The following is a 72,089-nucleotide window of genomic DNA, read 5'->3' on the forward strand; positions in this document are numbered from 1 at the left end:
ATCATAGAAGTTGAATTAATTATGAACTAAACATGCTCAAATATCGAAATAAAGAGTCCAATCTAGCCGCCTTCCGGGGTCAATTGGCTTCTCCTAACATAGCCTCTATGTTTCCACATTAGAACCATATACTAGGAGGTACTATTAAATAACAATCGATACTAATGAACCTTAACTAAGTCAACTTCCGTTCCTTGTTAGCAAAGATTCACCTTTAATCAACTAACAACATGCATTTTGCAAGTACATTAAAGAATATCAAGCATATAAAGACTTTAATCACAAATAAATCAACTCTAAACCTAGAACATGCTTAAGATCCAACTACACCACAACCATCCCCTCAATGGGGAAATTACTCACTAATCATGATAATAACAAGATTAATCAACAAATAATCAAGAATCAACATGATCAACAAGCAATGAAGGAAAAATCAAAATAAGCAAATAAAATTAAATACAAAAAACAAAGAAAGAGAGTAAGAGGTTGCTCATTAATTGAAGATGAAGATTTGCAAAGATTCAATCAAGCTCCTTCTTCAATATCCAAATTCATCAATGGAAAAACCCTTACTTTCTCTCTCTAAACTACTCTAATTCTAATCTAAACCTAGAGAGAGAAGCTCTCCTAAAACTAAATTAGAGAGTAGAATCAAATTATGGGTGATTGAAAAGTTTTCTCTAATTACCCTAGAAAATGGGTAAATATACTAAGCTAATAAAATAAAAAAGAAAAAGAAAAAATAAAGAAATAAAGAAAATAAAATAAAAGAAAGAAATAAGAAAAGGAAAGTAAACAAAATAAAACTAAAAGAAAAAGAAAAATAATAAAAAACCCAAAATCCCCCAAAACCCATCAGACCCACGACCTTCGAAGTGACATAAATATCACTTATCACCTTAACATTCGGTAGGGCCGCTTGATATATTCGTAGAGCAATGTGCCACCCAAATGGGAGATGCTTCTCCTCGACGAATTCGCCCGAATGGACGTCGCCGGTTATCTAACTCATGTTGGAGCAGACGGTCATACTCATGTTGGAGCAGACTGTGACCATTCGGTTTCTTTTTGTTTTTTAACATCCGGCCACGGGCCTCATCATGTTTTTATCTGGCCTTAGGCCTCTTAAATGATTAAGTAAATATTCATCAAATGTTAGTGTAAACTTAATAAATTTCGTAGGGACGACTGTTTTAAAACAATCGGCTCCTTCAAAGGGATTAGGGCGTTTGCTGTTGGGACATACGCTTTCCAAACATATTGGCCGTCTGTATTTGGTACAGGCGACGCTAAAAACTTTAAATAAAAAGACAAGTTGGAAAATGAAGGCATATTCTCATTAACAAAACTTGAGATAACAAAATTGAAGCATTTACATTCGTACTTAGAAGTAGTACTTTTTCAAGTTGTCTACATTCCAAGTTCTAGCCAGCTTCCTGCCGTCTGGTTCTTCCAGGCGGTAGGTGCCGTCTCTTACTTCCTCATAGATTTGGTAGGGGCCTTCCCAATTTGGGGTTAGCTTTCCCTGCTCATTCGCCCTACCGACTGCTTCCATTTTCCGTAGCACAAAGTCCCCCACTTTGAGAGGACGCTTGTGTACTCTTTTGTTGTAAGCCCGAGTCATTCTCAGACGGTATATCTCATGGCGCAAGGCAGCATTGCCCCTGCGCTCTGGTAGTGAGTCCAATGCTAGGCGCATGGCCTCCCAGTTCGCCTCTTCATCATACAACATGATTCGAAGAGTCGGCTAATAGTGTTCAATAGGCAGGACAGCTTCTGCACCATACACCATAAGGAATGGGGTTTCTCCAGTCGCCCCTTTAGCAGTCGTTCTGATGGACTAGAGGACGTGTGGTAATTCATCCGCCCAAAGGCCACCAGCCCGTTTAATTTTCTTTTTAATCCCGTCTGAGATTAACTTGTTAAAGGCTTCGACCTGGCCATTTGCTTGAGGCCGTCCGACTGATGCAAAGAAGCTAGAGACCCCTTGGTCTCCCAGCTAAGTCTTAAGTTGAGGTGTTTCAAATTGAGGACCGTTGTCAAAAACCATAGACATGGGCACCCCAAAACGAGTGATTATGTTCCTCCAGATGAAGGAAATGACATCTTTTGTCTTAATGTTTTTGACCGCCTCCGCCTTTACCCACTTGGTAAAGTAATCCACAGCCACCAATATGTAGCGTTTGCCGCCTGGTGCAGCTGTATATGGCCCCAGAATGTCCATGCCCCATTTGGTAAAGGGTATTGGGCTGTGGATGGCCGTCAGGTCTGTAGCCCGACGATGGATGAGCTTGCCAAATTTTTGACACTTGTCAAATTTTTTCACCATTTCCATTGCATCCGACTCCAGAGTTGGCCAGAAGTAAAGCCGCCTGGCCTTGGCAGTGAGGGATTCGCCCCCTATATGGGACTCGGCCTGAGCCTTAGCAGCTTTTACCTCTTTGGACTTCTCCTTGAGGGGTTTCCCGAGCCCTTGGACGCGCAGCATGGCCTGCAAAAAGAAGTCGGATGGTTAAGAACCAGGCGAACAAAGACAAAAAAAAAGACAAGACGAATGTAAAAGTGATTCAAGGCTAAGTCTATACCTCACAAACGTTCCCTAGAATGCCATCAAGGTCTAGGGTGCCGACTCCTCTGACGGATGCTTTATCATCTAGTTCAATCGTCCTCAGCATAGACTTGGCCATTTGAACTACAGTCGGCCTCTGTACAGGAACTGCAAGAGGAAAAAGTTAGAAAAATACTCAAGTATGGATAACTTGAAGAAAAGAAAGGGGGGACGAATGGTCCTTACCGTCGTCCTAATCCACCTCCTCTTCCCCCAGAACCCTCTTCTGACCGGTAGAAGAGGCGGGCCTTTTCCCCAAAAGCCTCTCCTTACCGGAAGAAGAGGGGGGCTTTTCACCCAGAAACCTCTTCTCACCGGTAGAAAAGGGGGGCTCTTTCCCCAAAAACCTCGCCTCACCGGCAGGGGCGTCTGAGGGCCTCTTGGGCTTATGAGCAATGTGCTTCCGGCCGCCCTTGCCGGATGCGCTCACATCACCCGCCCTAGTCTTTTGGAGGTTAGGGTCGGATGGTTTGGACGGGGATTTGGAGGAGGTACCCTGCATCATTGAAGACAAAACAAAAGTTAGAGAACATTCGGCAAAAGCTCAGCATTAATCAGAAAAATGCTAAGTATAAAAATCTCACCCCTGGGGTACCGGCTGGTTGCTGCTCATCCACCCTTGCAGTGGTAGCTTCCGTCCTGTTAAGGACGTTTGATCTGTATCTGGCAGCTGATACAGCCGGCTTCCTGGAGGCCGAGAGTTTTTCCATTGCTTTGTCTGCAAAAAAGAATCAAGTGTTAGACACATTTAACGAGTGAAGACAAGCAAAATAAAAATGGCATATTAAACAGACGGCCGACTACCTCTCGGCATCTCAGTACTTAGCCCACAAGCGGCCAAGAACGTCCCTTCCTCAAACCATTTGTACAAAGGGAGATAGCATTGAGGGGTGACTTCCTTGTCCCCCTCATCATTCGTCTTCACAGACACGGTGAACAAACCCGCGTCCATGATCTCCTCCTTTGCTCGTCTAGGAAGGCTTGGCAATGCACTCCTGCCTGCTAGGAGAGGTGGATCCTTGTTCCACCTGTTATACTTTTGGTTCAGGCGGCGGTCGGCAGTTTTGACTATGAAGAACTTAGTTCTCCAGTCTTTACACTTGTTCTCTTTCCCGACAGCCATCATGTACCCCTTGCAAGTAGTCAAGGTGTACCAGCCCTCGCCACCCCTAGCAGGCGCCCTGCTAAGATAATGCATGTGGGCGAATGCTTCAAAGCTCGCCTCCACTTCCAGCATCTCGCAGGCGGCAACGTACCCCAGAATATTGATCCAGGAATTGGGTACGAGTTACCAGATACTAAGTTGGTATCCGTCCAAAATCCTCTCCACGGCCGGATGGAGAGGGAAGCGCAAGCCAGCCTAAAAGGCCGCCTCATAACAACCGAATGCCCGGTCTTCATAGCTGGCCATACTCGGCTAATCGCCCCCAGATAACAATCTTAACCAATCGTCTGGGGGCGATTGGTCTTTTTTAATTTGAATCATTCGGCCATTTGGCTGAAGTTATCCATATTCTGTCCTTTAAATTGTTTTTGAAATTTTTGCATGTTTTTGGTTAAGTGTTATAACCTGTATACTATGCGAATGTTCTTGCCCCTGGACGGATGTCGAGTGGTTTCGGTTTATTGGATTGATTGACTTAGAAATTGTTGATACTTAGAAGAGTATTCATGGTTTCTAAGTCAATCAATCACTATGGTGATTGACCCAAACCACGCGGCAGACGTCCATCCAAAATTGGCAAATATAAGTGTTCATTCGGCCATTGGCTCGAACTAAACTCAAATTTCCAACTTAGCTAATTTGCTAAGGAAAAATCCCCGCCTGTTCTGCCCCATAAGCAAAAATAGGCGCATCCGACCATAGGCCTCTTTGAGATAAAAATGCTAAGTTTGTAACTTAGCCAATTTTCTTTAAATTAATTGTCCGCCTGCTTGCCCCATAGGTAAGGATCAGGCGTCATCCGGCCAATAGCCTCAATTAAGTGCTAAGTAGTTAACTTAACTCGTATATTAAAAAAAAATATTCCGCCTGTTTTGCCCCTGAGCTAAAACAAGCGCATCCGGCCTTATGCCTCGGTTAGCCTCTACTTATGAAACAGTTACCATTTCTGAACTGTGCTAGAACAGATAGAAAATTTAGGCCTTTTAGATTTCACTTTTGATTAGAACAAACGACTGCGAATGCTGCCTTAACATTCGGTAGGGCCGCTTGATATATTCGTAGAGCAATGTGCCACCCAAATGGGAGATGCTTCTCCTCGACGAATTCGCCCGAATGGACGTCGCCGGTTATCTAACTCATGTTGGAGCAGACGGTCATACTCATGTTGGAGCAGACTGTGACCATTCGGTTTCTTTTTGTTTTTTAACATCCGGCCACGGGCCTCATCATGTTTTTATCTGGCCTTAGGCCTCTTAAATGATTAAGTAAATATTCATCAAATGTTAGTATAAACTTAATAAATTTCGTAGAGACGACTGTTTTAAAACAATCGGCTCCTTCAAAGGGATTAGGGCGTTTGCTGTTGGGACATACGCTTTCCAAACATATTGGCCGTCTGTATTTGGTACAGGCGACGCTAAAAACTTTAAATAAAAAGACAAGTTGGAAAATGAAGGCATATTCTCATTAACAAAACTTGAGATAACAAAATTGAAGCATTTACATTCTTACTTAGAAGTAGTACTTTTTCAAGTTGTCTACATTCCAAGTTCTAGCCAGCTGCCTGCCGTCTGGTTCTTCCAGGCGGTAGGTGCCGTCTCTTACTTCCTCATAGATTCGGTAGGGGCCTTCCCAATTTGGGGTTAGCTTTCCCTGCTCATTCGCCCTACCGACTGCTTCCATTTTCCGTAGCACAAAGTCCCCCACTTTGAGAGGACGCTTGTGTACTCTTTTGTTGTAAGCCCGAGTCATTCTCAGACGGTATATCTCATGGCGCAAGGCAGCATTGCCCCTGCGCTCTGGTAGTGAGTCCAATGCTAGGCGCATGGCCTCCCAGTTCGCCTCTTCATCATACAACATGATTCGAAGAGTTGGCTCATAGTGTTCAATAGGCAGGACAGCTTCTGCACCATACACCATAAGGAATGGGGTTTCTCCAGTCGCCCCTTTAGCAGTCGTTCTGATGGACTAGAGGACGTGTGGTAATTCATCCGCCCAAAGGCCACCAGCCCGTTTAATTTTCTTTTTAATCCCGTCTGAGATTAACTGGTTAAAGGCTTCGACCTGGCCATTTGCTTGAGGCCGTCCGACTGATGCAAAGAAGCTAAAGACCCCTTGGTCTCCTAGCTAAGTCTTAAGTTGAGGTGTTTCAAATTGAGGACCGTTGTCAAAAACCATAGACATGGGCACCCCAAAACGAGTGATTATGTTCCTCCAGATGAAGGAAATGACATCTTTTGTCTTAATGTTTTTGACCGCCTCCGCCTTTACCCACTTGGTAAAGTAATCCACAGCCACCAATATGTAGCGTTTGCCGCCTGGTGCAGCTGTATATGGCCCCAGAATGTCCATGCCCCATTTGGTAAAGGGTATTGGGCTGTGGATGGCCGTCAGGTCTGTAGCCCGACAATGGATGAGCTTGCCAAATTTTTGACACTTGTCACATTTTTTCACCATTTCCATTGCATCCGACTCCAGAGTTGGCCAGAAGTAAAGCCTCCTGGCCTTGGCAGTGAGGGATTCGCCCCCTATATGGGACTCGGCCTGAGCCTTAGCAGCTTTTACCTCTTTGGACTTCTCCTTGAGGGGTTTCCCGAGCCCTTGGACGCGCAGCATGGCCTGCAAAAAGAAGCCGGATGGTTAAGAACCAGGCGAACAAAGACAAAAAAAAAAAGACAAGACGAATGTAAAAGTGATTCAAGGCTAAGTCTATACCTCACAAAGGTTCCCTAGAATGCCATCAAGGTCTAGGGTGCCGACTCCTCTGACGGATGCTTTATCATCTAGATCAATCGTCCTCAGCATGGACTTGGCCATTTGAACTACAGTCGGCCTCTGTACAGGAACTGCAAGAGGAAAAAGTTAGAAAAATACTCAAGTATGGATAACTTGAAGAAAAGAAAGGGGGGACGAATGGTCCTTACCGTCGTCCTCATCCACCTCCTCTTCCCCCAGAACCCTCTTCTGACCGGTAGAAGAGGCGGGCCTTTTCCCCAAAAGCCTCTCCTTACCGGAAGAAGAGGGGGGCTTTTCCCCCAGAAACCTCTTCTCACCGGTAGAAAAGGGGGGCTCTTTCCCCAAAAACCTCGCCTCACCGGCAGGGGCGTCTGAGGGCCTCTTGGGCTTATGAGCAATGTGCTTCCGGCCGCCCTTGCCGGATGCGCTCACATCACCCGCCCTAGTCTTTTGGAGGTTAGGGTCGGATGGTTTGGACGGGGATTTGGAGGAGGTACCCTGCATCATTGAAGACAAAACAAAAGTTAGAGAACATTCGGCAAAAGCTCAGCATTAATCAGAAAAATGCTAAGTATAAAAATCTCACCCCTGGGGTACCGGCTGGTTGCTGCTCATCCACCCTTGCAGTGGTAGCTTCCGTCCTGTTAAGGACGTTTGATCTGTATCTGGCAGCTGATACAGCCGGCTTCCTGGAGGCCGAGAGTTTTTCCATTGCTTTGTCTGCAAAAAAGAATCAAGTGTTAGACACATTTAACGAGTGAAGACAAGCAAAATAAAAATGGCATATTAAACAGACGGCCGACTACCTCTCGGCATCTCAGTACTTAGCCCACAAGCGGCCAAGAACGTCCCTTCCTCAAACCATTTGTACAAAGGGAGATAGCATTGAGGGGTGACTTCCTTGTCCCCCTCATCATTCGTCTTCACAGACACGGTGAACAAACCCGCGTCCATGATCTCCTCCTTTGCTCGTCTAGGAAGGCTTGGCAATGCACTCCTGCCTGCTAGGAGAGGTGGATCCTTGTTCCACCTGTTATACTTTTGGTTCAGGCGGCGGTCGGCAGTTTTGACTATGAAGAACTTAGTTCTCCAGTCTTTCCACTTGTTCTCTTTCCCGACAGCCATCATGTACCCCTTGCAAGTAGTCAAGGTGTACCAGCCCTCGCCACCCCTAGCAGGCGCCCTGCTAAGATAATGCATGTGGGCGAATGCTTCAAAGCTCGCCTCCACTTCCAGCATCTCGCAGGCGGCAACGTACCCCATAATATTGATCCAGGAATTGGGTACGAGTTGCCAGATACTAAGTTGGTATCCGTCCAAAATCCTCTCCACGGCCGGATGGAGAGGGAAGCGCAAGCCAGCCTGAAAGGCCGCCTCATAACAACCGAATGCCCGGTCTTCATAGCTGGCCATACTCGGCCAATCGCCCCCAGATAACAATCTTAACCAATCGTCTGGGGGCGATTGGTCTTTTTTAATTTGAATCATTCGGCCATTTGGCTGAAGTTATCCATATTCTGTCCTTTAAATTGTTTTTGAAATTTTTGCATGTTTTTGGTTAAGTGTTATAACCTGTATACTATGTGAATGTTCTTGCCAATAGACGGATGTCGAGTGGTTTCGGTTTATTGGATTGATTGACTTAGAAATTGTTGATACTTAGAAGAGTATTCATGGTTTCTAAGTCAATCAATCACTATGGTGATTGACCCAAACCACGCGGCAGACGTCCATCCAAAATTGGCAAATATAAGTGTTCATTCGGCCATTGGCTCGAACTAAACTCAAATTTCCAACTTAGCTAATTTGCTAAGGAAAAATCCCCGCCTGTTCTGCCCCATAAGCAAAAATAGGCGCATCCGACCATAGGCCTCTTTGAGATAAAAATGCTAAGTTTGTAACTTAGCCAATTTTCTTTAAATTAATTGTCCGCCTGCTTGCCCCATAGGTAAGGATCAGGCGTCATCCGGCCAATAGCCTCAATTAAGTGCTAAGTAGTTAACTTAACTCGTATATTAAAAAAAATATTCCGCCTGTTTTGCCCCTGAGCTAAAACAAGCGCATCCGGCTTTATGCCTCGGTTAGCCTCTACTTATGAAACAGTGACCATTTCTGAACTATGCTAGAACAGATAGAAAATTTAGCCCTTTTAGATTTCACTTTTGATTAGAACAAACGACTGCGAATGCTGCCTTAACATTCGGTAGGGCCGCTTGATATATTCGTAGAGCAATGTGCCACCCAAATGGGAGATGCTTCTCCTCGACGAATTCGCCCGAATGGACGTCGCCGGTTATCTAACTCATGTTGGAGCAGACGGTCATACTCATGTTGGAGCAGACTGTGACCATTCGGTTTCTTTTTGTTTTTTAACATCCGGCCACGGGCCTCATCATGTTTTTATCTGGCCTTAGGCCTCTTAAATGATTAAGTAAATATTCATCAAATGTTAGTATAAACTTAATAAATTTCGTAGGGACGACTGTTTTAAAACAATCGGCTCCTTCAAAGGGATTAGGGCGTTTGCTGTTGGGACATACGCTTTCCAAACATATTGGCCGTCTGTATTTGGTACAGGCGACGCTAAAAACTTTAAATAAAAAGACAAGTTGGAAAATGAAGGCACATTCTCATTAACAAAACTTGAGATAACAAAATTGAAGCATTTACATTCGTACTTAGAAGTAGTACTTTTTCAAGTTGTCTACATTCCAAGTTCTAGCCAGCTGCCTGCCGTCTGGTTCTTCCAGGCGGTAGGTGCCGTCTCTTACTTCCTCATAGATTCGGTAGGGGCCTTCCCAAATTGGGGTTAGCTTTCCCTGCTCATTCGCCCTACCGTCTGCTTCCATTTTCCGTAGCACAAAGTCCCCCACTTTGAGAGGACGCTTGTGTACTCTTTTGTTGTAAGCCCGAGTCATTCTCAGACGGTATATCTCATGGCGCAAGGCAGCATTGCCCCTGCGCTCTAGTAGTGAGTCCAATGCTAGGCGCATGGCCTCCCAGTTCGCCTCTTCATCATACAACATGATTCGAAGAGTCGGCTCATAGTGTTCAATAGGCAGGACAGCTTCTGCACCATACACCATAAGGAATGGGGTTTCTCCAGTCGCCCCTTTAGCAGTCGTTCTGATGGACCAGAGGACGTGTGGTAATTCATCCGCCCAAAGGCCACCAGCCCGTTTAATTTTCTTTTTAATCCCGTCTGAGATTAACTTGTTAGAGGCTTCGACCTGGCCATTTGCATGAGGCCGTCCGACTGATGCAAAGAAGCTAGAGACCCCTTGGTCTCCCAGCTAAGTCTTAAGTTGAGGTGTTTCAAATTGAGGACCGTTGTCAAAAACCATAGACATGGGCACCCCAAAACGAGTGATTATGTTCCTCCAGATGAAGGAAATGACATCTTTTGTCTTAATGTTTTTGACCGCCTCCGCCTTTACCCACTTGGTAAAGTAATCCACAGCCACCAATATGTAGCGTTTGCCGCCTGGTGCAGCTGTATATGGCCCCAGAATGTCCATGCCCCATTTGGTAAAGGGTATTGGGCTGTGGATGGCCGTCAGGTCTGTAGCCCGACGATGGATGAGCTTGCCAAATTTTTGACACTTGTCAAATTTTTTCACCATTTCCATTGCATCCGACTCCAGAGTTGGCCAGAAGTAAAGCCGCCTGGCCTTGGCAGTGAGGGATTCGCCCCCTATATGGGACTCGGCCTGAGCCTTAGCAGCTTTTACCTCTTTGGACTTCTCCTTGAGGGGTTTCCCGAGCCCTTGGACGCGCAGCATGGCCTGCAAAAAGAAGCCGGATGGTTAAGAACCAGGCGAACAAAGACAAAAAAAAAAGACAAGACGAATGTAAAAGTGATTCAAGGCTAAGTCTATACCTCACAAAGGTTCCCTAGAATGCCATCAAGGTCTAGGGTGCCGACTCCTCTGACGGATGCTTTATCATCTAGATCAATCGTCCTCAGCATAGACTTGGCCATTTGAACTACAGTCGGCCTCTGTACAGGAACTGCAAGAGGAAAAAGTTAGAAAAATACTCAAGTATGGATAACTTGAAGAAAAGAAAGGGGGGACGAATGGTCCTTACCGTCGTCCTAATCCACCTCCTCTTCCCCCAGAACCCTCTTCTGACCGGTAGAAGAGGCGGGCCTTTTCCACAAAAGCCTCTCCTTACCGGAAGAAGAGGGGGGCTTTTCACCCAGAAACCTCTTCTCACCGGTAGAAAAGGGGGGCTCTTTCCCCAAAAACCTCGCCTCACCGGCAGGGGCGTCTGAGGGCCTCTTGGGCTTATGAGCAATGTGCTTCCGGCCGCCCTTGCCGGATGCGCTCACATCACCCGCCCTAGTCTTTTGGAGGTTAGGGTCGGATGGTTTGGACGGGGATTTGGAGGAGGTACCCTGCATCATTGAAGACAAAACAAAAGTTAGAGAACATTCGGCAAAAGCTCAGCATTAATCAGAAAAATGCTAAGTATAAAAATCTCACCCCTGGGGTACCGGCTGGTTGCTGCTCATCCACCCTTGCAGTGGTAGCTTCCGTCCTGTTAAGGACGTTTGATCTGTATCTGGCAGCTGATACAGCCGGCTTCCTGGAGGCCGAGAGTTTTTCCATTGCTTTGTCTGCAAAAAAGAATCAAGTGTTAGACACATTTAACGAGTGAAGACAAGCAAAATAAAAATGGCATATTAAACAGACGGCCGACTACCTCTCGGCATCTCAGTACTTAGCCCACAAGCGGCCAAGAACGTCCCTTCCTCAAACCATTTGTACAAAGGGAGATAGCATTGAGGGGTGACTTCCTTGTCCCCCTCATCATTCGTCTTCACAGACACGGTGAACAAACCCGCGTCCATGATCTCCTCCTTTGCTCGTCTAGGAAGGCTTGGCAATGCACTCCTGCCTGCTAGGAGAGGTGGATCCTTGTTCCACCTGTTATACTTTTGGTTCAGGCGGCGGTCGGCAGTTTTGACTATGAAGAACTTAGTTCTCCAGTCTTTCCACTTGTTCTCTTTCCCGACAGCCATCATGTACCCCTTGTAAGTAGTCAAGGTGTACCAGCCCTCGCCACCCCTAGCAGACGCCCTGCTAAGATAATGCATGTGGGCGAATGCTTCAAAGCTCGCCTCCACTTCCAGCATCTCGCAGGCGGCAACGTACCCCAGAATATTGATCCAGGAATTGGGTACGAGTTGCCAGATACTAAGTTGGTATCCGTCCAAAATCCTCTCCACGGCCGGATGGAGAGGGAAGCGCAAGCCAGCCTGAAAGGCCGCCTCATAACAACCGAATGCCCGGTCTTCATAGCTGGCCATACTCGGCCAATCGCCCCCAGATAACAATCTTAACCAATCGTCTGGGGGCGATTGGTCTTTTTTAATTTGAATCATTCGGCCATTTGGCTGAAGTTATCCATATTCTGTCCTTTAAATTGTTTTTGAAATTTTTGCATGTTTTTGGTTAAGTGTTATAACCTGTATACTATGCGAATGTTCTTGCCCCTGGACGGATGTCGAGTGGTTTCGGTTTATTGGATTGATTGACTTAGAAATTGTTGATACTTAGAAGAGTATTCATGGTTTCTAAGTCAATCAATCACTATGGTGATTGACCCAAACCACGCGGCAGACGTCCATCCAAAATTGGCAAATATAAGTGTTCATTCGGCCATTGGCTCGAACTAAACTCAAATTTCCAACTTAGCTAATTTGCTAAGGAAAAATCCCCGCCTGTTCTGCCCCATAAGCAAAAATAGGCGCATCCGACCATAGGCCTCTTTGAGATAAAAATGCTAAGTTTGTAACTTAGCCAATTTTCTTTAAATTAATTGTCCGCCTGCTTGCCCCATAGATAAGGATCAGGCATCATCCGGCCAATAGCCTCAATTAAGTGCTAAGTAGTTAACTTAACTCGTATATTAAAAAAAATATTCCGCCTGTTTTGCCCCTGAGCTAAAACAAGCGCATCCGGCCTTATGCCTCGGTTAGCCTCTACTTATGAAACAGTGACCATTTCTGAACTGTGCTAGAACAGATAGAAAATTTAGGCCTTTTAGATTTCACTTTTGATTAGAACAAACGACTGCGAATGCTGCCTTAACATTCGGTAGGGCCGCTTGATATATTCGTAGAGCAATGTGCCACCCAAATGGGAGATGCTTCTCCTCGACGAATTCGCCTGAATGGACGTCGCCGGTTATCTAACTCATTTTGGAGCAGACGGTCATACTCATGTTGGAGCAGACTGTGACCATTCGGTTTCTTTTTGTTTTTTAACATCCGGCCACGGGCCTCATCATGTTTTTATCTGGCCTTAGGCCTCTTAAATGATTAAGTAAATATTCATCAAATGTTAGTATAAACTTAATAAATTTCGTAGGGACGACTGTTTTAAAACAATCGGCTCCTTCAAAGGGATTAGGGCGTTTGCTGTTGGGACATACGCTTTCCAAACATATTGGCCGTCTGTATTTGGTACAGGCGACGCTAAAAACTTTAAATAAAAAGACAAGTTGGAAAATGAAGGCATATTCTCATTAACAAAACTTGAGATAACAAAATTGAAGCATTTACATTCGTACTTAGAAGTAGTACTTTTTCAAGTTGTCTACATTCCAAGTTCTAGCCAGCTGCCTGCCGTCTGGTTCTTCCAGGCGGTAGGTGCCGTCTCTTACTTCCTCATAGATTCGGTAGGGGCCTTCCCAATTTGGGGTTAGCTTTCCCTGCTCATTCGCCCTACCGTCTGCTTCCATTTTCCGTAGCACAAAGTCCCCCACTTTGAGAGGACGCTTGTGTACTCTTTTGTTGTAAGCCCGAGTCATTCTCAGACGGTATATCTCATGGCGCAAGGCAGCATTGCCCCTGCGCTCTGGTAGTGAGTCCAATGCTAGGCGCATGGCCTCCCAGTTCGCCTCTTCATCATACAACATGATTCGAAGAGTCGACTCATAGTGTTCAATAGGCAGGACAGCTTCTGCACCATACACCATAAGGAATGGGGTTTCTCCAGTCGCCCCTTTAGCAGTCGTTCTGATGGACCAGAGGACGTGTGGTAATTCATCCGCCCAAAGGCCACCAGCCCGTTTAATTTTCTTTTTAATCCCGTCTGAGATTAACTTGTTAAAGGCTTCGACCTGGCCATTTGCTTGAGGCCGTCCGACTGATGCAAAGAAGCTAGAGACCCCTTGGTCTCCCAGCTAAGTCTTAAGTTGAGGTGTTTCAAATTGAGGACCGTTGTCAAAAACCATAGACATGGGCACCCCAAAACGAGTGATTATGTTCCTCCAGATGAAGGAAATGACATCTTTTGTCTTAATGTTTTTGACCGCCTCCGCCTTTACCCACTTGGTAAAGTAATCCACAGCCACCAATATGTAGCGTTTGCCGCCTGGTGCAGCTGTATATGGCCCCAGAATGTCCATGCCCCATTTGGTAAAGGGTATTGGGCTGTGGATGGCCGTCAGGTCTGTAGCCCGACGATGGATGAGCTTGCCAAATTTTTGACACTTGTCACATTTTTTCACCATTTCCATTGCATCCGACTCCAGAGTTGGCCAGAAGTAAAGCCGCCTGGCCTTGGCAGTGAGGGATTCGCCCCCTATATGGGAGGCGCAGAATCCTGAATGCAACTCTTCGAGGACTTCCTTACCCTTCTCAGGGGTAACACACTTCAACAGAGGTTTCAGAAAACCAGCCCTGAATAGTTCTCCTTGTCGCAACTCAAAGTTAGCCGCTCGCTTTTTCAGAACAGCCGCCTCTTGTGGAGATTCAGGAAATGTGCCGTCTGTAAGGTAGGCCCGGATGTTGTCCATCCAGGTTGAGCTTCGGTCAAGAACTCCGATGGGGTCTTCCTCAGATATACTTCTTTTTTCCATGACCTCCCAGAAGAATGACCGAGGCGTTTCACAGGAGGCGGATGATGCCAGCTTGGACAAGGGATCCGCCTGATTGTTTGAAGACCTGGGCACTTGACTTAGAGTGAATTCTTCAAGTGTCCCAACTTCAGCTTTGACCGCCTGCAAATATTTTATCATGGTTGGATGAGTGGTCTCGTACGTCCCATTGACTTGGAGTACGACTAGTTGTGAGTCCGAGCAGGCGTCCATTTTCTTTGCCCCTGCTGCCTTACAGTACCGAATGCCAGCAAGCAGGGCTTCATACTCGACCTCAATATTAGAGACCTGGAACTTGAACCGTAGTGCATATTCATATTTGTCCCCTTTAGGAGACTGACAGATAATTCCTGCACCACAGCCGTTCGCAGTGGAGCTCCCGTCCACATACACTTTCCAAACCTGACTAGTATCATCCGGAACAAACGGCCTTGTCATTTCCACAATAAAGTCGGCGAATGCTTGCCCCTTTATTGCTTTTCTGGGTTCGTAAGTGATTTCCAATCCTTGCATTTCAATCGCCCATTTGAGCATTCGTCTAGAAGACTCCAAGGTTGTTAGTGGCTGCTTGATCGGCTGGTCAGTATAGACCACTACCGCATGTGCCAAGAAGTAGGGTTTCAATTTCTTGATGGCCATGTAAAGAGCGAGACCAAATTTTTCAACCATGGGGTACCGAAGCTCAGCGTTCCTGAGAACATGGCTGATGAAATAGACCGGGAGCTGAGTGCCGTCTCTTTCAGCTAAGAGAAAAGCGCTGAGGGCATGATCGGAGACGGCCAAGTACATGAAGAGCATCTCTTTGGGCAAAGAACTAACAAGCCTCGGCAAAGAGTGCAAATGAGTCTTTAACTTTTGAAAGGCCGCCTCTGCATCTTCTCCCCATTCAAAATTAGTCTTCTTCCTGATTGCCTGGAAGAAGTAGAGACACTGATCGCCTGACCGACTGAGGAATCTCCCCAAGGCCGCCAGACAACCTGTAAGCTTTTGAACCTCTTTCACAGTGCGGGGCGACTACATGTCGATGACCGCCTTATTTTCTCAGGGTTGGCCTCTATCCCCCTTTGATCAATCAGGAATCCGAGAAACTTCCCAGACTCAAAACCAAAGACATACTTTTTTGGATTTAGCATGACCTTGTGCCACCTGAGTGTGGCGAATGTTTCTCAGAGATCAGCAAGGTGACCCGCTTGTTGTTTGGATTTGACTATCATGTCATCAATGTAAGCTTCTACATTCCTCCCAATTTGATTAATGAAGACCGTATTAATCATTAGTTGGAAAGTAGCAGGCGCATTCCTCAAACCAAACGGCATCACAGTATAACAGAACAACCCCTGATCGGTGATGAATGCAGTCTTTTCTTGATCTTTTTTCCACAGGGGGATATGATGAAAGCCTGAATAGGCGTCCATAAAACTCATCAGAGCATGTCTGGCTGTTGAATCGACCAGACTGTCGATCTTTGGCAATGGATAACTATCCTTTGGACATGCTCTGTTCAGGTCGGTGTAGTCAACACACATTCGCCAAGTTCCATTCGGCTTTTTTACTAACACAACGTTAGCTACCCATTCGGGGAAATTGCATGGCCGAATGAACTTGGCATCCAGCAGCTTTTTAACTTCGGCTGCTGCCGCATGACTTCTTTCTTCGTCGTGATTTCTCTTCTTTTGCCGAATGGGCTTCTTTTTGGGATCCACGGCGAGTTTGTGGACAGCGAGATCCGGGCTAATGCCAGGCATCTCTTCCACTTCAAAGGCAAAGATGTCTTTGAATTCTTTCAGAAGCTGGTGCAGGCTGTCACCTAGCTTAGCAAATGCAACCGTCCCCACCTTAATAGTCTGCTCTGGCCGAGTGTCGTAAAGAGGGATATCAATGTGTTCACCAGTCGGCTGGGGACGGAGGTCGTCTGACCGTTCCCTGGTCAGTGATTGCTATTGTTTCTCTTTTTTGACCACCACCAGTTGATCAACTTTTCTCGGCTGGTGGGGCCGCCTGGTCTTCCCTGATATCATCAAGGTCGAGTGTTTGTTTGCCTCGAAAGGTTGCTGCGACCGCGGGCTTGACATCCGAGAGATAGCACTCCCGAGCTGTCTTTTGGTCCCCGTTAAGGGAACCGACTGTGCCATCATCCCTCTCATACTTAACAAGCATGAGGGCAGGAATGATGACGGCCTTGCACTCGTTAAGAGTGGGTCGACCAAAGATGAGGTTGTAGGCAGTAAGCTCTTCAACCACGAGGAAACGGATGGTCATATGCCGACCGTTTCCCTTTTGCCCCAGCCGGATGGGCAAGTCTATCCGTCTGACTGGGTGCACGAGTCCTCCCCCAAACCCTACAAGGGTGTGAGAAACCTCCATCATGCTGTCTGGCTTGTACTTGAGATTGGACAAGCATTTGAGGCTGATGAGGTCAGAGGAGCTGCCTGTGTCGATCAAGATTCGACCAACCAGTTGGTTGGCCACTTTACATTCAATGACCACAGGGTCATCATGCGGCCGACGGACTTTGCCTCTGTCCTTTTCGGTGATGATGACCTCGGGGAAGGCGGATGTGCTTGCCGCCTCTCCCTCTTCAACAGAATGGATCATCTTTTTCAGATGATCCTTGGTGCCCTGAATGGTCGGGCCACCCCCGGCGAATCCGCCTGCTATGGTATATACCGGATCTTCATCGGTGTCGGTACTAACAGTCGGCTGGGGAGCCTTCTTTTTGGACTGCCCCTGATTCGCCTTTGAAGTCAATTTGGACTTCACATAGGACTTCAGCTGTCCTTTGTCGGCCAGAAGGTCAAGCTCTCGTTTGAGGCTGAAACAGTCGTTGGTGTCATGGCCGATGTCTTCATGGAAATGGCAATGTTTATTTTTGTTCCGATTTTCAACGGAACCTCTCATTGGAGTCAGCTTCTCAAGAGTCAGCCGGTCCTTTATTTCCATCAAGATGGAGCAGCAGTCCTTGTGGAACTCGTACCTTGGGACGTACGGTTTCCACTCTTTCTTCTTCTTCTGGGCCGGCTGATCAGAGTTATCAACGGCCCAGACTTGCTTTTTCTTTTTGTTCTCTTCTGGTTTGATAGCCGACTGAGCAGGCCAACTCTCCTTCTGTCGGTCGGACCTCTTAGAGTCCGACTGCCTGTTGGAGGAGCAGAGCTCGGTCGCCTGTATATAGGCTTCCGCCTCTCGCAGCGCTCCCTGCAGGGTAAAGATTTGTTTATGGACGAGTTCATACTTGAAAGTAGAACCGTCCTTGAGACCTTTGAAGAATTCTGTGAAGGCGACCTCATCAGATAGCCCATGGATCTAGATTCGCACCAGATTGAACCGCCTGACGTAGGAACGCAAGTCTTCTCTATCTCCCTGCTGCACATTGCCAAGATCAAAGCTTGTCTTCTTGGTAGGGATGTTCATAGAGAACTTGGAAGCAAACAAGAACGCAAGCATCTTGAAGCTATTGATACAACCAGCCGGCAGATTGCCGAACCACTGCTGGGCTATGCCCTTCAGGGTGGCTGGAAAGCAGCGATACCATGCGGCATCATCCAACCCTTGTAAATAGATAAGGTGGGTGTATGCTAGTAGGTGGTCTTCAGGGTTGGTGGTCCCATCATAGGTTCCAACCAACACATTTTTAACCTTGGCCGACTGTTCGGCGTCGGTTATTTCCTTAGAGAAAGCAGAGGGTTGATCTCCAAGGTGCTGCAGCCTAAGCTGCCAATCCATGGGCTGATAGCCGCATGCCGCCTGTCCTCCGAAGAAGGCAGGTTGGATGTAAGGTTGAGCAGGCGTCTGGTACAATGGCTGAGCCATGTACTGAGCCGGCTGAATTACATGAGGTCCAACTTGAACCCGAGGGCTGCTTACTGGAGTCTCATGCACAGATTGTGAATACCTCAAGGTGGTATTCTGGAAGATGTCGCGATAAGTCGACGTTGAGGCCGACTCTGAAAGCTCATTCCTCTTCTGCTCAATGTAATGTCGAGCGTCAGAGAATGTTTTCTTGTTACCATCCGGCTGAACATGCCGAATGGCTTTTCTTGTAACCGTTTCTGGGAAACAGAGTCTTGAAAGGTCAAACTGAGGCCGAGTCTTCTCCTTAGGATGAAGAGTCGGCTGGCGGTCCCTGACTGATTTGTGCTTGCCCACCTGGGCTGACTTCTTGGCCGACTGCTCCTTTGCAGGAGTAGCCGACTTCTTGTTGGTGAGTTGTTTAATCTCACCACGGAGACTGCTCACAAGCTTCATGAGCTCGTCTCTGGTTACTGGGTCTGATCCTTCCGCCTGGGTAGGATCAACCGGCTTCTTTGAATGTCCGGCTAGTTTGCTTGGAACATTCTGAGAGTGAGGGCGCTCCCGCTTTTCCTTGCTGCGGATGCGCCTGGAGATGAGAGACCCATCACTGGCAGTACGGGTTTCAACGTCACCGTCGTCACCTGAGTCATGGTCCGATTGGACCAATACTTCTTCGAGGGACCGATTGGTCTCTGGTGGCTGTCTGGTCTCCGGTGGCCGATTGGTTTCCGGAGGCCGATTGGATTCAGGAATTGTTACAGTTTCCAAAGAGGCCATCTTAGAGGTACTCTCCCCACAGACAGCGTCAAATGTTTCGGGGATTTTTTAGTCCCTTGGGAGAGTTACAACACTAAGACTGGATGCTCACTTGGACGCCTGTACCTGCAAAACATCGGAGCACCGAGTGGTAGGTAGTCCGCCTCCGAAGCATAAGTTAGTAAAGGTCCGAAGAATAAGGTGCGGAATTAAAAGGTTATCTGCTCGGATTCCGAGCTCAGGTGTACTGTTCTCTTGAGAGTGACAGTTCTGAAGATACGTGGCGCCCCTTCCAGTGACACGTAGCGGACTCTGATTGGGCCAACTGGCCTAGGGTATTTTTAGAACTGTCACTCTCAAGAGAACAGTACACCCGAGCTCAGAATCCGAGCAGATAACCTTTTCATTCCGCACATTATTCTTCGGACCTTTACTAACTTAGGCTTCGAAAACGGACCACCGACCACTCGGTGCTCCATTGTTTTGCAGGTACAGGCGTCCAAGTGAGCATCCAATCTTAGTGTTGTAACTGTCCCAGGGACTCAAAATACCCCGAAACAGTTACGGCAATTTGAAAGAAACCAGAGGCGGGAAAGAGTATAAATACAAATTAGAGCGATAATTAAATGGGTGCGATCATACCAGCACTAATGCACCGGAACCCATCAGAACTCCGCAGTTAAGCGTGCTTGGGCGAGAGTAGTACTAGGATGGGTGACCTCCTAGGAAGTCCTCGTGTTGCACCCCTTTTGTGCCAGATTTGGAATATTTTTTCGTTTTTGGTTATTTTGCGATGGGAAACGGTTTGAGGCGCGTAGATCTCGAAAAAATAACCAATATGGAAAAAAAAATTTGATAGAGACGATCGGGCACAAATTTACGGCATTTTGAAAGAAACCAGAGGCGGGAAAGAGTATAAATACAAATTAGAGCGATAAGTAAATGGGTGCGATCATACCAGCACTAATGCACCGGATCCCATCAGAACTTCGCAGTTAAGCGTGCTTGTGCGAGAGTAGTACTAGGATGGGTGACCCCCTGGGAAGTCCTCGTGTTGCACCCCTTTTTTGCCAGATTTGGAATATTTTTTCGTTTGAAGTTATTTTGTGACGGGAAAAGGTTTGAGGCGCGTAGATCTCGAAAAAATATCCAATATGGAAAAAAAATTTGATTCGAACGATCGGGCACAAAGTTACGCCATTTTGAAAGAAACCAGAGGCGGGAAAGAGTACAAATACAAATTAGAGAGATAAGTAAATGGGTGCGATCATACCAGCACTAATGCACCGGATCCCATCCCAACGCCGCAGTTAAGCGTGCTTGTGCGAGAGTGGTACTAGGATAGGTGACCCCCTAGGAAGTCCTCGTGTTGCACCCCTTTTTTGCCAGATTTGGAACATTTTTTCGTTTTTGGTTATTTTGCGATTGGAAACGGTTTGAGGCGCGTAGATCTCGAACAAATAACCAATATGGAAAAAAAAATTTAATTCGGACGATCAGGCACAAAGTTAAGGCATTTTTAAAGAAACCAGAGGCGGGAAAGAGTATAAATACAAATTAGAGCGATAATTAAATGGGTGCGATCATACCAGCACTAATGCACCGGATCCCATCAGAACTCTGCAGTTAAGCGTGCTTGGGCGAGAGTAGTACTAGGATGGGTGACCCCCTGGGAAATCCTCGTGTTGTACCCTTTTTTTGCCAGATTTGGAATATTTTTTCGTTTTTAGTTATTTTGCGATGGGAAACGGTTTGAGGCGCGTAGATCTCGAAAAAATAACCAATATGGAAAAAAAAATTAATTCGGACGATCAGGCACAAAGTTACGACATTTTGAAAGAAACCAGAGGCGGGAAAGAGTATAAATACAAATTACAGCGATAAATAAACAGGTGCGATCATACCAGCACTAATGCACCGGATCCCATCAGAACTCCGCAGTTAAGCGTGCTTGGGCGGTAGTAGTGCTAGGATGAGTGACCTCCTGGGAAGTCCTCGTGTTGCACCCCTTTTTTGCCAGATTTGGAATATTTTTTCGTTTTTGGTTATTTTGCGATGGGAAACGGTTTGAGGCGTGTAGATCTCGAAAAAATAACCGATATGGAAAAAAAAATTTAATTCGGACGCTTTGGCACAAAGTTACAACATTTTGAAAGAAACCAGAGGCAGGAAAGAGTATAAATACAAATTAGAGCGATAATTAAATGGGTGCGATCATACCAGCACTAATGTACCGGATCCCATCAGAACTCCGCAGTTAAGCGTGCTTGGGCAAGAGTAGTACCAGGATGGGTGACCTCCTAGGAAGTCCTCGTGTTGCATCCCTTTTTTGCCAGATTTGGAATATTTTTTTGTTTTTGGTTATTTTGCGATGGGAAACGGTTTGAGGCCCGTAGATCTCAAAAAAATAACCAATATGGAAAAAGAAATTTAATTCGGACGATCGGGCACAAAGTTACGGCATTTTGAAAGAAACCAGAGGCGGAAAAGAGTATAAATACAAATTAGAGCGATAAATAAATGGGTGCGATCATACCTGCACTAATGCACCGGATCCCATCAGAACACCGCAGTTAAGCGTGCTTGGGCGATAGTAGTACTAGGATGGGTGACCTCCTGGGAAGTCTTCGTGTTGCACCCCTTTTTTGCCAGATTTGGAATATTTTTTCGTTTTTGGTTATTTTGCGATGGGAAACGGTTTGAGGCGCGTAGATCTCGAAAAAATAACCAATAAGGAAAAAAAAATTTAATTCGGACGATCGGGCACAAAGTTACGGCATTTTGAAAGAAACCAGAGGCGGGAAGGAGTATAAATACAAATTAGAGCGATAAGTAAATGGGTGCGATCATACCAGCACTAATGCACCGGATCCCATCAGAACTACGCAGTTAAACGTGTTTGGGCGAGAGTAGTACTAGGATGTGTGACCTCCTGGGAAGTCCTCGTGTTGCACCCCTTTTTTGCCAGATTTGGAATATTTTTTCGTTTTTGGTTATTTTGCGATGGGAAACGGTTTGAGGCGCGTAGATCTCGAAAAAATAACCAATATGGAAAAAAAATTTAATTCGGACGATCGGGCACAAAGTTACGGCATTTTGAAAGAAACCAGAAGCGGGAAAGAGTATAAATACAAATTAGAGCGATAAGTAAATGGGTGTGATCATATTAGCACTAATGCACCGGATCCCATCAGAACTCAGCAGTTAAGCGTGCTTGGGCGAGAGTAGTACTAGGATGGGTGACCTCTTGGGAAGTCCTCGTGTTGCACCCCTTTTTTGCCAGATTTGGAATATTTTTTCGATTTTGGTTATTTTGCGATGGGAAACGGTTTGAGGCGCGTAGATCTCGAAAAAATAACCAATATGGAAAAAAAAATTTAATTCGGACGATCGGGCACAAAGTTACGATATTTTGAAAGAAACGAGAAGCGGGAGAGAGTATAAATACAAATTAGAGCGATAAGTAAATGGGTTCGTTCATACCAGCACTAATGCACCGGATCCCATCAGAACTCTGCAGTTAAGCGTGCTTGGGCGAGAAAAATTTGTAACAAAACACAAGGAAAACAAAGAAAAATGAGAAGAAATGACCTCTTCCTCCTCTAGAGTTATATGATCACGATCTTGGGAGCTAGATACCAACACAAGGATTAAGACACGCATAGTTAAGGATCCAAAATACCGCTCAACAAAAGTGATGGAGGCTTGAACAATAAACGCTCACATGGGATATGAAAATAAGCAAATACCAACCAAGGGAATCCTATTCACTACGGAGAGCAACACCATCTTACCACTTTAATTTCTCGTGAACTAGGGGTTCAAACGTCCTCAAGAGTTCTAACCGGGCTACCTTAGCTTAAAATGTGTCTAGTTCAACCTTAAGCACTCTCAAACCGTGAAGACCCTCTTCAACTAGGAAGGTAAGCATTTAAAAATATGTCATTACGAAAGCATATAGGTCCACATGTCCAAATGAACGAGCAAATTCTCAATTTTCAAAAATTATTCTCTTGTCATGATCATGAATGTCACACAAAAGAAAGAAGAAAAGCAACACACAAAGAAAAAGGAAGAAATCAAAAAGGTTCATAAATGAGGCATGTAAATCATATAAATCCCAACCGACATACAATGATCGTTGAATACAACATCAACGATCCCAGGTTCCTTAGAACCAAATCAAACAACCTCGAACCATTCAACTCCTTCCTAAACTAACCTAAGCTATGCAACCAATCAAATATTTAAAGAGTTGAGAAGGAGAATTTGTCACCCAATTACGCTTTGCAAACGCAAATCCACAATCGTTGAAACTCCATTGCTCGGAAAAATTTGGGGAATGCGCCAATAAGCCCTACAAAATGTCAAAGTCCAAAACAACTCGGCAAATATTTAGTTAGTAGCAAGAGAAATATATACAAATAAATAAAGAGAAAGCAAAATAGAGAAAAGAAACTACTAAAGAAAAAGAACAAAGAAAAGAGGAAAATGTTTGGATTAAAGGGGAATTTGGATTTTCGAAAAAACGGGAGCCAAAACAACACAAGGTTTCATTAAAAACATCATCATCATCATTTTTTTTGAAAAGAGGGGAAGGAACCTTCCAAAAAGACACCTATTGGCCCAAATTTGCGCCCCATAAGGACGAAGCCCTTGAATGAAACAATGAATAAGCACCCCCCCACACTTGAACGGAAAACCGTCCTCGGTTTGAACAAAGTGGAAAATGGGGTGGGAGGAAGGGCTAAACTCGGCCCGAGGGCCCTAGTCCTCCATGTGCGAACTAGAGCCCTCTCCATATGGACGCCACTCGTATTCGACGTCGATAGGAGGGCCATGGGGGTCCCAACCACCGGTGTAACCCGGTGGAAAACCACGGTTCCGGTACAACTCTTGTTGGTAGTCCGGAAGAGGGTTAAAGGGAGGGGGCATCTCAAGAGGCTCGGATGTGTACATGGGGTAGTTGGGGTCCCCACTGTAATCACACCCCCCCGGTGCCTTGTAATTGTACCCCTCAGAGGTGGGGTAGTTCACTCGGGGGGCCCCTTGAGATGAAGGCCCGGACCAATAGGACCAAACCAGTTGACGGGGAGTGCCGTCAACATGCGGTTCCTCGTGAGAAGGAACCGGCCCCTGTTGGGGCGGAAAATACGGATAGTTCACCGGTGGGTCAAAGTGCCCTTGGTTTACATGCCAATCATAAATGTTGGCATTGTAAACCGAGTACCCATCGGCGGCCTCCGTCAACCGGTTAACTTGCATAGAAAGGTTTTAGAAAGCACGTTCAAGGTTAAAATAAGAAGAGGAAGAGGCCATACCTCCCTCGCTAGAGGAGGGGACGCGCAAACCTTGGGATCCGTCCCCATATTGGAAACCTTGAAGTTGAAACCCTTGTTGTTGTTGTTGATGAAATTGTTGTTGTTGAAATTGCTGTTGTTGTTGGAATTTTTGTGGTTGTTCTTCTTGTTGTTCTTCTTGATGCTCTTGTTGTTGTTGTTGTTGTTGTTGTTGTTGATGCCGCTCGCGGACAATCATGTTTCACTCACCTCCAAGAGCGTTGGGAAGGACACCATTGTCCATGGGAATCTTCCACACATTCCTTGTGTTCCGCTCCAAGGAAGTGCGGCTCGGGAACGGAAGAATGCAATGGTGCACCCGCTCAACGCACCAATCGTGGAAGTTGTTCACATCGTTGGTCGGTTGGATGAAGACCGACTTCCGCATGTATGAGATGTCCACGAACATATCCTTGTCTTTTCTCACCCTTGTGCAAAAAGGGAAAAGAACCTCACCCCCTAACTTCGAGGCGATCCTTGTAATCATCCCACCTAAGGCAATCTCTCCCGTCTTGTTCCCATTCTTAATTGCCTCACAACAGAGCACAAACCAGTACCCCATGTTGAGCCGCCCACTCAACTCCTCCTTTGTGGTGACCGAAAGAGTGAAGAGCTCTTCATGAGAGAGCTTGCTCAAGTCTTTTTTGCTAAACACCGCAAACCCCAAGATGCGGTGTAGGATGCGGAGTACCGGATGGATAATTTGGCTAGCCATCAAGTACCAAGTACTAAACTCATCCATGTCGGTAATTGTCCGCCACCAACGGAAAGCGTCGTACTCGGGGAAGAGCTCGGTGGATGGGGCAAGAAGATCGGCGTCGGGGTTAAAGTCTAGGAGTTCATTTAGACGCCGAAGAGAGATGACATGGCGGGCATTGAAGAGTTGGAAGGAGATTTGGAACTCGTTGTTTCCAACGGGTTCCTTCTCAAAGGAAGCTAGGAACTCGTAGGTGGGTTCCTTGAAGGTTGGGTATTGGTGTTGGATGAACTTACTCATCCCAAGGTTATCAAGAAGGGACCGAAGGTCCTCATCTATCCCCAAGTCACGCATTGACCGTTGGTAGTAGTGTCGGGTGGGGTTTAGTTTGCATTTGAGGAGTGTTTGATGGATGGGAGCATGGTGTCGGTTCACAAATTTTAAGGTAGGAAGAGAGGTTTGTTCTTGGTTAAGATTTTGAGAGGAGGGTTGGGGTTCATCAATGGTTATTCTAGGCTCTTTCCTGCTCCTTCTCCTACCACTCATCTTCACCAACTGTACTCAACAACCAAAAAAGATACCGAGAACACCAAGGAGTGATTCCAACACTCAAGAATACCGAATCCTTCCCACAACAACAACAACAATTGAAGCCTTTGATCTTGTTATTTGAAAAGGGGTTAGGAGCAACAACTTTCCAAGATACAAATAACTCTAGACACCTAAAAATGTATCCCCAAAAACCAAACCCGATGATGAACTACCTTTTACCGCCATTATTGGTCGAGTTGAGTATGTAATCTTTAGAGTGCTTAAATCCATGTTCCATTCAATAAATTTCATAAAACAATCCAATTCATATCACATTTTCCCAAATCATAACTTATTTTCCTCATTTCGTGCCTTTAAACCCAAAATAATTCATTTCATGTCCATTAAAATAATTCATTTAGTGTCCTTTTGATAAAACGTTTAGACCAGTTTATTTTGGTCCATAATCTGGGTCCAATGATTAAATATTTGGATGGGGCTTGAAAAGAGCTTTCCAACGATATATTATAAGCCCAAATCCGAGTTGTAACAAATAAGTTATGGCCAAAATACTAAACTGGGTCTAAATCGAACCTAAGCCCACCTTACCTACGACCCAATGATCATGTGGAGGGTCCAAAGGATTTAATCTCATTCCTAATCCAATTAGGACTAATTGGAAGCTTCTATAAGTTTCTAAAATATCTTAATTATCCTTTTTGAAAAGATAAGATTAAAGAGTTTAAAATTGAATAAAACTTTTCTTTTTGAAAGTCCTAATTCTATTCGAATTGAAAGACGTTCAAAGATTGTCAGATATTATTTTCGTGCTTCATAGTTTTTATCTGATTCTTAGATGGTTGGATAGCTCTTAAAAAAAAAACAATTGCCAAACTAAACACAAGGTACACCAATGACTTGAGGCACCTTTGCAACCCTGTCATTCCCCTTAAACCATTTCAATCACATATCCATTTCTTCATCAACCACTTTGAGCCTCGTCTAACGTTTGGCCTTTATTTCTTCAACCCACATTCACTTAACCCAGGGATGGAAATATGTGCAATTTGTGTAACAGTAAGAAAGCAAGTTCAAATAATAAAAAAAAAAAAACAGTGTCTAAAGGCAAGTGTTCCAATGTCTTTGATATGAACACGTCTCGAATTGCGTCTCTCATCGAGTGCTTGGTACCGTGCCTGAGAAACATGAATGCTAAGTGAGTGATGGACCGCATGATCCGGGATTGCCTACATTGATTCAAAAGAATTATAAAAGCAAAAAAAAAAAAAAAAAACTTGCGAATTCAAAATTTTCAAATACACAATTGCATATCTTGGGGGCTTCTCTCGGGTCTTGAGCCTTTTTACCCCTTTCTTCCTTAAACTACCAGCTTAACCACATTACTACCCTCAAAAGACCTCTTTGAGATGTACATGCACTTGTGCAAAGTTCAGTTAGAGCTACGTTCGGCCTGATTCCTAACGAATACGTAGGCAACCTCACATTGAGGTGCGGCCACATTCATATTCATATCTATGCATGATTAAGTCAAAGAATATCCAATGCTTATCCCTTACCATTTAGAACTAGACTTGGGGGCTTGAACCCACATCACTTAGCTTACCCAACCTAATGAGAGTCATCATCTTTGACTCTTCTCACATCTATTTCCATCACCACAACCTTTGCATCCAACCTTAGTATCACTTTCACACACTTCACTCACACATACATAGCCATACCATCCTTCCCTTTAAGAACCCTTTATCATGAAATCTTGTTTCAACACTGTGCATGTTATCATCTTTCAAGACAACATTCATTAGAAAAAACATTATATACTTTCTTAGCTTCCTAACTTGAGAAATATTCATTGTTTCATGCATCGCATAATGTGCTGAGCAACATTTATATATAAGTCAGTTGGTCAAGTCAATCATAGTATATACGAGTACTTTGGCAAATTTTATTTTGTAGGTTTCAACTACAGCCCACGTCCGGGGACAAGCGGACCATCTACAGCCCACGTCTGGGGACAAGCGGACCAACTACAGCCCACGTCCGGGGACAAGCGGACCAACTACAGCCCACATCCGGGGACAAGCGGATCATCTACAACCCACGTTCGGGGACAAGCGAACCAATTACATCCCACGTCCGGGGACAAGCGGACCATTTACAGCCCACGTCCGAGGACAAGCGGACCAACTACAGCCCACGTCCGGGGACAAGCGAATCATCTACAACCCACGTTCGAGGACAAGCGAACCAATTACATCCCACGTCCGGGGACAAGCGGACCATCTGCAGCCCACGTTCGGGGACAAGTGAACCATCTACAGCCCATGTCCGGGGACAAGCGGACCATCTGCAGCCCACGTTCGGGGACAAGCGAACCATCTACAGCCCACGTCCGGGGACAAGCGGACCATCTGCAGCCCACGTTCGGGGACAAGCGAACCATCTACAGCCCACATCTGGGGACAAGCGGACTAACTACAGCCCACGTTCGGGGACAATCGAACCACCATCATTTCACGGCGCAAGGTTCTCGATACACAGAGACTTGCAATATCATTATCAGACAAGTTTTTCCTCAAGCATGGAAAATTGTCATCTATCGACTTTCCTCAAGCATGGAAAGTATCATCCGGTGGGTTTCTTCAAGCATAGAAAGCTACCAAATTCATCAGTCAACTTTCCTCAAGCATGGAAAGTATCATCCGGTGGGTTTCTTCAAGCATAGAAAGCTACCAAATTCATCAGTCAACTTTCCTCAAGCATGGAAAGTATCATCCGGTGGATTCCTTCAAGCATAGGAAGCTACCAAACTCATTTGTCACCGATACACTGGTGTCAGATATGCATTCTATCCCTTTACTGTTTTATTTGTGGAACTAACATTTTTCTGCAGGTATCGGCGTATACAGAGTGATTTAGGATCGCAGAACGTCTTAAATCATTCTCCGTCCCTATCGACTACTTTGACTATCGTTTTCGAAACTGACGTTTCTACAAACTCAGTCAAAGTGGGGGCTTCTGTAGACACCTAAAAATGTCTCTCCAAAACCAAGCCCGATGATGAACAACTTTTCACCGCCATTATTGGTCGGGTTGAGTATGTAATCTTTAGAGTGCTTAAATCCATGTTCATTCCCAATACATTTCATAAACCAACCCGATTCCTAACCCATTTCACCAAACCATAACTTAATTTTCTCATTTCATGTCTTTAAACCCAAAATAATTCATTTCGTGTCCATTAAAATCATTCATTTCGTGTCCTTTTTTTAAAAACGTTTAGACCAGTTATTTTGGTCCAAAATCTGGGTCCAATTGTTAAATGGTTGTATGGGGCTTTAAAAGAGCTTTCCAATGATATATTATAAGCCCAAATCCGAGTTATAACGAATAAGTTATGGCTAAAATACTAAACTGAGTGTAAATCGAACCTAAACCCACCTTACCTACGACCCAATGATCATGTAGAGGGTCCAAAGGTTTAAATCCCAGTCCTAATATAATTAGGATTAATTGGAAGCTTCTACAAGTTTCTAAAATATCTTAATTATCCTTTTTGAAAAGATAAGATTAAAGCATTTGAAATTGAATAAAACTTTTCTTTGTGAAAGTCCTAATTCTATTCGAATTGAAAGACGTTCAAAGATTGACAGATATTATTTTCGTGCTTCATAGTTTTTATCTAATTTTTATATTGTTGGATAGCTCTTGAAATTTTATTTCCAAATGATATATTATAATATTAATTCCGAGCTATAACGAAAAAGATATGAGCGAAATACGAAACTCTATCCAAAACTGACACCGTCCCACTATTTCGGCCATATCTTTTATTCTAAAAAATATTTCAATATGATTCTAATTGGGTTAGAAAGTAGACTTCAAGAGATTTCCAACGATATCTTATGCATCTTATTCCAATTTTTGGATCCAAAGATATGATAAAAACAAAAACCGCAAAAACTGCTGTCTATCGCAAGAGTTTTATCCGATTCGAATTCTTATCTTTTCTTGATTCGACCCCCTCTTTTTTCCCTATAAATAGAGGTCATATATCCCATTTTTCAATAATCAACAACCTTGATCATCAAATCATTCTCTCTTCCTCTCTCCTACACCAAAAATCATTCTCTCTCCCTACACCAAAAATCATTCTCTCTCCCTACACCAAAAATATTCTCTCCTCTCTCTCTTGCTCTAGCCTAAACCCTAGCCACCCTATTCTCTCATTTTATATCACTTAAGCACTCCAAGGAGTCCATACTTGACCCGAAGTTCTATACTTAAACCAAGGCGTGAAAGGTAGAATTAACTAAGGGTTTGGACCAAATCAACTCTACTTTTTTAGTTAATTTAATTTACAGTTGATTTATTATTTATTGAAGTTACTAACAGTTTATTCATGATGTAGCAATTCAAGGAAATGCGGAAAGTGAGTAATTAATCACTTAATTATTCTTATTTTTATTTTCTTATTGCTAGTATCATGATTAGGGTTATTATTATTTGATTTGACTAACGCTATTATTGTTAAATTTTCTTAAAGGGAATATGTAATTGAAAATCACGCCTAATAAGATAATTTGGACAACCGGCTTAGGATTCTCTTAATCTTATTATAAATTGAAGTGATCACCAAATTTTTAGAATAATGTGTTGCATTAATATTCAACCAATTTAGCATAATAATAGTTTGGAGCGAATTGAATTTTGTTTGTATGCCTTTGAGATCACAGGAATGCTTTTCGCAATAAGAATCGAGTAGAGGCCAATACGGGCGAATGTGACTTCATGACTCACTTTGTACTATCATCCCCGATCCTCCTTTCGTGGTTCCGAACCATATGGAGTTAGTAATCTCATGGATTATGAATGGGGTGTAACCTTCACGGGTCAATCGTTGTTGCCTTCGTTGTCCCTTAATCGTGGTTGCCTTTTATGATCCGTGAACGGTTTACAAGTTCCTTAAAACTTGTTGGCGGCTCCCTACTTTCCTTGTCCCTAATCGTTGTCCCTAATCGTAATGTCAATTCCCACTTCCTATGAGTGCCAAGCATATTCACAACATGCTTTACGTAGGCGCACTTCAAACGACACTTACAATAACACAAGAAAGAAACAACTATGACCAACAATATTCGACGCCAAAATTTGCAACACTCAATCAGTAAAGAGACAATCACTAAGCAATTTTCAACATCAAGCATCAAAAACTTTATTAAGCATCAAAAACTCTCAAAATCATTCATTTTCAATTCCACATGCATTAACAATTTTCAATGCTCAATATCAAGCTAGTAATTACTCACAAAATCTTCAAGTTCCAAATTAAGTAATTGCTAGGCAAAATGCATAAAAACAACAATATTCATCAACAATACTCACAAATCACCAAGAAATTCACAACAAATTCCACAATTAGAAGCAAAACTACCTCAAAATCACACAAAATTCATACAAGCTCAATTTTTGCTTAACAATCCTAAAACATGATATTATCTAATGAATTAAAGCCACAAAGTAATCAAGGATTAGGATTATACCACAATTGAAGAGCTTAAAAACCTCCAAGAGCCCTCACGCACCACCACCTCGACCACCAAAGAGCCACCCCAAATTTGGTGAAAAATGGATGATTTTGAGAGGGGAAAGTGATGAATTTGTGAGAAAAGTGAGGGAATGTAAGGGATTTGATGAAATTTCAAGGAAATAAGTGAGATTAGAGGGGATTTGGGAGGTTAGGGTTTGAGTTCTTGAGGAGAGAGAGTGAGAATCGTGATTATGAGTTGTGAGAATGATGAAAGAAACGGGAAAAAGAACACTTAAGCCCCGATAAACCCAGATCTGCGCGCCCGTGCAGGTATACTGCGCGTCCGCGCAGATGTAGCACACACATCGCGCAAAACTTTCTGCCAGAATCTGGAATTTTGCCTTAAATCTGCGCGGGTTCTCACAGGCCTCTGCGCCCGCACACCCTTTACTTACGCGCCCGCACAGATGTCGTGCACAAGGCGCGCATATGTTTCTGCCAGTTTCTGTTTTGCTGAGCTTCCATGTGCGCGGGTTCTCCCAGGCCTGCGCGCCCGTGCACAGGGTCTTCATCAAAGTACTCTCTTTAAATGCTCCTCACTCACTTCCAAGTCTCCAAACCCCAACTTAGCTCCATATATAACACCAAACGGCCTCCAAATTCCCTCCAAACACGCACCAAAGATGCAAGTGCCTACAAGAATAGAGAAAAACGGAAGCCATAAGACAAAAATCAAACCAACAACCTACCAAAAACATAGAAAATAGAGAAGAAAAGGATTCAAAAGCCTGGTTGCCTCCCTGGAGTGCTTCTTTATAAGGTCATTAGCTTGACCATGATGAAAATCCATTCAAAAGGGTGGCTTAGGACCCAAAGGGTCTAGCCTCAAACACTCAATCACACCAACTTCCTCCTTGCAGAAATAGTGCTTCAAACGAGAGCTGTTCACCATGAATTTGTTTCCGTCGGCATCCAACTCAAAAGAACCATAGGGAGTGGTCTTTGATATAACGAAAGGCCCCGACCACTTGGATTTGAGCTTGCCCGGGAACAAGCGAAGCCTTGAGTTGAAGAGTAAGACTTTGTCCCCAACTTTGAAGCTCTTGTTCCAGATATGTTGGTCGTGCCACTTTTTTGTCTTCTCCTTGTAGACTCTTGAGTTTTCATAGGCATCATCTCTAAGCTCCTCGAGCTCGTCGAGCTTCAACAACCTCTTTTTACCCGCCAACGACAAATCCATGTTTAGCTCTTTGATGGCCCACCAAGCTTTGTATTCTAGCTCGACCGGCAAGTAGCAAGCCTTCCCATACACCAACCTATAGGGGGTTGTACCAATGGGAGTCTTGTATGCCGTTCGAAGAGCCCAAAGAGTATCATCAAGCTTTAGGGACCAATCTTTCCTTGATTTGTTTACCATCCTCTCGAGGATATTCTTGATTTCTCGATTTGACACTTCCACTTGACCTTGCGTTTGAGGATGGTAGGGTAGACCGACCTTGTGATGAACACTATATTTCTTGAGGAGAGCTTCCAATTGCTTTTTGGCAAAATGAGACCCTCCGTCACTGATTAGAACTCTCGGCACCCAAAACCTAGGAAAAATTATCTTCTTGAGAAGCTTGAGTACCACTTTGTGGTCATTGGTAGGAGAGGGTATAGCTTCTATCCACTTCGTCACATAGTCAACCGCTACCAAGATGTATAGGTTCCCACATGAAGAAACGAACGGACCCATGAAATCCACTCCCCACACATCGAAAGGCTCCACCTCTAGAATTCCTTGTTGAGGCATCTCGTCCCTCTTAGTGATGCCACCACTTCTTTGGCATCGGTCACATTGCATGATGAATTTGTGAGTATCCTTGTGCATTGAAGGCCACCAAAGTAGAGATTGGGAAATTTTTGCTACCGTCTTGTCAACACCACCATGTCCCCCACATGGTAGTGAGTGACAATGCTCAAGGACCCCCTCAATTTCATGGTCGGGGACACATTTCCTAAAAAGACCATCACCACATTGCTTAAAAAGGTAGGGATCATTCCAAAAATATCTCCTCACTTCTTTGAAGAACTTTTTCTTTTGTTGAGAGGAAAATTCTGGAGGCACAACCCCACAAGCAAGATAGTTGGCAATATCCGCATACCAAGGTGTAGAAGTCGCTACCATAGCCATTAGAGCCTCGATCCCTATCTCATCATTGATCGGAACATCCTCCTTGTTCTCAAATGGAAGCCTAGACAAGTGATCCGCCACATAATTCTCCGCTCCCTTTTTGTCTCTCATTTCCATGTGAAAGTCTTGAAGAGAGAGAACCCAACGGATCAAGCGAGGTTTCTCTTCCTTCTTAGTCATGAGGTATCGCACCGCGATGTGATCCGTGTACACAATGACTTTGGAACATATGAGATAGGACTGGAACTTATCAAATGCAAAGACCACGGCTAGCATCTCCTTCTCCGTTGTTGTATAGTTCTTTTGAGCTTCATCAAGAGTCCTACTTGCATAGTAGATGACACATGATTTCCCTTCCTTCTTTTGACCAAGGACGGCACCTACTGCAAAATCACTCGCATCGCACATTAGCTCAAAAGGCAAGCTCCAATCTGGAGCTTGCACAACAGGAGAAGAGATGAGAGCTTCCTTGAGCTTACGAAATGCCTCAAGGCAAGCCTCATCAAAGCTAAAAACAACATCTTTCTTGAGTAATTCGGTCAAAGGTTTGGCGATTGAGGAGAAATCTTTTATAAACCTCCGGTAGAAACCGGCATGCCTAAGAAAAGCACGTACTCCCGTGACGGAAGTAGGAGGGGGTAATCTCTCAATCACCGAAACTTTGGCCGGATCAACCTCAATGCCATTTTTTGAAACTTTATGACCGAGGAAAATGCCCTCCTTGACCATAAAATGGCACTTTTCCCAATTTAAAACCAAACTCGTCTCTTGACACATTTGCAAAACTTTTTCAAGGTTAAAAAGACAAGTGTCAAAAGACGAGCCACCAACACTAAAATCATCCATGAAATCCTCAATTTCTTTTTCAAGCATTTCAGAGAAAATGGAAGTCATGCATCTTTGAAAAGTCGAGGGAGCATTGCATAATCCGAATGGCATTCTTCGGTATGCAAATGTCCCATATGGACATGTGAAAGTAGTTTTCTCTTAATCGCTTGGATGGATAGGGATTTGGAAAATCCGGAATATCCATCCAAGAAGCAAAAGAAAGCGTGGTGAGAAAGCCTTTCAAGCATTTGGTCCATGAAAGGGAGAGGAAAATGATCTTTCTTGGTGTTTTTGTTCAATCTTCTATAATCAATAGACATTCTCCACCCGGTCACCGTCCGGGTGGAGATTTCCTCTCCCTTTTCATCCTTTACAATGGTCATTCCACCTTTTTTGGGAACCACATGAACCGGGCTCACCCACTTGCTATCGGAGATAGCATAGATGATGCCCGCCTCACGTAGTTTCAAAATTTCTTTCTTGACAACCTCTTGGAGGTTGGGGTTCAATCTCCTTTGAGGTTCAATGGAGGTGGAATGATCATCCTCAAGATGAATACGATGCATGCAAAGAGAAGGACTAATTCCCTTGATATCATCAATGCTATACCCTATCACATCCTTGTATTTTCTCAAAACATCAAGCAATTTTTTCAAATTAAGTTCATCAAGGGTAGCATTGACAATAATAGGGTATTTTTCCTCCTCATCAAGATAAGCATATTCAAAGAAGGGGGGAGGGGCTTTAGTTCTACCTTGGGAGGAGGCTTGGAACTCTCCTCTGATTTTTCCTCCATTGATTCAAGCTCGATCTTGCCTTGTTCATCAACTTCCTCCTTTGAGGATTCCTCCATTGCCATGACAAATTCTTTGGCTTCTTGAGAGTGGAACTCTTCATTGCATGTTAGAGCTTCCACAATTGGATCTTGAGGCTTCATCATAACCCTTCCCAAACGGTCCAACTCCTCATTCACAACATCAACACGGTAGCACCTTTCAACCATAGGGGTCTTTAGCAACTTGGAGAACTCAAAAACTATCTTCTCATCGGCCACTTCACATGTGATGGTGTTGTTTTTGCAATTGATGACTGCCCCCAAAGTCTTAAGAGCTTCCCGACCCAAGATCAAGGGTGTATCCACATCTTCCTCCATGTCCATCACTACAAAGTCACAAGGCACATAGATGTGTCCCACTTGAATTGGAATATCCTCAAGTTCTCCACAAGGTAACTTCACCAAGCGGTCGGCTAGTTGAATGGTCTTCCTTGTTGGGATCATCTCAATATTGAGTTTTTGAGCAATGGATAAGGGGATTAGACTAATACTTGGTCCAAGATCGGCCAATGCACCCCTAGCTTCCATGTTTCCAATTTTCACCGGCAAAGTGAAACTCCCCGGATCTTTCTCCTTCTTGGGCATTTTATGTTGAACAAGAGCACTCACTTGGTGTGGAAGGGTGATAAGCTCATCATTGAGCTTCCTTTTGTTGGTGAGGATGTCCTTAAGAAATTTGGAGTAAGATGGCATTTGTGTCACTACTTCAAGAAAAGGGAGATTGATGTGCAAGTTCTTCATCACACTTAGAAATTTTGCAAACTTGTCATTCAACTTCCTCTCCGCAAGCCTACTTGGAAAAGGAACCGGTCCATCAAGGTTCCTAGTCTCACTAGGAATTGAAGTTGTCTTCTCGCTGTTGAGCTTCTTCTTCTCCGAACTTCCTTCGACCTCATCAACTTTTTCCTCCTCACCTCTCCTATCTTCATTCACACTCTCTTCTCCTCCCTTCTTTCCCTCACTATCCCCCTCATTTGGACCATCATAGGAAGTTCTCGACCTTAAAGTGATTGCCTTGCATGTATCGGGTTTTTGGTTGTGAGATGGGTTAGGTTGTGGTTGTCCGGGTAGAGTTGATGGTGAATTGAAAGGAGTCCTCTCGGCTAATTGAGCTAGTTGTGAATCAACCATCTTGTTGTGTGCCCTTATTTCTTGCATTTGTTGCCCAAAAGTTTTCATTTGTGAATGCATAGCTTGAAGGAGTTGTGTGGGTGTTGGCTCCGCTTGAGGTGCTTGTTCTTGATTTCTTTGGGGCCCTTGGGTTTGATTGTTGTATTGGTTTTGGTTGTTGTATTGGTTTTGGTTATTGTATTGGTTGTTCCTTGGGTAGCTTCCTCTTGGGTTTTGGTTTTGAGATGGAGGTGGATTTTGGTATTGGGGGTTGGAATTGTAAGAGGGTTGAGCTTGTTGGCCCCATTGTTGAGGTTGAGATGCAAACCCGAGTGGTGGTTGTCTCCAAGCTACTCCACCACCACCTCCTCTAAAACCGTCTTGTCTTGTGTTGTATGCCGCCACATTTTCGGGGCTCAAACCTCCACAATAAGATGTATCATGGTTCGTTCCTCCACAATTTTGACATGAGAAAGAGTTGACTTGAGAAGAGCTTGCTCCACCACTTGAGCTTGCATTAACACTTGTGTTCAACTTTGAAAGCCCTTTTGTGAGTTGCTCAATTTGATGTTGCAATTGATCGACCTTCTCCAATTCATACATCCCACCTTTCTTCGGTGCACTCCTTCTTCTACCTCCCCAAGAGTAGTTCTTTGCTACCTCCTCGATTGTTGCTTCCACTTGATTTTGAGGGATCTTGATTAGTTGACCACCCGCATCCAAATTGGCTCTAGACATGGGCTCCAAACCATCGTAGAAAACCCCATGAGCAAACTTTGATTGTATTCATGGTGAGGACATGTTTGTACCAACTCTTTGATTGTATTCATGGTGAGGACATGATTGTAGAACCTGAAAATTGCTCCGATTGAACCATTCTTGTATATTGGGGATGAATTGTGAAGTTGGTCTCCGTGACGGGTAACAAAATCCCTCCCGTGAGCTCATAATCCTCCAGATTCCGAACTCACGAAATAAAACATCATCTTCTTGTCCCGCCATTGATTCACTTTGCGAACTAGAAGAGTAAGAATCACTCCCACTATCAATTATAGCACCAAGTCCTCTTCCTTCTTCTTGAAAAAGCCTACGGATTTGTCTTAAAGTTCGGTTGATTTCTTGGTCAATTTGATGGGTAGGTGGTCCTTGAGATATTCTAAGCATTCACCAAAGCTAAGCAAACAATTAGCAATGACAAGTATGATAGAACAAAACAAAACAAAAAGAAAGCAATTAAAATTACTCTAACAAAAGCAAATTAGACAACAAACAAGCCACTTCCCCGGCAACGGCGCCAAAATTTGATCGGGCTAAGATAGGTCGTTAAGCTATTAACCCTAATCAAATAAACAAATTATAAAACCTAGACTTTACACTAAACTAGTTAGTGGCAAGCAAGGGTCGATCCACTGAGGAAGCTTTCTCATTTAATATCAAAATCACCATGCAAGAGTAAGAAAGGGATATATTTTGTAGGAAATTGGAATATAGACACTAGAACTATAAATAAACAAGTAAAAGAGAGATTAAATCAAGATAAAACAACGCTAGGGATTAGGGGGTTTCAAATATGATTAAAATGAGGGAGAACAATATTAAGCATCATGATTAACATGCCAAAGAATATAAAATCCTACCTAAACAATTCATTTTCATGCAATAGTTTAGGCAAACCAATAAAAGTGGTCTAAGCTAACTAGGATCATTTTCATGCATCCCATTATGCACAAGCTAACCCAAGAATAAAGAAGCACAATACATGGAACTCCATTTCAATAACTCATTCTCATGCAATCATTAAAATAGAGGTGATCTAAATCTAGTTCAAATCATTCTCATGCATTTAAACTAGAAGGCAATCAAATAAAGTGCTACAATAATCTCAAGTCAATAAAAATCATATCTTTCATTGATTTAAGGCATGTAATCAATCCACTAATCATCATTCATCCATCATTCAATACATATTTTACACCCCCCCCTTCCCCTAGCTAAGAAACTAGCCTAGAAAAGGGGGATTAGACATGATAACAAAACTAAATGAGAACAAAATAAACATGAAAGCAAACATGATCAAAAACAATGAAAATACCAAAAGATATCAATCCACAAAATAGATAGAAATAAACAACTAGAGTGCAAATAAACAAAGCTAAGAGAAAGGATTAGAGATTACTAGATAGGCAATAGTAAAATGATTAAAACTTGCAAAGTTGCTTGATAGATTGAAATGAAAGTTGAACCAAAGTTGCATACATGAAGATAACTTGAGTAATACTACACTTTCTCTCTCTAAGATTAGGGTTTAATTGTTTTCTAAGATAAGGCTAGATGATTCACTAATCCACCCTACGACCTATATATATAGGTCCTCTAAAAGATACAAAAATACGAAATAATAAAAAAAACTGAAACTCAGCGGTGCGTGCCCGCGCAGACATTGTGCGTGCGCCCTCGCAGATCTTGTGCGCCCGTAGATCTGTGGGTACGGGGAATTAGACCCATGGATGTGCGCCTTCTCCCAGCATCCTGCGCGCTCGCGCGTGAAGAGTGTGCGCCCGCACACAAAGCGCACACAAGGCGCACACAACTCCCTGTTTTGGCTCTGCTTCTGCTGCTATCTCGTGCGGGTTCTCCCAGGACCGTGCGCCCGCACAGTTCAAAGGCGCGCACCCGCACACAAAGCACGCACAAGGCGCACAAAACCTTCTGTTTCTGTTCTGTTCTTGAAGAATTCCTGCGCGGGTTCTCACAGTGCTGCGCGCCCGCACACATGGGATTTTTAGGGTGAATTGCTATTCTTCCAATGCCTTGATTCCTACAAAACGAAAACAAAGAAAACAAGGAGAAAGGCAAACAAAGAAAAGAAGAACAAAAAGGAGAGAAAAAGGGGGCAAACAAGCTACAAATGGGAGGGAAAACCCGTAAAAAGAGCACTAAATTGTGGCATAAATGCCACTCATCAACCAGCACTAATGCACCGGATCCCATCAGAACTCCGCAGTTAAGCGTGCTTGGGCGAGAGTAGTACTAGGATGGGTGACCTCCTGGGAAGTCCTCGTGTTGCACCCCTTTTTGCCAGATTTGGAATATTTTTTCGTTTTTGGTTATTTTGCGATGGGAAACGGTTTGAGGCGCGTAGATCTCAAAAATATAACCAATATGGAAACAAAATTTAATTCGGACGATCGGGCACAAAGTTACGGCATTTTGAAAGAAACCAGAGGCGGGAAAGAGTATAAATACAAATTAGAGCGATAAGTAAATGGGTGTGATCATACCAGCACTAATGCACCGTATCTCATCAGAACTCCGCAGTTAAGCGTGCTTGGGTGAGAGTAGTACTTTGATTTATCTGGTAGATCTACCCATAGATATGTTATTATTTTGATTATGTTGAATTATTATTCTATCTTTCTACCATTCCCTCATACCCCACAGTACCACACCCTCTTATTTTTATTATGTTGCATATGAAATTCTCTCGTATTCACAATATATGCTAGAATAATTGTTTTTTTGTATGGAGCTTTATGTCAGAATTTAATCACTTTTCACCGGGCGTCAACTACTTTCTCGGTAAATCGATTCTTGACGCCTTATTCATAAACCGATTGATTTATTTTTGAACAAGAATAGTAATAGATATTTCCCCTCCTACAATCTCATTCTATGTTATTGATTGGTGTTAATCATTATTTTCGATATTGTGACAATATCTATATTCTACAAAGTATATGTGAGTGGTCATAAATTCATGATAATTTGACAATTTGTATTGTTATGATATTGCGGCACGTCGGTAGTATCCTAATTTTTCTAATTGATAACCACTTTATATTACCAATTGATCCCTTTGAATTGTGTTTGATACACATTACTTCTAATTGGATTCTTTATTAGCGAATTTAATCAGTGAAGGTATCTTAATTTGGTATAATTTAAGTCTGTCATGAGTTTATAGAGTAGACGTTACGAAGTATTAGAATTCCATTGGGTTCAATTAATAATTACTTCGTATTATCTAGTTTTGGTTGATTTTGAGAATAGTCCTAGTTTTGTCTTGGTAAGTTTGGTGGTATAGTCAACAAATTATGCCAATATAATTAGTCTATTTCATGATTTTTCCTGTTGATTAGCTTTATTGCATGGTTTTGTAATTTGATACACTTACTAATCGGACTAATTATAAGATTATGAATTATTCATTATACTTTATTATGAATATATTTATCGAACTTATTTCTCGTTGTATGTTTAGTTTGTATTATAGATGGCATGTGTTTGGTATATTAACTGTATTGATGGTATATTAAGTTCATTGTAAAGGGAAGACAAACTACTTTTGGTTTGTTAAGAAGTATACATATTGGGTTTTAAATCTTGGACTAATTTTATTGGAATGCATTAAAGTCTTTAGTGACGATCGTAATATACTTGTACTTTTATGATCTGTAAACCTTCATTAACCAAAGAATAAGTTTGGGTGAAAGTTAAATTTCTATATGAAATAAATTTGGTTATGAAGTAGTTTGACTTTGTATTAATTAATTATTGATTAGTGATTAATTTTTAGGAATATTATTTACTGCTTAGTGTTTTTTTTAGTGACTAATAGTGTTGTCTACTGTGTCAATGATATGAGGATTGAATGGTTGGGTATTCGATTAGAGTTTGAGGTTTAATTTTCATCATCAATTGATTACTGTTGTAATTTTCTTTATCTCAACGTGCTTATATGCGGCTAAAATATTTGTGATCAAGTTGGCTGTTGCAATTTGCCAAAGGGTTGCTTATTATTATTACTAGGTTAGGTCCCGTGCCATGCACGGTAATTTAAAAATAACTACTTTTCAAATTAACACTATATCAAATTTTATGACTTTTGTATGCTATATTTATATCAATTGGATGCTAAAGAACAACAACCAAAATAGTTGGAAAAAATAACATTAAAAATTATCAACATATGTCGTTCTTGGTAGGGGTGAGAAAACTGGGTACCGATCAAAATTTTAGGACCCAGATTTGGAATTGGTTGGAACCAGGTCCTAAAATTCGGAATCAGAATTGGTTCAACCGGGTTCTAAAATTTAGGAATTGGACTTGGAACCACCGGATACCGGTTCTGGTTCAGGTTCAGGTTCCGAGTACCCACTTATGTATGTAAGTGTTAAAATATAATACAAATTACAATTCTTATTTTAGTTAAGTTCATTTTTAGTGTTTAATACTTATATTTATATACGCATTAAGTTATTTGTATTTATGATATGTATTAAAAATAATTTTTTTTATTTTACAAATTATATACATTTAACATATTTTTATTATGTAAAATTTATTTAGTTTAGCATATATTGGGTAACCGCGTACCCAACCGATTCCGGTTACAAAAAGTTGAGAATTGGAATTGGAATGAATTATAACCTGATCCTTAATTTATTACCCGGAATTGGAACCACTGGGTCCAATAATTTCGATTCTGAATCCCCCGGTTCCCAACCGGTTCCAATTCCGAATACTCGGAAATTTTGCTCACCCTTAGTTCTTGGCAAGTATTATTGAAATATCTATAGATTATAATTACTTCATTAAAATTATATTCATAAAATATTCAAGGAAATAACAAAAGCATCATTTGTTTTTTTTAAAGTATGTTAAGAATATTATTTTTGAAGTTTATAATTGTGAATATGTTGTTAATGGAAAGATACATTAAATCTTCTATTATACTTTTTTACGTAATTAGTACCTTAAATATGTAAAGCATTGTTTTTTAAATTGATTTTCTTTCCAAAAAAAAAAAAAAAAAACTAAGGACACACCAGAAGATGACACGTGTCATTGCTGGTGTGTCTTTTAGTATATAGTTATTGATTGGTGATTTTGTTCAAATTGGTCATGTAGTAGCTTCTTGGCGGTTGAATTATTAGTGATCAAGTTAATTACCGTATTGATTTGGTTATAGTAATGCGCTAGAATATTTTGATACATTGAAATATTGATTGATGTGTGATTGAATTTGATAATATGATATTATTTGCCTGCTTGAAGTTAGATTATTGGAATGAATGTCATTTTAATATGATGTGCGGACCTGAAGTTCCTTATATTTATAAAGAGTAATCACACATATAGACTTAATGTTCCTAGATTGAACTTATAAAGGGCTTAAAACCCTTAAGAATAATACAAAGAAATGTGCATGATATACAAAGCTAAAGCATGTTGCTTAGATATCCACTACATACTAACGTGATTTTATAAACACAATGTCATGAAACAATACTATACAAAAGTTTAGAAAAGTTGACATAATGTCTTTTAATTTGGTGGTTATTATAGATACCCGTCATACCACACTTTGAGTGAGTATTAATTATTCATAGATAACTAGATTCTTGTACCAGAAAATGAATGAGACATATTGTATGATTGAGATGATATATGCATGTTTTTGTGATGAATATAATTCATGCAAAATTTATACGATCTATGTATTAAACATGATTGCACAATATATATGAGCAAGTGATGGGTGATGTTGTGGAAAACTTACTTGTAAAATATATTTATTATGCCCATACTTAAATTAATATAATTGGGCAAGAGTTACGAGTAAGAACAATTAAGTTTGTAAGGATAACTTTGTTATGCTTGATACATGTATTGCTAAAAGAATTTATGCCTTGTGGATGAAATTTAAATATTGTTGGATTCAGTTCATGTCCCATGTGCAAGGATTAGGGGGAGACTGTATTAATTATTCCATTATTTTATCCTTGCACATGAATAATAAAATATGGTCAGTTTGGTTCATACATTAACTTAAATATTAACGATTCACATAATAGAAGTGGCCACATGTTCGTTATTTAAATATTTTGAAATGATACCATCTTGAAGATGGATATAAATGTCATTGATCATATACTAATTATAAATGCTCTAATTAAAATTATTGTCCCAGAAGGACAACATCGGTTACTAATGAACCTAAAGCACGTCTGAAGCGTTGTAGTCCAATAGAGTTAAAATATAATTAACAACCTTCGGAAAAGGAATAGAGCAACTATTGACAATGACAAATTTGAGGAAATGATAAATCCCATTACATTTCTAGAAGAAATCACTTTTAGTAAAATATATATGTTTCATGATTATATAAAAGACTCCAGAAGAGTATGAAATATTCAACAAGATTAACATGTATCAAGATTATAGTCAAAACTCCAGCAGAGTATGAATAAATTATTGGATAAAATATTTGTTGATCGTCTTGCCAATTGTATAAAGAAACACATGTTGATGTTCAAATATCACATCAAATTATAATAAAGTGATCACTAGTGTTGGAAAACTGACCAGAGTTGGATGTGATAATTAAATTAGGCCATCCGGGTTGAATAATTACCCGTTATGGAAACCTGAAGTTTCATTTGATAATGTGCAGACGCTCTCTCAATGTTAAATATATGAAATGAATTGAATGACAAGACATAACATTGAGATTGAGCTATATTTGGATTGTGATTCATAATAATTTGTATATATGAGAATTGGGGGTTAATGAGTTTTGATTTCTTATAATAAAGAGTAATGGGTGACCAGAAGTTTACCAAAATAACTTAAATATTATAGTCAACTATTATCTGACCAGAAGTTCATCAAATACACTATTTAAGTCTTTAAAGATCCAAAAGATCACCACGTAGTAGAATTACAAGTGTAGACACCCATTTGTGTCTCCCCAAAACCAAACCCAGTGATGAATGCCTTTCACGTCGAACCATAATCGAATGAGGTGAAAGTGTGAAAAGTCTTGTGTTGCAGTTAGTTTTTATTAAAATCCTTCTTTCTGTTTTCGAAAACCCACTCTATTTTATGAAAACGTCCAATTTAGTTTATTTTGGTCCATTATAAGGGTCCAATAATGGTGTAGTTGGATGAGGATTTAAAAGACCTTTCCAACGATATATTATAAGCCCAATTCCGATGAATAATGAGGAAGTTATGGCCAAAATACTAAACTGGGCCCAAACCGGATTTTACCTACGACCCAATGATCATGAGGAGGGTCCAAAGGTTTAATCCTATTCAGGATTGATTAGAATCTTCTATAAGTTTCTAAAATATCTTAATTATCCTTTTTTGAAAAGATAAGATCATGGAATTTGATTTAAATATAAACTTTCCTTTTTTAAAACTTTCCTAATTCTATTCGGATTTAAACATGTTCAAAGATAGTCAGATATTATTTTCGTACCTCATATTTTTTTTTATCCAAATTTTATATGATTGGATAGATCTTGAAATTATCTTTCCAATGATATATTATAATATTAAATCCGAGCTATAACGAAAAAGATATGAAAGGAATACGAAACTCTATCCAAAACTGACACCCTTTTACTATTTCGTGAATATCTTTTTATCTACAAAATATTTTAATCTGATTCTAATTGCATTAGAAAGTAGACTTCAAGAGCTTTCCAACGACATATTATATGACTTATTTGGACTTCTGGATCAAAAGATATGATAAAAACAAAATCCGCAAAAACTGCTTCTGTCGCCAAACGACTTGTCGCCTCGCGACAGACTCTGTCGCCTGGCGACAGGATAAATTTCTGGCGACAAGGTCGGTTTGTTAGCGACATAGTGGAGTTTTATTCCTTATCAAATTCTATGATTTTCCGGACTGTTTTCTTATAAATAGGGTTCCGAACTTCTGTTTTTAATCATCAACCTTCATCAACTATCAATTCTCATCAACTCTCATCAAGAATTACTTTAATTCTTATTTTCTCTCTCTCTTTCTAAACCACCCTTTTACATAACACAATATTCCGCATTCACAAGATTTAGAATCTCTTAGCCAAGTTCGAAGTTGCCTTCGCCCTAGACGTGCAAGGGTTGATATTTCTGAGGGTTTGGTCCAAAACTAGTCAAAACTTTATTTAATTTGATTCTAATTTAATTCTTTAATTGTTCTTTATTATTTTCATTGAAGTTTACTAACTTGTGTATTTTGTTATTAGAAAGAGGTACGAGGCTTCAAAGTAAGTAGATTAGCTTACTCCCTATTTTATTAACAATGTAGAAAGCATGTTTATTATTGTTTCATGATTCCTAGTATCATGTTAGGATGTTTAATTCCTAGTATCATGTTAGGATGTTATTTTATGCTCTCTAGTATCATGTTTAGGGTGCCTTTACTTATTTATAATATCATGTTAGTGCCATGTTAGGTTTAAAGCTTTGATCTTTATCGTTTAGTGACATGCTAGGAGTTGTTATTAATCTTGTTAGTATCATGCCTAGCTAGGATCTTGCTATTATTAAGCTTTATTATGCCTTATCATGCTATTATCATCATTATTGCTATTGTTTATTATTATGTTGCTTGATTTATATTTATTGTTATTGCTTTATCACACCTTTTATGATTGTTAAAGGGAATTTGTACTTGAAATCACTCTTAATAAGATAATTAATAATTTTGTTTAGGCTGATGTGATTTTAACTCAAGTGATCGCCAATAATAGTATTATTTGTGCATTAATATTCAACCAACGTAGATAAACAGGGTAGGCTTAATATGATGTTTGTATGTTATTCGAAAAGCGCACATGAATACGAGCAGAACAAAGTAGAGGCCTATTTTATAGGGCGAGTCCTTTCTTTTGTAGATTGGATTCGTACCCTCATCCCCGAACCCTGTTTGGTTCAAGACCTTATGGAGTTGATGATCCTTTTGGATTGTCTTTTGGGTTTACAAGTTCCTAAAACTTGTTGGCGACTCTTTTGCTCTCTTTTCTTTCGCTTTGGAACGCCACCGTACTTTAGTGTATGATCACAGTGGGGTTCAAATTTGGGGTCATAATGCTTGAAATATTCCCTACAACAAGCAAGTGATATATGCTTGTATAACAATTCTATTGATTGGGGGTTATTGTATGTCAGCACATAAGAAATAGAAAAGAAGGGAATTCAACTGCACAACATATGTCTCCCCATTGATGTTGAATTATTGATCTCCTGAAGAGAACAAATTGTGAAAGATTTAATAATAAATACATATGTATTATGTAATGTATAGTTAATGAAGAAATAATTTAAAATTGCTCTCTAGAAGAGATAAAAGCTTGTTTTAATATAGTTATTCTGAGAGATAAATTTTGTTGATTATGATCTTCCCATGAAATGAATTTTATTGTAAATTTGTATACTAAGTTGGTGAAGAACTATGATGCCCCTATATATGAGATATTTTACCAACTTAGGGGGAGAATTGGAGTAAGTTGGCAAAAATTAATTAAACTGATGATCACTACTAGAAAACTGCTATTTTTGGACGGAAAAAATCCCTCGAAACAACCCTATTTTCCGTTGGAAAAGGTGTTTCCGACGGAATTTCTTCGGAAACTGTCGTCGGAAAACCTTTTGTAGGAAAATCGACCTTTTCCGACGAAATTTCCGTCGGAAACACTTTTCCGACGGAAATTCCGTCGGAGTTGATTCGTCGGAAGAATGTTTCCAGCCCGGAAAAATCCATCGTAAATCTCCGACGGGATAGTGTTCCGTCGTAACTTTCCGACGGAATTTCCGTCGGAAAATGGTTCAGCCAAAATAAAAAATAAAACACGCCGCACCACCCCTGGCGTGGCATGTCACCACCCTAACCTTAGCAGACCACCGCCACAACGCCACTACCCCCCCCCACATCAGCCCCTAACCCTAACCACACCACCACCACCACTACCCCCCCCACTCAGCCACTAACACCACCAGTCACCCCCAAACTAACCCTAAACCCAGATCTAAACAATCCCACCCAAAACCACACCACCACTCACCCTAACCCTAAACCCAGCCACTGACAAGGGAATAAACGCGTCGTCAATTGTCTATCCCTAGATCAAATATCATTTATACAACCTAAACAAACCTAATACAAGTATAAGGCAAGCATAGGGGTCGAACCACAAGGAGACATGCATAAACACCACATTCACTACTTAATACTTAAGCTACCTCGGAACAAGAAGTGTGAATAACTAAAAGATTAGACTAGAGATTAAGGATGATCAAAAATCAATATAACTAAGCACCAAGGGAAGTAGGTAGATGTAGTTGCCACTTGATCATGCAATAACACGGAAGCAAAGCAATGGTAAACTAAGCATGCAAGAATATCGAAATAAAAGCTCAATCTAACCGCATTCCAGGGTTAATCGATTTCTCTTAACATAGCCTCTATGTTTCCACACTAGAACCATATATTAGAAGGTGCAATCAATGAACTATCGATAACAATGAACCTTAACTAAGTCAACTTCGGTTTCTTGTTAGCAAAGATTCACCTTTAATCAACTAACAATGTGCACTTGCAAGAAGATTAAAGAATATCAAACATAAAAAGACTTTAATCACCATTAACAAAACCCCAACATCATAAGCATGAATCAATTAACAACTACACCATCCCCACACCCTTGGCTAAGTGACTACTCACAAATCATATTGGAGACAATATCAATCATCAAATCAATAAGCATCAACATGATCAATAAGCAAAGAAGGAAAATCAAAATAAGCAAACAAAACTAAATACAAAAGTAAAGAAAGAGAGTAAGAGATTGCTCATTAATTGAAGATGAAGATTTACAAAGATTCAATCAAGCTCCTTCTTCAACATCCAAGTTCATCAATGGAAATCCACACTTTCTCTCTCTACTAATGAAGTTTCTCTCTCTAGATTATCTCTCTAAAACTAAGCTAATGAAAATATTATCTAAAATTTGGATGCCAAAAAGGAAATACAATTCTATTTATAAGCTAAGAAGAAAACGGCAGCTCCCGCGCCCGCGGAGAAATGGGTACGGAACCCTCCGCGGGCATCTGGGCAGCACCCGCGCCCGCGGGAAGATCCCCTGCTCCCAAAGGCTGATCAAGGGGCCGCGGTCTCTCTGAGCGGAGAGACCTCTCCATTTTACCCGCGCCCGCGGGAAGCCCTCGGGGCAACCGCGGCAAGTTCCTGCCTCATTTTGATACTTTTGCACATCTTGGGCCCGCGCCCGCGGCCTGTTGGAAACACCTTGGAGACCTCTCCGAGGCCTCTCCAAGGCCTCTCTAAGCCCTCTCTAGTCAAATGCTTCTTCCTTGCTTGATCATTGAGGTCCCGAATTGCATCCTTCACCAAGGTGATCCTCACAAAACCTACACAAGTAAACAAAGGAAAGAAATAAAAGGGAAAAAGAGCAAAATAAAGGAAAACACGATGAAAACACGAGAAACATACATAAAAGAGAAACTAAAGGAAAAAGGACCAAAATTAAGAGAAGAAAGCATGAGAAGGGGAAAGAAATAACCTAAAAGACTACCCTATGAGTGCCATAAATGACACTCATCAGCCACCACCAATAACCGTAACCCGAACCACACCACCACTCTCCCTAAACTAACCTAAGCCCAGATCTCCAGATCTAAAAACTATCCCCACCCTAACCCTAAACCCACCTAAGCCCACAGCCACCACAACCATCACCACCCACCACACGCATGCACATAAGCCACACCCACCACCACCATCGAAATCAAAAAATTTTAAAAAAGAAAAAAAAAACAGAAACAAAATCAAAAAATTAAAACATAGAACATACCTTAAATTGAAATATGCTTCGAATTTCACCACGAAAACGGTTTAACAAGGCCAAATTCAGCCATTAAAAGTCTAGATCTAGGCTTTTAATAGACGAATTTGGCCTGAAAACCTTAAAAAAATCATGAGAAGAGAGAGAAAGGGTGAAACCCTTGACCCATCGTGGTGGTGTTGATGTCGGTGATTGTAGTGGTGTTGATCTCGGTGATTGTGGCGGTGTTGGTGATTGTTGATAAAGGGGAAAGAAAAAGATGAAGAAAGAAAATAGAAGGAGCAAGGGAGAGAAGAGAAGGTAGCAGGGGAGAGAAGAGAAGAAATTAAGAGAGAGAAGTAGATTAACGGCCGAGAGAAGGAGAGAGAAGGAGAGATAAGGATGAGAGAAGAAAAAAGGGGGCGGAAATAAGCGTTTTAGGGTTATTAAAAAAATGGGTTTTTTTTAAATATAATTCCAACGGAAAAATCCGTCGGAAATTTCCGACGGACTAAAAATCCGTCGGAAATGGAAAATTACGACGAAAAAATCCGTCGGAATCACATATATTCCGACGGATTTAATTTCCGTCGGAAATTTCCGATGGATTTCCGACGGAATTGTTAAATCCATCGGAATATTCCGACAAAACTAAAATTCGTCGGAAAATTTGAATTTTTCGACGGATTTTAGTGTCCGTCGGAACAAATCCGTCGGAAATTGCCAGTTTTCTAGTAGTGGATCCCTATATAAATAATGGTAATTTGAAATGTTTTCTAGCCAACTTTCATCCATATGCTATCAAGATATATTGCACATTTATGATTTGATTTGTATTCAGTTATGACTCATGTTGCATAGCGTTGAAGATACATTTTGGTCATATTAATTATGTGTATACATTGGGATAAAATCTTGCCAATTGTACTTGAATCACTACACCTGAAGTGTAGGTTGTATATGATCGGTTCCAAAATAAAGATATGTTTAATAGATATGATATTTCGCAAGATAGTGTAGTTAACACTAATAGTGTAATAGTATATAAATACCATAGTGAATGAAATACCCTTAAAATGGTATAGATATCTGAATTATTATAATAGATGGCCTATGATGTAAGAAAAATTATGATGGTACCAATGAAAAATGTATTCAGATATTATTGTCAAAATAGCATGCAAATTAAAATTGAACCTTGAGGAATTATATGATGATTCCGGTATATGATGGAACCGATAAATAATGCATATGCATGATATAATGGACTAGTGAATAAGGGATCTGGAATATATGTCCATTTTAATGTCGACATAATGATAATAGTAAAAGTTTATCATGGACCAGAAGTCCAAAGAAATATGGATTTTTAAAATCCACACTGTACAGTGTCTTGCATTATTTCGAGTCTTATATATGTTCATATGCATGTGTGAGTCTTAGGTTATTGGATTATTCATTGCATATGTTCGAAGTTGTAAACGCATTACTCATTATGTAAGTTGTTTATCATATTTTTATATCTCATATTGCATGCTTTATTTTCTGTATAATAATTGTGGTGTATGTCAATGTTCATTCAAAGTATAGTAAGACATATTTACAACTTTGATGGAAAATTAGAAAGAAATACTTAAATTATGTTCCTATGGGCTTATACTTGTGATGAAAATATTGAAAACGTTAATTTAATAACATGTTATGAATCATTTAAGAAGAGTTCTTGAAGAACTTATATACGAAGTTTTTAAATAATCAGCCCTACAAATTTTTGAATATTACAATTATCAAACTCTTGAAAATTTTATGTGACTACATCATTGACATCTCAACCTGAAGTTTGAGTATATAAGAGTTAGTGAGATTTACTATTTGTATATGTAGAAAAATTATCGTGTAGTTAATTATGAAACTTCTAAAGAAACGGGATACTTATGCGTGAGACTGTTTCTTATGGTCCAAAAGAACCATGATTAATGTATATAATTGCATATGTTATATTATAATTCATATGAGATTGAAGAACGACATTAATAATGTCAAGTTTTGTCATCAAATGATTATTAATGAATGTTTGATCAAATAATAATTATCAATTTATATTATTACGACTTCCAGAAGAAGTCATAACTGCATAAGTTTAATTTTTAGAGATAAACACATGTATGGTAAAATGAAGACACTTCACATGTTCACGTGAAGACCTGAAGAATCGAAGATGCAACTTCAACTTAGGAGAGTCAAAGATCAACGGATGATACTTTACTTACTACATATGAGAAGATATCCAAACATATTGGATTCATCGTTGCGGTACTAGAAGATGTAAAGTACAATTATGTATTCATCAGGGGGAGAAAATACGCGCTGCACTTTTTTTCCCTTGACCATGGTTTTGTCCCAAATTGGGTTTTCCTGGTAAGGTTTTTAATGAGGCGGCATCTCGAGCGTATTACGAAGAATGATGTACTCTTTTTCCTTCACTATGTTTTTATCCCACGGGGTTTTTCTTAGTAAGGTTTTAATAAGGCACAGTCTTCGATAATGGACATCCAAGGGGGAGTGTTATGAAATATTTGTCGATATCCATTATTCTCCTTTGTATCATTCCGGAACAATCTAGATCTAGGGTTATCCAATCAAACCCTAATATATTGTATGTATATATATACACCTTATCTTATGGAATAATATACATAGATTTATTCTCTCCTCAATTCTTCTTTTATTCCATTTATTTCACAACAGTTTTGACTTTTAAATTAGGAAAATTTCACATTTACTACCACTGAAAGCAGCATGTTTCACATTTGCTACCCATCAAAAATTTTATTTTATTATACTACCACTCAAACACACAAACTTTCATAATAACTACCACCTGGGTTTAGCCGTTACTGTTTCTGTCAAGTGGGGTCCACTCCAACGGCTACTCCTCAATTACCCCCATTTAAATGCGATTGTTCTTGGTTGATTTCATTGTGATGGTTGTGGTTTCAATTGGAGTAAATTAAATCAAAAAATCATCAAATTAAAACTCAAATTTCTTACACAACTAAGTGCGAATTCAGTGAGTGTGGATAATTGGTGATTGTTTGGCCAAAGTAGGCGGAAATTGCGAAGGTCGAAAAGGTGAGTTCTCTTAATAAATCGAACAATTTCAGCAAGTTTTATTCAATTATTTGTGTAATTAGCAAGGTTATATGTATGTAGGAATGTTTATTTGGATTTAATTGAATGGAGGTGTTTGTTAATTGCAATAATTTTCTGGAAAGCGAATTAGGGTTTTTTAGTGTAATCTAAATTTGGGGGTTTTTTTATGGGTGTGCAAATCATGAAATTGAAAGTGTTGGTGGGTGAAACAAGTATGAAAAGTTGTAATGCATCGTGGTTTTTGTGTATTTTGCAGTGAAAAATGGCAGCTTTGGTTAGGTGTTCACCTTCAAAATACAAGAAGTGTGATTGTGGCATACCAATGGCTAGGCTAACTTCATGGACTAAAGAGAATCCTGGGAGGAAGTTTTTGACATGCAAGTTCTATGATCCCAAAACTGAGACTAGGGGCTGCAAGAGCTTTGAGTGGGTGGATGAAGATGATGGGACAGATTGGCAAAGGGATATGATTAATCAATTGATCCTCGACAAAAAACTCATGAAGGGTGAGATAAGCTCACTGAAAACTGAAGTGGATGATCTCAATGGGCAGATGAGGTGCCTCCTCAATGAGATAGACAACCTCAAGCTGAAGTGTAGAGCTCTTAATGGTGACAGGAAGAGGTACAACAATGAAGGGAAGCAGAGCAATAACTGGTTTGGGTGTGTACCTGTAGGTGTTGTGTTTTGTTTTGTGTTGATGATGCTAGGGCTGTTAGTTGTGGTTAAAGTAGCTTAGGTTAGTGTAGGGGGTAAGTTAGTGGGTGTTTGTTTGTATTTCAAGAAGCTTGATGTTGTAAGCTAGTACTTAAGTCTGCTGTAATGAAGTGGACAGTATGCATATGTAACAATTTCAAGCATGAATGAAAAGTGGACAATTTATGTCTAATTAAACAACTGTTTTGATCATTGCAAATTCAGTCACAAGAATTGTTTGACAAGAACTTAGATTTAAAAAAAAAAAAAAAAAAAAAAAAACATAAGCTTAAAAAAAAAAAAAAAAAAACAAGTCCTTCCAAACCAAGCTGTTACAGAACCTTAAAGTGATACATTTTCAAAATAGAATTCAATGAAACCAAAGTCAAGGTTTTACAAAAGGCAGCTAGACATCTTTTTCAAACACGTGGCTTCTTTCCCTTAGACTTGGACCTTGTTGTGGTTGTTGATGCCTGAGTATTTTGGCTGCAAGTTACAGCTGTGAGCTTTGAGCCTGCTGTGAACTTTGAGCTTGCTTCTTCTGCTGCTCTTGGGGGAATTTCTTGTTACCAATGTTGTTTGGTCCTGCAGTTGCCCTTTTCTGTAAATGAACACACACAAACACATAAGCCAAAAAAATGACAGACTTCACTATTTGACAACTATAAGTTACAGGACATGTAGCTTACATTTGCAGCAGCCTTAGCTTCATTGCTTTCTTTCTCCTCTGTTCTTGCAGCCATGGGGTGTTGAGGACTGGCTTGGTTGACAGCACTGGCTCAGCCTCTTTTGGAGCTTCAGCTTTTGGTCCAGCTTTACAACTTTTGGCATAATGACCAAAGATGCCACAGTTTCTGCATCTTTTTTGAAACTTAGGGCCCTTTGGTTGTTGGTTGTTGCTGCCTGAGGCTCCTTCTCCTTTCTCCAGCTTCCTTTTTTTGGATTTTGGTCTCCCTGGCATGACTCTTACTGTAGGTGGGAGTGGTGGTCTCATATCAATCTTCTCCCAATGCTTGGGGCCTGGCATAGGGTTGATTGAATGTTGATATGCTTGAATGTATGTTGCCCTACTGTAGTATGCATCAACATAGTCATCTGGATCCACCCTTTTGTCAAGAATACAAGCATATGCATGTACACATGGTATCCCTGTCAACTGCCAGTGATAACAAGTACAGGACTTCATTTTGAGATCAACCACCACTTTATCCCCATTCAAGTCTACCTCATAGCTGTCCCCCCTTGACAACTGGACAATACAGTACCTGGCAGCCCTCTCAATCCTCCCAAAAAACCTTGGAACCATAAGGCATGTTCTTCCCTTCCATTTTTTGAACTCCCTCCCACTTCTCACAATTCCTTTTCATCATGTAACACCTCATCCACTCCATCTGAGTTAGTATGGGTTTGTCTCTTGCATCCTTTATAATTGCATTGAAAGTCTCACAAAGATTATTTAGGAGCATGTTAGACTTACACCAATCTGAATAAGCATGTATTGACCAGTGTGATGGGTTGATATTAGCTAAGTACTCATATGCATCTTCTGACAGGAACTTAATAGACTCCATTGCAACCTCAAAGTCAAACTACAGCAATACACATAGACTAACATAAGTGAATTATTCACACTGGCTGCAACTAAAAAACACACACACCCCAATACCAGAACATACACACTACCAAAATGGGTGAGCTTTGGAGACACACACACATACTACATACTTAATGCAAACCAGAACATACCTAATGCAGCAATACACCAGACTAAATGAACCAAACATAAAAACATAACACATATGTATACCATAACAGAACAGGACACATATCATCACTAATGCTAAGCATGAATATCATATCACTAATGCTATCCAAAATTAAGAACAGGACAACTAACAAGATTAATGAAAATAATACAAATCTGAAATGACCAGAACACATATCATCACTAATCCTTACCAGAGTTGTTGCCCTTGCTGCATTCCAAAATAGTTCCTTGAAGGTGGATCCAGTGAATTGCAGCTTAAAATTAGCCCAAATATGCCTGACACAAAATCTCTTCTCAGCATTTGGGACTAATTCTTCAAAGGCTTCAAGCAATCCCTGCAATTTGAAGTCATACACACATAATAATTAGACTAATAATAACTGAAGCATACTTATAAACATTGGAAATAAAGAAAGTAGACAGATAAGGACAAACCTTAGCTTTTGTCTATCACTCATGAAGGTTAGACCCAACCCTTCACTGCAATCTCCAAGATCATGTTGAAGACACTGTATGAACCATGCCCAAGTCTCCTTGTTCTCTACCTCTACTATTGCCCAGGCAAAAGGGAATATTTGGTTATTCCTATCCTTCCCAACTGCCACAAGGATTTGACCAGGGTAGGCCCCTTTCAAATGACACCCATCCAAGCCTATAAGAGGCCTGCAACCTCTATTAAAACCCCACTTCAATGCTGCCAAACATATGTACATCCTCAAAAAAATAGGAGGTTCTGGTCTATCTGCTCCTTGTACCACAACATAAACCCCACTCTCTGGATTGTACTTCAGCACTGCCTTGCCATAATCCCAAACCCTTGCATATTGCTCTGCTGAAGAGCCATAAATCATGAACTTTGCCCTGGCTCTTGCTAGCCAAGCCAATGAATATCCAATTTGAATACCCAAATCACTCAAAACCCTTGCTCTAAAGGTCTTAATTTTCCATGTGGACTACTACAAAAAAGGCCTTAGAGAACTGTTAGAATAGGCTTTATAGATCGCCTTAGGGGCGTTCTTCTGCTAAGCGATGTATAAAGTATAGAGAACGGGTCGTGCAGGCGTTTTATATAATAACAAATAGAGAACGGTTGTTAGTCATAACCGTTCTCTTTTCCCTTCTTAAATTCGTACACCAAGGAAGGAATACAGAACGGTTTAGGCCACTTAACCGTTCTATATTGCAATGCAATATAGAACGGTTAAGTTAGATAACAGTTCTGTAATGTTTTTTTTTAAAAAAAAAAAAATCCGGCCATATGTATTAATACCGTATGTATTTTATTCCGTATTATTCCTGTATTTTAATAATCTGAATTATTTTTGTATTTCATTTTAGACCTGTATTCATGTTTAATATCTTGTAAATTTATATTATCCTGTAAGAAAATCTTCACATTTCCTATGTAAAAAAAATCCAAGATCCTGTACATGAAATATAACTTTCTGTATAATAAAATTAACAAAAATATTTCCAGATACGACAAAAGCCATCAAATTATACTTCATATATATAATTTAAAACATCCAACCACAATTAAATTGAATCATTCATACCAAATTTGTTCTATACAAACAAATACGCGACGTGAGTAAAATATCAAAAAACCTTTCTAGTTAATGTTGATTTTAAAAAAAAATTGATGCCCCAAAATATACCAATACCATATTGATCTACAATTCACATAAATCATCGTCGTCGTCATTTGGTTGATGGTATCCGGTAACATATGAAATCCACCTTTCCCTAAGCTCGTCAATCATTTGTTGAGAATATGTATGAGGAACTTGCTTAAAATACTACAAAACAATGTAAAATACATACATATTAGTTAATAATATATTGATTCAAAATTGATCATCATCAGGAACAAAATGAGGATACTAAGAGGGCAATATAAAGCACTCCAAATCATCCGAGATTTTCCCAGTACAACAGATAAGAACATAAACTAGAGCTAAAAATAAGATAAAGTTCAAAAGATAGCAGGGCTAAAGATGAGCAGCACATCATAACTATATAGCCTGCAATTCCGGAATTTCCATGGCATATGTCTGGAAAACTTCAGGACATCTACATAAAATCAATATCTTTATTGATTTAAAGTGCACATCTACTGCCACTAATACATTAAAGCTACGAAAATGAAGCCAAAAAATGGGTGTCCCACTCCCACTTATGAGAAAATCCCTTTGAAAAAACCAAAAAAAAAACAGAGGATTAGTGCATAATGATGCACCACAACCAGACCCTTTTAGAAATGTAATGCAGCAGAGGTAGGCAAAAAGGGATTGAAAGTGAACGATGAAACAAAAATTAAATAGAACACAAAACCAGACCCTTTTAGAAAGTCTGAACCTGCTAAAGGGTCAGTACTTGGAGCAAACTGCAGCCTGCTAAAGTCTGAACATTCTAACAGGCAGCAATGTAATACATCATATACATCTACTGCCATTGATATATTAAACCTGCTGCCGCTCCTCAGCATTCGAATTCTCATCATTGCCTCTCGATACTATCAACCTCCTTTTATTCCCCACCCTACCTTTCACCAATACACGCAATGGAAAAACCCGAACCCTTCTCATCTCCCCCAAGATCAAAAATCCAAACGAAAGGCAAATCGACAAAATTGTGCATAGTCAGATGTGTGCATCAGCTACTCAAAATACATTAAAACTAAATGTCGTACCTTGTCGGGGATGATCATTTGCCTAGATTCAATTGTCTCAATCATGTAGCGACAAACATAATATCCACTATCACTAGAGCCAGTAGCTTGACGAGGACACTAATACAAGCCAAAAAAAAGGGGGAGGGTTAAATCAAAGTCCTAGTTATACATAATGTATTAACATATATTAAGTACTAAGCATTGCAAAATTAAATTAAAGATACAAATACCTCTATGCTTATCCATTTAATGTAAGGTTTCTTCTTTATTTTTTTGATATCCTTTCGATGTTCCGCGCTAAAATTGATCATTGCCCTACGTAATTATCAAAATATTAGAGTAATAGTATTGAAATACTTTCATAAAAAGAAGTTAACATGTAACAAAATAAGTAATCTAGCACATACTTGTTGATTATTGTTTGAGCAAATTTGGGAGGTTCATCTTTTACTCCCGCGGGATCTAGCCAATGCACCAAACCAACCCATGGACAAATTACAGCCAACATCCAATGTCCACTATATTGATTAAAACAATAGAATTCAAATACAATAATGAATGTTTAAAAGGAATTAGAAATAAAACTGATAAAAAATAAAAAAAAATATGTGATAGACTCATATGCACTTACTCCTCATAATACGGGGCAAAGAAGAGCTGATTTTTGTTTTTAGCATCATTACATGAAAATAGCCTAGCTAGATAGTCACATCGATCATCGTCTTTTTCCACAGTTGGAGCATACGGGGATAGATAGTTGCAATCACAAAATCCATACAACCCTGAGATACCTTCTGTATGAACAATCTCACTCATATACCTTGCATATCAAATATTTATTTAAATTTATTAGCTCATTAATCAAAAAGCGTTATAAATTTAACCTTGAAATGGCAAAGGATACAACACTTACATCATCTAAATTGACATGTGTGACGATTTTATCTCTCTTTGGAAGCACCAGTCAAGCATGTCTTCATAATCAAGGGTAACACATTGCTCATTTTGAAACACTCTAGCCAAAACTGTAAAAGATTTGGTTTTACCACTCTTTTTCATTGCAATAGCCACATCCTTAAATACTCGAACCAAATTAGAAGTCAACTTCAACTTATCAGCATGAGTTATTGTGTACTTCCGAGTGCATGATGATTGTGATGATGGCGAGTGTGGAGATGGTGCAGCGATTTCTTTAGGGACTTGCTTATCAGCCTTGTCATATAATCACAGGAAAAAAAATCAGCAAAAAAAAAAAAAAAAAAAAAAAGATAATCCTATTATATAATGTGACAGATAATTATAATTTAAAACTGAATTTTACCTTCTTTATAGGAAAAACCAAGTGAGAAGGCCATATTAAATAATAATTTAAAGTTTGACAAATGAATCTTGTCTCCCCTTCAGGACATGGCACAGGTGCATTTGGGTTGATTTCTTCTTTAACACAAACTCGATAATGACCACTTGGGACGGGCTTGAAATGATGCTTGACAACTTCTCCTTCCATCCCAACATACACTTCTCCAATAGCAACTATATCGACCCCTTTGTCACTTTTAATTGCCAAGGAACAAAGACTATCAACTCCCTAAATATGGATTATGGTATTAATAAATCTTTTGTGGATTGATAAGATGTAGTAGTCTATAATTTAAAACCATCATAAGAATCTAGGATATATGTACTTACATCAAACATAAGTATTATGGAATGATGTTACCTTTGGAAATGGTTGGCCAGTAATGTCTTGTTCATTGTTGAGTACATGTGTTTCCAAATTCTCATTTTCTAGCACATATTCCTCCTCAGGCCACGCAACATGGTATGGCTCGGTTTGAACCTCAAACGCTTGAACATTCTGCTCTTGGAAGTTGAAACCTCGAACCCCTTGGCCAACTTTAGAGCCAAACACATCTAAATGATCATCTAACTCTTCACCACCAGAACCACCCTTTTGGACTCTTGCTAACTGATGGGTAACTTTGTTTTGCTCTGAGACAAGTTGGAAGCTAAGACCTTGAAGCAAACTGTCACGACCCAAGACAAGGCCATCTAAACCTTGGCCACCAGATCCACCAGCTTGGATACCCGCTAACTGGTGGGCAACTTGGTTTCCATTTGAATCACCAAGTTCTTTCAATTGCTCCGCGTTAACCTGACCACTTGACATTAAGTAAGACAATAACAAATTTTGTGTGTTAACCACATTTTCTAATTTTGATTTGAGACACTTAAGATCTGATTGCAATTGACTTTGTGGTAATGGTTTGTTGTAGCCAAAGTACATCTTATTTGTAACACCCGACCCAACGCCCCTAACACAACCACCATGTTCAGGATTCTTTAATGCTCTCGCTAGGATATCATTCTGGCCAGTGGCCTCAATTTCTCCTTGGATTTGTTGAGCCTCCAATGCTTTCTGACATCAATAATAAATAACCTAATTAAGGTAGTGTAATCTATTATAGCCAAATAATTTATTTGATTCAAAAGTAGAAACAAACTCACAATTGTTTGAGCTATTTCAAAATCAGCAGGATTGTCAAAGGTCATTGCACCATCTTTTTGTCTGGAATGAGCTCTTATCCAAACCAAATGTCGAGGCACGTCTCTAACTTGCACTCCTTGTGTCTGAAGTTCAGCAGCCTGACAATACAGATAACACAATGTCATTTAACAACTAAAAGTCTTCCTTAATTGATTATTTACTGTTATTCCTTAAAAAAAATCAACAAAAAATCTAACATAATCATTTCAGTTCAGCAACCTAATATAAATAACACAATGCCATTTAACAACTAAAATTCTTCCCTTAATTGATTATTTACTGTTACTCCTTAAAAAAAATCAACAAAAAATTTGACATAATCATTACTAAACTTACAATCTCTTGTTCATAATACAAGTACCCTTTTCGACCTCCTCGATATCTTGAAGTATTCATTTTCGCCCTCTCTCGATTCTTGTCACTTAGTTCCTTTCAATATAATAATGTACAAATTAATTCCCAGTTTTCAAAGGTTTTTTCATAACTATGATTAGTTATGGGCTATAATTCAAAGATTACCTTAAACGTATCATCAGTATATGTTTCAATGAACTTGGTCCAATCAGCTTGTGTTATAAATGGATATATCAAAGGTGGCTTCTTTATAATCACATTTGGATTTACTCCCTTGGTGTCGTACATCCAATCCTTTCTTAATCTGGCCTTAAAAGCTCTCCATCGGAGTGAAGCTCTCCCTAATACGTAATTTCTACGTTCTTCCGGCACTATAAATCCTCTCTGCACAATTCAAATAAAAGATATTAGATATGACAATACCTAAATTCATATATCAAAACAATACCTAAATTCAAATAAACAAGCTTTTATGAGGCTTGATCATTCTCTGGAAGCCACACTGCAGTCTTGATTTTCTATTTATTTTCATCTTGTTTTTTAGGAACCCCATCAAGGGAGAAATTATGTAGATATATTTGGCTCCCAACGAAGCCTGATGTATGGAATAATGTTAACGTTTCTGTCCTAGAAGACCCTATTCCAATCTTGGTTCAGAGAATTAACTCAAATCATGAAGATATTTCACATAAGCTATAGATTTTGTCAGAGTTCTTTAATTTTAATGTCTATTCTGCCTTCCCTGTGATTATCTCCAACAAATAGTTTTACAGGCAGTCTATTCAGTCTGTTTACTTGTACACCAATGATTAATTTACTTGTACAAGAAATGTTGGCTTGCCTCAGTTGTTTTGAGTTGCCACTATATGAAACCTCTTTATGAGAAAGTTTTCCAATTAACCTTGCCATTAGCCACAAACAAAAACACAGTTAGCAACATGATTATGAACCTTAAGCTATTTGGCCATAAAACAGGAATAACAAAAAAAAAAAAAAGAAATCCAACCCTACCAGATTCTCCAATTCACAGTCTACAAACAATAGAACAAAGTATTCTCCAATTCTGCAACTAACTCATGATCATGGAAGTAATCAAAAAGCCTTTAATCTTACCGTAATGAATTTAAAGAGGTCATCAATAACTTCTTTAGGAACTTCCTCCCAGTTGCGATAATTTATATTCACTCTTTCACGAACAACTACACCAATGTATGATGAAAAGATATATCTATTTTCCCCAATTGGCACTTTATTGTGATTCCATTCCAAGGGGATTTTGACGCCACTCAGAATTGCTTTTCCAACTACTGCAGCAACTGTACGACCCCTTCGATTCTCACACTCAGCAGATTCTTCAGCCTCGCCAGTTTCAGAGGCCTCATTAGCACTTGCTTGCTTTCTCTTTTTCGACATCAACCTGCAAACATACAAATATATTAGAAATAATCTCTAAGAAGTGTCATTAAAACCAAATAAAATAAAGCATGTGTCTAAAAACTTTATATCAAGAACAGATTATGAATTTCAATACAAGAACCACAAGAATCAGATTTTTTAGTAGCATAATAACCTGTACGACGCCGCTTTTTAGGTCGATTGTTAGCATCACTATTTTTTTTGTCATGCTAAGTCCCTTCCTCATGATCACTACGTATGTATGTTGTTGTATCATCAAGACTATCATCCACATTTTGTACCTCACTAGGGGTAGACCTCTCCTCATAAGAAATATTGTCATCATTGTCATCAATGACATATCGAGGTTTCGATGTGACAACAACTGATTTTCTTTTATCACACGGGTCAGTAACATAAAACACTTGTTTAGCTTGACTAGCCAAAATGTATGGATCTTCGGTATGACCTATCTTGTTGAGATTCATAGTAGTATGCCCTAAACCATCGCATACAACATTGTTATTATTGTCAGCCCATTTGCAACCAAAAATAGGTATTGAAAAGCCCATATAATGTAACTCACATATCTCTTCAATTACCCCATAGTACTGCATTTTGCTATAAACAGGTCGATTATCTTTAGCACTAGACAAATGCATCGCATCCGCTTCAACACATACCCCGCTGTTTTGCATTGTGCTTTTATCATCTTGGTCCCTAGTATAAAAAGTGTAGCCATTAATGGCATAACTAGAGAAAATGAGGCAGAGAAATCAGGACCATTAGCTAAACTCCTAAGTCGGTCAGAAACATTTTGTGGGGAATTTTTGATCTCTTTCAATACTTGATCCTTGAGCCAAAGATGAAATGTTTTACTTTGTTCAGTAGCCAAAGCTTTGGAGCTAGCCTTTCGATTATGCATCTTCAAAAAATTCATATGTCTATTAATATACGGTGCAATTTCATCTTCATTGAAAAGAATATATGTGTGGGTCATGTGCCACTTTTCAGGAGACAAGTCAAGTTCTGTACGACCTATAGTTCCCTTACCCTCAAGTGTGTCACTGTGTCGAGAAGTAGAAATCCCTACTGTCTTCATATCTCCTAAACTTTCAAGGCAATATTCCATAGCTAACTCATAAAGCATTCTCTCAGCGATACAAGCCTCAGGTCGATAAGCATTCTTAACATACCCCTTATAAGTTTTCATTTGTCTTTCGAAGGCCCATTGAGCTCTATTGTGCACAAGACCACAAAATCTAATCTCCCTTACCAAATGAACCGGCAAATGTATCATTACATCAAAAAAAGACGGGGGAAAGTACATCTCTAATTGACACAAAATAACAGCAATTTCAGTTTCTAAGGAATCCAAATCTTTTGGATTGATGACTTTACTGTAGATTGCCTTAAAGAAAAGACATAACCTAATAATGGCATATCGTACATTTTTTGGCAAAATTGAACGAATAGCAATAGGTAAGAGATCTTGCATAAGAACATGGCAGTCATGAGACTTCAAACCCACGAGTTTCAAATTCTCCATTGAAACAAGAGAAGAAATGTTTGAGGAATAACCCTCAGGCACTTTAACTCCGGCTAAGGATGCACAAAGCTCAACTTTCTCCTTCTTAGACAGTGTATAAGCAGCTGGTGGCAAATAGTCCCGTTTTCCAGTCTCAACGGCATGAAGCTCATTTCTCATATTCATTTCCTTTAAGTCAAGTCGAGCATTAACACCGTCTTTTGTCTTCCCCGAGATATTCAATAGTGTGCCAATCAAACTATCAAACACATTCTTTTCAATATGCATAATATCCAGAGAATGTCGGACAAAGAGAAATCTCCAATAAGGAAGACGCCAAAAATCACAACACTTCTTGTACCCTTTCTTAGGAATGACATCTTTATTTTTCTTTAACTTGCCAAAAGTAATTTGAATGTCTTTCACCTTTTCAAATACTTCTTGGCTAGTAAAGACTTTTGGGCGACTTTCAAAATTTTGTTCCCCATTAAAAGCTTTCTTCATTCGACGATACTTATGATCCAAAGGAAGAAATGGACGATGATCATAGTAGACCGTCTTTTTAGATGCCGATAACCATTTACCTTTCCAACCATCTTCACATATAGGACAACCACCTTCCCCTTTTACAGAATAGCCAGAAAGATTACCATATGCTGGATAATCTTGTATGGTGCAAAATAACATTGCTCTTAAATTGAACATTTCATTCCGATTAGCATCAAACACTTCTACACCTTCTTCCCACAACAACTTTAAGTCGTCAATGAGAGGTGCCAAATACACATCGATGTCATTTCCTGGTTGTTTAGGTCCAGAAATAAGCATTGACAACATAATGTACTTTCTTTTCATGCATAACGAAGGAGGTAAGTTATAAGCCACTAGCATGACCGGCCATGTACTATGGATGCTACTAAGGGAACTATATGGATTCATACCATCAGTAGACAACCCAAGGCGTAGGTTTCGTTCTTCACTACCAAAATCAGGGAATTATCCATCAATAAATCTCCATTGCGGTGAGTCAGCCGGGTGTCTAAGTAACCCATCCTTTTTTCGACCAAATTTATGCCATGTCAACTTCTCTGCATCTACCGGGTCTGAATACATCCGTTTAAACCTAGGAATAATTGGAAAATACCACAAAACCTTAGCTGGCACTCCTTCCTTTTTCTTGTACCTTGAGAGATTACACTCTGGGCAACTCTTTGCTGATTCATTTTCATTTCGATAAAGTATGCAATCGTTAGGACACGCATGAATTTTTTCATAACGCAAACCCATTGTGCATAATGTTTTTTTTGCCCTATATGTATTCTTTGGCAAAACATTATCAGATGGAAGGACATCTATCAAGAACTCAAGTAATGCTGTAAAACTCTTATCTGTCCAACTATGACCCACCTTTAAATTGTATAGCTTAAGTGAAGCAGATAGCTTTGTGTACTTACACCCTTCATATAAAGGCTTCTCAGAATCACTCAACAATTCTTCCATCGCATTGGGATCATCATCTACTCTGTGTACGAATTGACTCGTCATGTCCTCTAATTCGTTACCCTCATCGGTATTATGGCCTTGAGCATCCTTGCTTGAAATTTCTTCCCTTTTTTCACCATGACGATGCCAGCAAGTATATGTTCTATCAAATTGCCTTTTACTCAAATGATTAAGTATCACATCAGCTTTGTGATACATAAGATTATGGCAGATGTAACAAGGACATGGCAATTTATCACGCCCTTCACTATTATTTTCCAAAGCGAATTTAATAAATTCCATAACTCCAGCTTCATATTCTGGATCCCCTAATTTTTTTGTGGTTATCCAAGTTCGGTCCATTTCTACAAACTAGAAACTTAAAAATAAAAATAAACACACACAAGTCACAAACATAACTGCTATATACTTATGAATATAATTTTAACATACACTACAATAGTTAATGCCTACAACAATGTAAATAAAAACAACCTAATAAACTCACTTTTACATGTAAATAACAATTTATTTAAGCTCTGCAACTACTAAAGTATAAGAATCTCTTTTATTGGTGCAGATTAATGATACAATATTATAGTGTGTTTTCATATAATGTAATTATTGGACCATCTTTGTTATGCGAACTTTATCAAGTCAATTATGCCCAACATTGTTCTAAAGTGAAAGATATATTCATACGAGGCCCCACCTTTACCAATATTTAATATATATGCAACAACCCCATCAAAAGCCAATATTATAAATTCAGTACAACAGTCCACATATTATATGATTCCCTCTCTCTTCTCTCTTCACAATCTGCTACACAAATTCCACAAAAACACACTCCTTACTCAATACTCATCATTGTAAGCATAGTGAAAACCATGACTACTCTTATACATTACTAAAATCAGATTTTATCATCACATAGTTTCAATCACAAGATCTCATAACCAACCCTTTTATGAAAGAAAAGCAAAGCGAATCAATATTTATTGCAGAGTATTTGAAATTGATAGAGCACAATTCAATAATCCAGTGGTAATCAATTTCCCCTACCCCTTTTTCTTTATGTGATTAGGGTTCTAAATTGAACTTAGGTAAGATTAATTTGGCTAAAATTATTTTGATTACTATTGAAATAAATGAAATTTGACAAAATTAAGGGGAATTTGATTGAACTTACTGCAATTAAACTGAAATATTTGCATACAAACAATCGATTGAATTTAACCCTAAAATTATAACTTTGAAGTTTTTTTTTTAATCACCTAAAATTCAAATTGCAAATTAATTTAATAGATGAAACTATGAATTTAATTATGTTTCCTTCATATTTCGAATGATGCATGCAGTTCAATTGACAAATAATCAAAATTCAATTACTCTATAACAAGAAGATTTGAACCTACCTCAGAGGAGTGGTGCGGTGCTCAGAAGTTGTGCGGCGATTGGTGGTGCGGCAGTGGAGCGGCAGCGCGGCGGTGCGGCGGTGCGGCGGTGAGTCAGCGGCTGAAGTTATATATGACAGTGGTGGAGGTTTCACGAAAGCAATAAACAAATTAAAGAAGTATTTTTTTAAGCTATATACTAGTAAAAGTAAAAGTGATAAGAACGTGAATTATTGAAACTGAAAGTGAAAAGAGGAGCGCGCTTTTCCTAGCTTTTAGCCGCTTTAATTAATTTGGTCAATTTTTTTTTTTGAATAAATTAATTTGGTCAAATTATTATACTGTGTATATTTTTTCCTCCTAATAAAAAAAAATTTTAATTAATACAATACAAAACGGTTGTTAAGATGACCGTTCTATATCATCTATAATAATTAATTATTTTTTAAGGATATTTTAGAGTAAAAAATAGAGAACGGTTAACTATGCTAACCGTTCTATATGTATTTACATACAGGACGCCTCTTATATAAATACGTTCTATATTCTTCTGGAGAACGCCTATCTTTGATAACCGTTCTATATTTCGCGATCTCTAATCTAGTTTTTGGTGTAGTGGGGGGATTGCTCCTCCACTCCTCAACATACCTTTCAGCCAAATATTCTGCTGAAATCATTGCATTCACCCTAGTTCTCATACACTTATGCTCTAACCTCACTTCCCTGATTTGCCAAGCACAACTGTTATAAATTCTTCTGGCAGACACCTTGAACTCACACCTCTTCACTTCATCACCACAGTTGCATTGTGGCAAGCAACTTCTCTTTGAATTCCAAACACAGTTGCATCTTTTTCTACAAAATATGGTGATCCTTTTCCCACCATTATGCAGGTAATAAAACTCATACCTGTTTTCAACAGCATGGGTTCTTAGTGCCCTTCTGAGCACATTGCTGTTGCTAAAACACTGCCTTTCTAGCAGAACCACTGGCTTCTTAAAGTCAGTGTCCTCCCTAAACGATGGACATGACTCTTCTTCCTCATCTGACCCATGTGCACTCCTTAATTCATCTGACTTACTTCCCTCAACCTGCAGCTCTAGATTTTTACACCTAATGTCTTGTCCAAGCTGCAGTTCCTTTTGCTCTCTCACCTGAATTTCTTTCTTGGAACTTTCCCCAGATGCCACAATCTGTAAAGACTTCTGAACCTCACCTAACAAGCTCTTTCTTGTATGGACATGCCACTTGTCTTCTCCCTCATCACTACTTTCCAACTCCTCTTCCCCTGCCTTCCAATCAATATCTAACTCACTTTGCTCTGAAGATGATGACCCACATTCTGACCCAGAATCTGCCTCTTTGAACAACCTTTTTGTACACTTTTTCCTCAACTGCCTCTTCTCTTCAACCTTCCCTGCTTCACTTGCCTCAGCAGCTACTCCCTTGCCCTTCTCTATAACAGCTACTTCCTTCTCCTTATCACCACTCTCACTATCCCCCTTCCCACAATCCTTAAGTAACCTAGGGCTTCTCCTACACACAGGTTGAATTGCTTTCCTAGGTTGTAGTTTAGATCTAGGATGAGAAACTAAAGGAAGCTTGTTGTCAGCTGTAACTGCCTTACTCTCACCTGTATGTGGCTTAAATTCAGCAGGCTTTATCTTCCTAGGGCTCCTCCTAGTTACTTGGGCTTTCACTTTTGTTGGGATGTTTGTAGATGCTGCCTTAGCTTGTACATTACTGAGGTTTCTTTTTTGAGATGGTAAGGGCTGAGATTGGTGTGAATGAGAAGGCTGGGATCCATTATCATTTGGATTTGGGTCACTTGGATAAGAATTGGGTGGGTGGGATCCAGATGCAGTTGGGTTGGAAGGAGATGGGTTTGACACACTAACACTAGTGGGGTGATACCTGTCCCACTCTTGTAACCCCACAGTTTGAAATAACTCCACATGCCCTTCACTATGCTTAGACTCTAAAAAGGCCCTAACATCATCATCATTATCAATCCTCCTCTTCCCATTTACCCAAGTCTTTCCTGCCTCCTTATACCACAAACTGTATATGTGAGGAACCTCCCAACCTATGTCTCTAAACCCCTCACTACATAGGTACCTCAAGTAGCTAACACTCCTCACAAAACTCACTGGAACATTATTCTTCCAATAAACAAACCCACCTTCATACACCAAATATGGCGTCCCCCTTCTATGCTTTTCAACAAATCCTCCAAATAACCTAAGCTTAATGTCAATTGTTTCCTCAACATCCATATTTATCTACAAATAAAGCAAGTAAAAATTCAATTATAAAACCAACCATTACACAGCACAAACTGACAATTGTCAACAGTAACAGCATAAAACACACATGCACACCCAAATATGCTTATTTAATCGCACAATTAGTGAATTTTTAAAGTTAAGCGCAATAATCTAGGGTTTAGTAACAAATCAATTTTGTCTAAATTACCCACATTAACAGCACTAAATTCCAAATTCACCACCATTGCAGCTTTGTTGGACCACTAAAAGTACAAAAACGAGTTCTTACCTGTCAATTGCAGTCACAAGATTCTCCAAGCTTCCACTTCAGCAATGAAGATGACGAAGCTTCCAGTTGGACCTCCTCCTTCAATAAGCTGCTTCCACGCAATCTTACCCTAGATCTGAGGATAAGTTAGACAGAGAAAGAAATTGACCAAGTGAAAGAGAGAGAAAGAAGAATCGAAAAAAATAAGGGAAATTTTTTTTTTCAAATATGGTCAATTATGGAGGTTGAGAAAAATTAATGGGGGAAGAGAGAGAATGGGAGGAAGGAGTTACGGGGAGAGAGAGGGAGTTAGATAGAGTTAGTTAAGTCAGTGGGACCCACTTAACGATTCTGTCTTAAGTCAGTGGGACCCACTTAACGATTCTTTGACAGAATCTGTTAAGTGGTAGTTATTATGAAAGTTTGTGTGTTTGAGTGGTAGTATAATAAAATAAAATTTTTGATGGGTAGCAAATGTGAAACATGCTGCTTTCAGTGGTAGTAAATGTGAAATTTTCCTTTAAATTATTAGTTTTCAAAATTATGAGAACTAAACACCACGAGAATTTCATAAAGGATCCACTTAATTAGAGGTACCCAACAATTTAGTAAGACTTAAATTTAAAAATTTACATGACCGACCTCACCAAATCCGATCCAAACACCTTAATTGACTCCTTTAGACTTAATGCCTAGATTGTTGTTCATCTCTAGACTCTCTAGTAAAGTAAAAAGATAAATTCACCTCCACTGCTCCTAACAGCCAAAACCCAACCAAACTTTTAGGCACTTTATTTAACCATCAACCTTTTTTTCCCAGCAATACTCATTACATTACTTCAAGTATCCCACTAACATCCCACTTTTGTTCCTCCTCCAATTCCATTACACCTTCACTTTCTTCTTCTTCATTCCCATTTCCCACAAACATCACCACCAAAACTTCTCACTCACCCTCCTTAAAGAAATGTCCCACCACCATCTTCCACCATTCCCCATTTTCTTCTCTCTCCTTTTCTCTCTCCTGCCCCAACTGCCCGCCCTACCCGTCCTCCCCAACCCTGACCCTGCTTCCATCCAACAACAACAAACCTTCCTCCCTAACCCCTCACCTCCGGCCACTATCCCCTCCTTCCCCGAACAATCTGCCGTTGCCGGTTGCCCGCTTTCACTCAACGATGAGATCTTTCCCGCCGTTAAGGCATCATGTAATGACGGGCATTTGCGCCGGGGAAAATGCTGCCCCGTCCTCGCCGCCTGGCTTTACTCCGCTTACACCAATACAACTCTTGGAAAAGGAGCGGGGAGTGGCGAGGCGACGTCCGCATACGATTTGCCAATGCTACCTGATGACTCGGAAACTTGTGTTGATGGACTTGAGAAAGTGATGAAAGATAGAGGGGTGAATTTGGTTAGGATTAATGAGACTTGTGATGTTGTGTATTGTTATTGTGGTATTAGACTTCATCAATTGAGCTGTCCTCAAGCTTTTCATGTTTCTGAAGATGGGAGATTAGCTGGTGATAAAAGAGTTATGAAATTGGAGAAGGATTGCTTGAGCTCTCACAAGTCTAAGAATAATGACCATTCTACCCTTGCTACCTGTTCTAAATGCTTGCATTCGTTGTACTCGGTATTCTCTTTAACCCGCATTCTCATTTTGATTTATTGCATCATTTTAATTAGTTTCTTTTTTGGGTTTATACTTGCTAATTGTATGAAATTATTTAAAATTACGGAAATGTCAAATTATAATGTTTTGTTGACTTCAATAGGTAATGATTTTGCCAATAAAAACAGTTTTCAAGAAATTACAAAATTGTAGAAAGGTAAAAAATTATAGTGGAAGAGAAAAATGTGAGACATGAAAATATGATTTGACAGTGCTCTTTTCGTCCTTCAAAACAAATGTAGCCCAAGTTTGTTAAACAAATGGGGTATGAGTTAATTGTGATTCTAGAGTTCGAAATTTTACTTTGATCTTGCACCATTAGAATTTGGGGAAGTTGATTATTGAAAATATCTTTTCAATTTGTCCTGGTTCTTTTGGTTTTTCTGTTGGATCAACGGTTTGATGGATAAGGCTGAAGGTGACTCATGAGATGTATAGGGATAGAGATTAATATGCTTGTTCTGGGTTTATTTGATGCTGCATTATTAGTTCAAATTACGCTGGATTACAGGGTTACTAAAGATGATCACTTTTCTTTATGTTCCTGAATTAGTGTGCTTGCCTGCTTGGATATGTAATTATGCAATCGTGGAATGCTTATCTATGTCTCTCGTTTGTGTTCAATCCTGCATATTATCGATGATCTGTTTTTGATTTGGAATGTGATACTAAAATGTTTCTTGCGTGCTATGGTATGTTCATAATACGAAGGCTACTAAATGCTATTGTGGGCTAGTTATTCATAATTAATTTATTGTGAAAACATCTTATAACTAACACTTGTGGAATTATAATATAGTGACAGTTACTTGTCAAATGATGATGTGAAACCAAAGACGTGAATCTCAAACCAAGGAAGATATATAATGAAATGTTCTAGTCCCTAGTATTCTGTAAATTGATCACTAGTAAATTGGAATACTACTCGACTTCAGAGTTGATTGGAAATGGCTTCCTGATCACTAGTGTAACCCTGCGTGCGTAGTACGTCTAGCTCGCTCTTACATTCTTAGGTTGCATTGGGCAGGAGCCTCTTCGGAGGTGTATTGTCTTAATGATTATGCTGATATTGATGTTAATGTCGTAGCATTTTATTCTAGATAATACGAAGTAAATTTGAGGTTATATTTGTTTTTGGGCTCTCCTTTTCTTGGTTGTTGAAGTTTCTATTAAGTTTTCACGTGAAACTCTTGCTAGTCTGCTAGTCAGGCATTTATGATATTTAAATTATGATGTGAAGAATGCTATGCTTCCCCTTCAAGATTACGTGACAAGAGAATGAACTTATTTATTATGATTTCATACACTTGTTACATATTTAATATAATCCTTCTTGTTTGAATTTGCTCTATATTTATTTTCTTACTAAAATATTTTATTCATTTAATATATATACATATTCTTTTATATAGTTTAGCCTTACTTTATGAGGACTCTCACTTTTGTGATTGGTACTTTTTTACAGCAATGACTAATCATGATCTAATTGTCCCTAATAAGTTTTGATTAAAATCAGGCAAAGCGCCTTAATCAGTCTTTGATGATCCTTTTGACCGTTTCTGACCACGAGGCCTTTGAGGCTTTGCCTTGTGTGGATAGATTTATCTTGTTATTTTAATCTAGAATGAAGTTTAAGGCTCATAATAACATCATGATGTTGATTATTTCAATTAAGATGTATGCTTATTTTGCCTTCTTTTACATACAGCTTAAAAAAGGCAACAAAGCAAGTGGAAATGGAACAAAACTAGACACAAGGACAAGTAAGATGCGCAGCAGAGACTGCGAACTAATGGGGTTGACATGGCTTCTCCACAAAGACAGAGACACATACATGTCTACGGTTACTTCAGTCATGCGAGCCCTAATGCTGAATGTTGAAGGTGCTGATCCGCAATCATGTAGTATTAGCAGCAATGGCTTGCCCCTCGCTGTTGATTCTGCCGAAATTGATGGCCAGTCTTCATCTGTATCCCTTCAATTCCCCCTCCATCTCTGCGTATTCATGTTCTTCTTGCTAATCATGAGCTCGAGTGTACTATCATATTTAATCTAGCTATTCTCTTTTTAATCCCAATTTTTTGTTCGTTATTGGTTGTTGTTAGTGTTGACAACTTTGTTTAGTGAAATGTGATATTATCTTAGGCTTAATTTCTTCTTAATCTTATTAACATTTACAAGTAACTTTGTGATGTTAAAACATAAAAGGTATCCTATATTACGGAAGAGTCAAGT

General features: G+C 40.2%; 2 protein-coding genes, 9 non-coding genes and 1 pseudogene across 11 annotated transcripts in view; 11 read left to right on the top strand and 1 right to left on the bottom strand.

Annotated features, from left to right (window-relative positions):
* Nucleotides 1–19,578: 19,578 nt before the first annotated feature.
* LOC145599766 (5S ribosomal RNA) lies at nt 19,579–19,697 on the top strand. The gene has a single exon (XR_014104033.1). It is a non-coding gene; the product is annotated as a 5S ribosomal RNA (ribosomal RNA).
* Nucleotides 19,698–19,894: 197 nt separating this feature from the next.
* Nucleotides 19,895–20,013, top strand: LOC145599799 (5S ribosomal RNA). Its single transcript, XR_014104066.1, has one exon. It is a non-coding gene; the product is annotated as a 5S ribosomal RNA (ribosomal RNA).
* Nucleotides 20,014–20,209: 196 nt separating this feature from the next.
* On the top strand, nt 20,210–20,328 carry LOC145599820 (5S ribosomal RNA; annotated as a pseudogene).
* A 197-nt stretch (nt 20,329–20,525) lies between these two features.
* Nucleotides 20,526–20,644, top strand: LOC145599784 (5S ribosomal RNA). Its single transcript, XR_014104051.1, has one exon. It is a non-coding gene; the product is annotated as a 5S ribosomal RNA (ribosomal RNA).
* Nucleotides 20,645–20,840: 196 nt separating this feature from the next.
* Nucleotides 20,841–20,959, top strand: LOC145599816 (5S ribosomal RNA). Its single transcript, XR_014104082.1, has one exon. It is a non-coding gene; the product is annotated as a 5S ribosomal RNA (ribosomal RNA).
* Nucleotides 20,960–21,156: 197 nt separating this feature from the next.
* On the top strand, nt 21,157–21,275 carry LOC145599801 (5S ribosomal RNA). The gene has a single exon (XR_014104068.1). It is a non-coding gene; the product is annotated as a 5S ribosomal RNA (ribosomal RNA).
* A 197-nt stretch (nt 21,276–21,472) lies between these two features.
* On the top strand, nt 21,473–21,591 carry LOC145599806 (5S ribosomal RNA). The gene has a single exon (XR_014104073.1). It is a non-coding gene; the product is annotated as a 5S ribosomal RNA (ribosomal RNA).
* A 197-nt stretch (nt 21,592–21,788) lies between these two features.
* LOC145599814 (5S ribosomal RNA) lies at nt 21,789–21,907 on the top strand. Its single transcript, XR_014104080.1, has one exon. It is a non-coding gene; the product is annotated as a 5S ribosomal RNA (ribosomal RNA).
* A 196-nt stretch (nt 21,908–22,103) lies between these two features.
* LOC145599808 (5S ribosomal RNA) lies at nt 22,104–22,222 on the top strand. Its single transcript, XR_014104074.1, has one exon. It is a non-coding gene; the product is annotated as a 5S ribosomal RNA (ribosomal RNA).
* Nucleotides 22,223–38,964: 16,742 nt separating this feature from the next.
* On the top strand, nt 38,965–39,086 carry LOC145599819 (5S ribosomal RNA). The gene has a single exon (XR_014104085.1). It is a non-coding gene; the product is annotated as a 5S ribosomal RNA (ribosomal RNA).
* Nucleotides 39,087–57,861: 18,775 nt separating this feature from the next.
* Nucleotides 57,862–60,259, bottom strand: LOC145597593 (uncharacterized). The gene is made up of 6 exons (XM_081653793.1): nt 60,011–60,259; nt 59,828–59,920; nt 59,452–59,589; nt 58,664–59,362; nt 58,265–58,531; nt 57,862–58,155 (listed from the first exon to the last, which is right to left on the bottom strand). The coding sequence occupies exons 1-6, from the start codon at nt 60,131–60,133 to the stop codon at nt 57,862–57,864; spliced, it is 1,614 nt and encodes a 537-aa protein (XP_081509919.1). The 5' UTR covers nt 60,134–60,259.
* Nucleotides 60,260–69,020: 8,761 nt separating this feature from the next.
* The window catches only part of LOC145598021 (putative GPI-anchored protein At4g28100), a 3,089-nt gene continuing 20 nt past the window's right edge, over nt 69,021–72,089 (top strand). Inside the window, exons 1-2 of the mRNA XM_081654307.1 lie at nt 69,021–69,815; nt 71,563–72,089. The exon at nt 71,563–72,089 is cut by the window's right edge and continues 20 nt beyond it. Of these exons, the coding sequence (XP_081510433.1) occupies nt 69,150–69,815; nt 71,563–71,910 (1,014 nt within the window). The 5' untranslated portion in view covers nt 69,021–69,149 and the 3' untranslated portion in view covers nt 71,911–72,089. The remainder of the gene's footprint in view (nt 69,816–71,562) is intronic.

The sequence above is a fragment of the Chenopodium album genome, chromosome 20 (assembly GCF_948465745.1).
Source record: "Chenopodium album chromosome 20, dcCheAlbu1.1, whole genome shotgun sequence".
Taxonomy (NCBI): Eukaryota; Viridiplantae; Streptophyta; class Magnoliopsida; order Caryophyllales; family Amaranthaceae; genus Chenopodium; species Chenopodium album.

What these genes read in the sequence shown, in the direction of transcription:
- LOC145597593 (XM_081653793.1), bottom strand. Translation starts at nt 60,133, where the DNA reads ATGTACGACACCAAGGGAGTAAATCCAAATGTGATTATAAAGAAGCCA. An exon ending in ATACTGATGATACGTTTAAG is followed by an intron (nt 59,921 to 60,010) that starts GTAATCTTTGAA and finishes TTATATTGAAAG; the next exon opens with GAACTAAGTGACAAGAATCG. An exon ending in TTGAAATAGCTCAAACAATT is followed by an intron (nt 59,363 to 59,451) that starts GTGAGTTTGTTT and finishes TATTGATGTCAG; the next exon opens with AAAGCATTGGAGGCTCAACA.